At 40.1% G+C, this 71,712-nt stretch overlaps 2 protein-coding genes and 1 long non-coding RNA gene across 7 annotated transcripts in view; 2 read left to right on the top strand and 1 right to left on the bottom strand.

The window, feature by feature from the left end:
* The first annotated feature begins 22,928 nt into the window (after positions 1-22,928).
* NOC3L (NOC3 like DNA replication regulator) lies at positions 22,929-52,916 on the top strand. 3 transcript variants are annotated; one of them, XM_023226276.1, is made up of 21 exons: positions 22,929-23,081; positions 24,054-24,261; positions 27,415-27,547; positions 28,305-28,462; positions 29,048-29,104; positions 30,378-30,508; positions 32,386-32,547; positions 33,026-33,119; positions 35,445-35,620; positions 36,329-36,457; positions 39,131-39,262; positions 41,043-41,123; positions 41,464-41,564; positions 44,428-44,500; positions 45,673-45,736; positions 45,824-45,895; positions 46,251-46,432; positions 47,422-47,550; positions 48,279-48,376; positions 51,426-51,510; positions 51,845-52,916. In XM_023226276.1, exons 1-21 carry the CDS (start codon positions 23,073-23,075, stop codon positions 51,974-51,976), a joined length of 2,406 nt encoding a protein of 801 aa, XP_023082044.1. In that variant the 5' UTR covers positions 22,929-23,072; the 3' UTR covers positions 51,977-52,916. The 3 variants fall into 3 exon arrangements, with proteins under 3 accessions (XP_023082044.1, XP_023082045.1, XP_023082046.1); XM_023226277.1 differs by having other exon boundaries at positions 32,386-32,460; positions 51,845-52,911; XM_023226278.1 differs by lacking the exon at positions 32,386-32,547 and having other exon boundaries at positions 51,845-52,911.
* Positions 52,917-57,656: 4,740 nt separating this feature from the next.
* Positions 57,657-71,712, bottom strand: part of PLCE1 (phospholipase C epsilon 1) — a 348,163-nt gene continuing 334,107 nt past the window's right edge. For all 3 annotated transcript variants that reach the window (XM_023226273.1, XM_031936174.1, XM_023226275.1), the window contains 5 exons: positions 68,650-68,859; positions 63,142-63,300; positions 60,370-60,588; positions 59,835-60,047; positions 57,657-58,093 (listed from right to left, as the gene is read on the bottom strand). In XM_023226273.1, the coding sequence (XP_023082041.1) occupies positions 59,859-60,047; positions 60,370-60,588; positions 63,142-63,300; positions 68,650-68,859 (777 nt within the window). In that variant the 3' untranslated portion in view covers positions 57,657-58,093; positions 59,835-59,858. The remainder of the gene's footprint in view (positions 58,094-59,834; positions 60,048-60,369; positions 60,589-63,141; positions 63,301-68,649; positions 68,860-71,712) is intronic.
* LOC111552188 lies at positions 68,322-70,480 on the top strand. The gene is made up of 2 exons (XR_002734575.1): positions 68,322-68,584; positions 69,921-70,480. It is a non-coding gene; the product is annotated as an uncharacterized LOC111552188 (long non-coding RNA).

Below are 71,712 nucleotides of genomic sequence, written 5' to 3' on the forward strand. Positions count from 1 at the left end.
TTCACTTGATGTATTTCATTTATGGTAGTAAAATACTCCCATATTTGGGAGGTGTTAGCGTGGGTAAGTCCTTCCAGCTCTAATTGGTCACCAATCGACTTTACGATTTTTACATCCTTCTCACGCATCATTGCCACAGTTCAGGGCTTCATCACTTCATCGAGGAGAGTCAACACCCTCTCTTCTTCACTTCATCTAACATAAAAAAAAAAAAAAAGATAACCTAACTTATCTTGCTCACTTAGCACCATGTTTCATCACAGTCCTCTAAAAGATTATCACCTAAGGAGGGAGAGGAAGTGGTCAGGCAGAGAGGAGCTAGTGAAATAATTCCAGCATTCTGCAATAGTGGATTAAAACGGGATGATTGACCATGGAGTGGAAATGAAATATATTTAAAGTAAAAGACGAAAAACTTGATAACTGATCAGAAGTGACGGAAGACAGAGTAATCAATGATTACTACAAAAGTATGAGGCTGAAACTGATACGGTTTGAAGAAATAGAAAATTGGATAGGAAAAAACAATTAATAGGGGAAATACATCTGGTAGAGTAAACGACTGAAAGAGTTCTAAAACTTGAGTCGCCTGGGCGCAGTGGCTCACGCCTGTAATTCCAACACTTTGAGAGGTCGAGGTGGGTGAATCACCTGAGGTCAGGAGTTCGAGACCAGCCTGGCCAACATGGTGAAACCCGGTCTCTACTAAAAATACAAAAAATTAGCCGGGCTTGGTGGTGGGCACCTGTAATCCCAGCTACTTTGGAGCCTGAGGCAGGAGAATCGCTTGAACCCCAGAGGCTGGTTGCAATGAGCCAAGATTGCACCACTGCACTCCAGCCAGGGCAACAAGAGTGAAACTCTGTTTCAAATAAATAAATAATAAAACTTGGTTTAGGGTTTAGGTTCAGAGACACAGATTAGGCATCATCTGAATAAAGCAAATAGGTGGATGAATCATGAGTAACATTGCCTAGGAAGAAAGAATAAAGATAAGGGTCGGACACAGGCCCAAATATTTCATATTTCAGGACAAAAAAGTTGTACTGCAAGAGATTGAAGAGGCATCAGTTGTGGATAAAATGAAGCAGTAAATATAGACCACTCATTCTATAAAAGTATATGGAATATAGACCACTCATTCATTCTAAAAGTATGTTAGTGAATGCAAGAACAGAAATAAAATAGAGTCATAGAGAAGACATTATTGTCAAGCCTTTGAATTTTTTTCATATAAAAATACCTATACATACAGATATAAAAAAGAGGGAATATAACCTTTATATAATAAAATGTCAATAAAATGGGCATGCATGTACCTAACACTCAATTTAAAAAGCATCAAGAGGCCAGGCACGGTGCCTCACATCTGTAATCCTAGCACTTTGAGAGCTGGAGGCAGGCAGATCACTTGAGGTCAGGAGTTCAAGACCAGCCTGGCCAATATAGTGAAACCCCATCTCTCCTGAAAAAAAAAAAAAAAAAATTAGCCAGGCGTGGTGGTGGGCGCCTGTAATCCCAGCTACTACCTGTACTCCCTCTAATCCTGCTGAGGCAGGAGAATCACTTGAACCCAGGAGGGGAAGTTTGCAGTGAGCCAAGATCGCACCAGTGCACTCCAGCCTGAGCAACAGAGGGAGACCCTGTCTCAACAAAATAAAAACATCAATTGTCTTCGAAAATGAGCATTATTGAAGGCCCTAGGGAAGGACTAAGTGGCAAGGGCATAGTTAGCAATGCATTTATTATCAAGGTATTTCAGAAGGAAGAAATGACTTTCAGGACACGAGTGGAAAAGTTAATATAAAAAGAGAGAAAATATTTGCAAATTATATATCTGGTAAGAGTGCAGTATCCGGAATAAATAAATAACTTGTATAAATCAACAACCGAAAAACAACCCAACTAAAAAATGGGCAAGGGACTTGAATATACATTTCTCCTAAGAAACATATGTTAATGGAATATTAATAAGCATATGAAGTGATGCCCAACATCATTAGTAATTAAGGAAATGCAAATCAAAACTACAATGAGATAGCACTTCACACTTACCAGGATGTCTATAATCAAAAAAATAGAAAACAAGTGTTGAAAAGGACGTGGAAAAACTAGAACTTTCATATATTCCTGGTAGAAATGTAAAATGGTGCAGCTTCCGTGAAAAATAGTTTGGTAGTTCCTCAATAAGTTAAACATAGAATTACTGTATAAGCCAACAATTTTACTCCTAGGTGTATACCCAAAAGAATTGAAAACTGATGTTCAAACAAAAATGTTTTACATGGGCTGGGCATGGTGGCTCATGCCTGTAATCCCAGCACTTTGGGAGGCCGAGGCAGGTGGATCACCTGAGGTCAGGAGTTCAACACCAACCTGGCCAACATGGTGAAACCCCATCTCTACTAAAAAAATACAAAGGCTGGGCATGGTGGCTCACGCCTCTAATCCCAGCACTTTGGGAGGTGTGGGAGGGGGGATCACGAGGTCAGGAGATTGAGACCATCCTGGCTAACACGGTGAAACACCGTCTCCACTAAAAATGCAAAAAAGTAGCCAGGTGTGGTGGTGGGCGCCTGTAGTCCCATCTACTCCGGAGGCTGAGGCAGGAGAATGGCGTGAACCTGGAAGGCGGAGCTTGCAGTGAACCGAGATCACACCAGTCCACTCCAGCCTGGGCAACAGAGCGAGATTCCGTCTCAAAAAAAAAAAATCAGCCTGGCGCAGTGGTGCCTGCCTGTAATCCCAGCTACTTGGGAGGCTGAGGCAGGGAGAATTGCTTGAACCTGGGAGGCAGAGATTGCAGTGAGCCAAGATCATGCCATTGCACTCCAGCCTGGGCAACAGAACGAGACTCCGTCTTTAAAAAAAAAAAAGAAAATATTTTACATAGATGTTCCTAGCAGCATTACCAACAATAACCAAAAGGTGGAAACAACCCAAATAAATGTCCATCATCAGAGGAACTGATAAACAAAATATGATATATCCATGTAACCAAATATTATTCAGCCATGAAAAAGAAATGAAGCACTGATCCATGCTACAAGGTGGATGAATCTGAAAAGCATTGTGGTGGTGTGTACCTGTACAGTCCTAGCTTCTTGGGAGACTGAGGTGGGAGGATCTCTTGATTCAAGAAGTTCAAGACCATAGTGAACTCTGATTGTGCCTGTGAATACCCACTGTGCTCCAATCTGGGCAACATGGCAAGACCCCATCTCTTTTTTTTAAAAAAAAAAAGGTAACATATAATTCCATTCCTATGAAATATCCAGGATAGATAAATCCATAGAGACAGAAAGCAGATTGGTGATTATCAATGACTGAGGGAAAAGAGAAATATGGTGTGACTATCTAATGGATATAAAGTTTTTTGGGAGTATAAAATGAATTGAATGAAAATGAGGTGAACAGGAACATATTTTGAAACTAGATAGAGGTTACAGTAGTTGTTCAACTCTGTGAATGTACTGAATGCCATTGAATTGTACACTTTAAAATGGTTAATTTTATATTATGCAAATTTCACCTCAAGTATAGAAAAACAATATATGAGATCTCTGGACAATTTTTATTTTTATGTACACACATTTTGATACTAGCTGGACAAGGTGATGCATTCCTGTAATCCCAGCTACTCGGGAGGCTGAGGCACAAGAACAACTTGAACCTGGGAGGCGGAGGCTGCAGTGAGCTGAGATCATGAATAACTTAGGAAATGTTTGACAGCAGAAAGAAAATTGCAGGATAAGTTCTTTAGGCAGAGGACAAAGGTTGAAAAGATAAAAGATTGAGATTAGACTCCTGCAGCTACCCTCATTTTTACCATCCTATAACAATCTTTATGTCCAGGCATCTCGTATATTGTTTTTTTACACTTGAGGTAAAATTTGCATAATATAAAATTAACCATTTTAAAGTGTACAATTCAATGGCATTTAGTACATTCTGTTTTGTAAAGCAGTGAAACGTACAATTTTTATAAGACTACGTGAATTGGTTTGCTACTGAAATATTCTTCAACTTCTGTAAATAGTTTAAATTCCACGCGTGCCTGGTAAAACCCCAGCTGGTAAGAGAGGGTGACTAGACTAAGGTTGCAGATTATAATTGGATAACAAGTATTGAAAGGATACCTACTGCAGATTGACTCAGCAGGGTGAGATATATGTGGGAAATGAATGATAGTAAGATCACAAGGCAGCAGCTGTTTGGTAAGCCATAGTGGGACAGCCACAAACCAAGAGACAGATGAATGGTTAAAAATGCACACTGATCTGGCTGGGTGCGGTGGCTCATGCCTGTAATCTCAGCACATTGTGAAGCCAAGGCAGGCGGATCACAAGGTCAACAGATCGAGACCATCCTGGCCAACATGGTGAAACCCCCGTCTCTACTAAAAATACAAAAAAATAGCTGGGCATGGTGGTGCATGCCTGTAGTCCCAGCTACTCAGGAGGCTGAGGCAGGAGAAATGATTGAACCTGGGAGGTGGAGGTTGCAGTAAGCCGAGATCGCACCACTGCACTCCAGCCTGGCGACAGAGTGGGACTCCGTCTTAGAAAAATAAAAATTAAATTTAAAAAAAGATGCTGATAGCAAAAAGTTTAAGAGTTAAAAACTAGAAATTACCTAAATAATCAATAATATGAAAGTGTGGGAAAAATTAGGTATATCAATGAAACATTATGAATACAATTAAAATGACAAAATGCAGAAATATGGAATTTTTTTACAAAATAATAAGAAAAAGTAGAGATACACAATTGCACACCATAATTACAATGATGTATGAAACTGCATATCTAGCTTGATAAAGATAAAAAAAAGATAGACGGGAAAAGAAAATGATGGATTTTGGTTTTTTTTACACTTTTCCTTTTATAATTTAAATTTTTAAAAAACTGTTTTGACTTTAGAGACTGAGTCTTGTTATGTTATCCAGGTTGTTCTAAACTCCTTGGCACCATATCAGCTCACTGCAACCTCTGCCTCTCAGATCCAAGTGATTATCATGCCTCAGCCTCCAAAGTAGCTGAGATTACAAGCATGCACCACCACACCCGGTTAATTTGTGTATTTTTGGTAGAGACGGGGTTTCACCGTGTTGGCCAAGCTGGTCTCAAACTCCTGACCTCAAGTGATCCGCCCATCTGGGCCTCCCAAAGTGCTGCGATTACAGGCGTGAACCACCACGCCCAGCCTGATTAATTTCTAATGTTGTATTCATTCCAATAGTGACTCAGTCCAATAGCCTTTTCGTGGAAAGTGAAGAAACAAGTCCGAAGATCTCTGACAAAACATTCACTCCCAGGAATAGGCAAAGATAGACACACTCTCCTAAGAGCTTGACACATTTGGAACAAAAAGTCTTGAGTTCCCAGCCATTTTCAGGCTGGTCACCTGATGTCCTCTGAAAAATCGCATTCCCTGGATGATGGAGATCAAGAGAGAGTGCTTGCTCACAAGTCAAACTCTCAAGGATATAAAACACGACAAGCAAAAACCTCATCTGGTACCCTTCTTTATAAAAGAACAACACAGAAAGACAAATACAAAGGGGGGAAAAACAACTATTTCTGGAGGAAAGGGATCAAACAATATGAATATTCATAACAAAAGACCAAAAAATATACCAGAGTCACTACACCCAAGACTAGTCACACAAATCCTTTTCTCCTATTCATCAAAATTTTGCAGAGGAAAAAGAGACAGTGATTTTTACCATCCACTCAACCAAGATTCCACAGAGAGGCCTAAAGCCTGACTGGCAAGAAATTGTTACCCTTTTTTCTGGCTTGTCAAGTCCTGGGTTCCCTTCACTGTGGCTTCTGGAAGAACAGATCCGCTTTGGTGATCCCGCTCACAGCACCAAACTTTAGGGACCAAGGTAAAACTTTTCCTCTGTCTCCTGAAGTTTCACTGAAAAATCACCTCACAAAAGGCAGATTAATTGGAGAAAAGGCATATAAATTTTATTAACATGTACACAGGGAGAAACACACACAGAGTGATTATCCATCCCCCAATGGAGTTTAGAAGCTTATGTATCATCTTGAGGTTATAGAAGGAATGGGGGCTTGGATCCTGGCAAAACAGGTTATGGTAGCAGGGACATAAGGAAATACCTAAAGACAATGTAATTATGTTTCTCCTCATAATTTTTATGCTTCAAACATTTATCCCCATGATGTTTGCCAAATGGCATCTACATCCATCATTTGTTCTACATTTAATTGGAATTCTCAGGTAAGAAAGAGATTTCCTCTCTCCTCTGTTTATTTGATTATTTATTTATATCAGCACAGACTAATAGATTATCATTTTATTCTACCTGCTTAAAATACAGTACTAAACTGTCCTATATTTGGCCATTGAGAGCCCCTAAAGTTTGTTCCTATGTCTTTTTTGACAGATAATTTTTTTTTTTTTTTTGAGACAGAGTCTTATTGTCACCCAGGCTGGTGTCCAATGGTGCAAACATGGCACACTGCAGCCTCGAACTCCTGGACTTAGGCAATCCTCCTGCCTCAGCCTCCCAAATAGCTAGGACCTCAGGTGCATGCCACCATGCCTGGCTAATTTTTTTATTTTTATTTTTGTACAGATGGGGTCTCACTTTGTCTCCCAGCTGGTCTTGAACTCCTGGGCTCAAGCAATCGTCTTGCCTCGGCCTCCCAAAGTTCTGGAATCACAGGAAGGAGCCATTGCACCTAGCCTCTCATCCTTTTTTTTTTTTTTTTTTTTTAAGGAACTTTCTGCTTTCTGGTACCACAAGATATTCCAGCTGCTTTCTGTATTTTCCCTGCGTCAGCCTTAGAAAGAGCCATTTTTCCAAAGAGCGTTGATTCCTTCTATAGGAGAATGGTATTTATAAATTCAGATTTGGAAACCAGGTGCAGTGGCTCATGCCCATAGTCTCAGCTACTTCAGAGGCTGAAACAGGACGATTGCTTGAGCCCAGGAGCTCAAGGTCAACCTGGGACACATAGCAAGATGTCATCTTCAAAAAAATAAAATAAAATAATGATTAAAAAAAAAATCTGGGCACTGAGTGTGCTCATTGATACTGGAGTCTCATTGCTTCTAGGCCGTCTCAGCAGATAGAGGTGAGAGATATATGTAGGCCAGGCACGGTGGCTCATGCCTGTAATCCCAGCACTTTTGGAGGCTGAAGTGGGCAGATCCCTTGAGGTCAAAAGTTCGAGACCAGCCTGGCCAACATGGTGAAACCCCCATCTCTACTAAAAATACACACACACAAAATTTAGCCGGGCATGGTGGTGTGTGCCTATAGTCCCAGCTACTTGGGAGGCTGAGACAGGAGAATCCCTTGAACCCAGGAGGCGGAGGCTGTAGTGAGCTGAGATCGTGACACCATACTCCAGCCTGGGCAATAGAGCGAGACTCCGTCTCAAAAAATAAAAAGAGAGAGAGATGTGGAGATATGTGCACAGACACATAACCACACACATTTACATCTATTTCTAAATCCATATGCCTTTCTGTATTATCTGCTTTGTGTGTGTGTATGCACGCATGTATGGGTGTGTAGCGAGAGAGAGAGATTATACTGATAGGCCCCATTTCAATCTAATACCATGGAGTTCTAGCCTTCTCCCCTTCCTTGTCTGTAACTCCTTTCTTAAATATACATTTTAAAGGCTTTAGTTTTTTACGATGCTGTTTCTCTGTGTGAATTAAAGGCTTCTGATACACACTGTGAAATTGCTTTTCAGAAAGATCGTGTGTTCCCTCCCTGCACTGTAAGAAAGTGCCCATCTTCCTGAATCCTCACCAAAGATAAATTATATCACTTTAGAAAACTTCCCAACTTTATAAAAGGACTTCTCTTTACTATTTTAAATTACTTTTTTTTAAAACTACAAGTGAAGCTGAACCTCCTCCCTACCCTGACATTACTTAGCCATTTATATTTCTTCATTCAAGACTAAGTAAAATTTGTGGTCGGTCCAACTAGCTTCCAGTTCACCTTAGTGACTAGATAATCCTAAGAAGTATTTGAGAATTGAAAGGTAATCTTGGATAAGTGCACAAATTATAGGCTAAAATATAATCTTACAGTACTTTAGATGTTTAGCAAAAGACAACAGAAACTTCCATTAGAAGATAGTGATTATCTTTTTATTTTATTTTATTTTTATTTTTTTGAGACAGAGTCTCGCTCTGTCAACCAGGCTGGAGTGCAGTGGCAAAATCTTTGCTCACTGCACCTCCCAGGTTCAAGCAATTCTCCTGCCTTAGCCTCCCAAGCAGCTGGGATTACAGGCATGTCCCGCCACGCCCGGCTAATTTTTGTATTTTTAGTAGAGACAGGGTTTCACCATGCCTGTAATCCATGGTGGCTCATGCCTGTAATCCCAGCATTTTGGGAGGTCGAGGCAGGACGGTTGCTTGAGCCCAGGAGTTAGAGACCAGCTTGGGCAACACAGCAAAACCTAGTCTCTACTAAAAATAATTTTTGAAAGTTAGCCAAGCATGGTGGTGCACCCCTATAGTCCCAGCTACTTAGGAGGCTGAGGTAGGAGGATTGCTAGAATCCAGGAGTTCAAGGCTGCAGTGAGCCATGATCATAACACTTCACTCCAACTTGGGTGACAGAGTGAGACCCTGTCTCCAAAACAAACAAACAAATAAACAAAAACAGGACCCGGCTTATCTTAAAGTGTACAGGACAAGAGGAGGCTAGAAGTGGTCCCACTGCCAACCCCAAGATGAATGCATATTTGACTTCTTCCTCTACTATACGTTTACTTTATCTTACATAAACTGCAGATTTACTGAGCATGAGACAAATACAGAATTGGCTGTTCCTCCACTCCATCCTTTTCACATACAACATGTGGATTCAGTGAGAAATAATCAAAGCCTTTAAAGACTGTAACCACTTACCTAATTTTTTCTACTCTCCCCTTTTGTTTTGTTTCCTCCTTCCCCATCCAACCCGCTTTTTCCTTTTTAAAAACTGAATCCCTCAAAACCCTTTTTGGAAAAAGTGCAAGCCACAGATTCTACTGTGGGTTGTATTTTTTTTTCCCAGACACTTTCTCAACCTTGACAAAACAAACCTCTAAATTGATGGAGAATTTTCCCAGATACTCTTTTTGGTTTATAAGGCCCAGTTGGCATGATTTAGTCAAGTGCATGCATAAACTATCACCCAGCAGTTGTGCTCCTGGTTATACCCTTTAAGAATTTTCTCACAGGTCCCTGTGAGGACATGTTGGAGGATGTTCATTAAAGTGTGTGAGTGAAGTTCTTGTTTGAGGTGAAAAGGAAATGGAGACAATCCAAAACTGGAGTAAATACATACTAAGTGGCAGATGAACCACCCTGGAGCACTAAGGAGCAACTAGAAACAACAGATTAGATATACGAAGAGCAGCTTGGATGAATATTAAAAACATAGTGCCAAGCGAAAAAAGAAATGAAACTAATAAAACAATATCATAGACATAAATTAATAATATATATACAAAACAGTCATTTTTTTACAAGAACATGTTTCAAAATGTATATTAAATGCATTAAAATGGTTGCCTATGAAAGAGAGGAGAATGGAATTGCTGAAAGGAGATAAAACTGAATATACAGGTAAATTTCAAAAAGCAAAAGAGAGTCTTTACATTGATGATAATGTGTCAGAAACTGAGAAAATTGTTAACTTTTTGAAATCAAGGTGAAAGGAGAAAGGAAGGAAGGAAGGAAGGAAGGAAGGAAGGAAGAGGTGGGGGAGGGAGGGAGGGAGGAGGAAAGCAGGAAGCAAACCCTGAGCTGTGCTTCCTTTAATACAACTGTGCTTCCTTTAATCATAGGCCTTTGAACAAGCTGTTTTATCTATTAGAAATTTCTAATCACCACACACACAGACACACACAGTTGACTCCTATTTTTCTCAATCTCAGTTCAATCATTATTTTTCTGGAAAAGTGGAAAAACCTACTGTAACCTCCTTGACCAGGCCATTTTTCCTTATTATAATATGTCATAACACTATATTCTGTCTTTTTTGGACATTAATTACAACTAAAACTTTTAAAAACGTTATATCTATTGATGTGGTTCTTTGATTCATATCTGCTTCCCACTAACAGACCATAAGCTCAACAAGAGCAGGAATGGCTCTTTTCTTTTTCTCAGACCCTGACAGAGTGGCTGATACACAGTAAGTGGTCAATTCATAACTGTTGCATAAATGACTTCATAAAAGTATAAATAAATGAACTGAGAAGGGTAAACATAGGAAAATAGAGTGGTGTTGCACAGAGAATGGGGGTAGGGGTGTGAGTTCAACTGTTTCTCCACCACAAGATATAAGGCTTGTGGTGCTGGACCTGGCCAGGTTATAGCAGCCAAGAAAGTTCCATAAAAATATATTATCAACTCCAACCTGATAGTTGACCTAGCCACGGAAGACCTCATTGGATCCTTGGTAGATTAGACCATAACTGGCACTCTTAAAAACTCTTCCTATCCTCCTATAGTTCCATCTACTCAGCAGGCTGAGGTGAAAGGATCGCTTGAGCCTCGGAGGTTGAGACTACAGTGAGTTAGGATGGTGTCACTGCACTCCAGGCTGGGTGACACAGCAAGACCCTGTCTCAAAAAATAAAAAATAAAAAAATAATTTAAAAAACCTCTTCCCATCGAAAAACATCAGGAATGAAACTCTAAGATGTATTCCTCCCAGTTCAAGAAGTTCATGTACAAGCCATCAGTCTAGCAGATCAAGTACTTTCTTTCCTTATCAAGCAGACATACTCAAGTCACCAACACAACAGAGGACACAAAATGTCTCTATATCAATGTTTATCACACTATGCGTGTGACCCATTAGTGAGTCATGAAATCAATTCCATGAGTCACAATGAACATTAAAAAACAATCAAACAAAATAATTTTTTAAAAAGATACAAAAAGAAATTCAAGATGGAAAGGCTGTGCAAATAGCCTCACAGGTCTTGAAATTATTAGCCAGAAAGAAGAGGAAAGTGATTATCAGGTTTACCACACCTTTTTGTGTGCCAGGTACTTTGCATACATTATCTCTACTCACTTGTAGCATTGTTGCCCACTTATTTATTTATTTATTTAGAGACGGAGTTTTGCTCTTGTTGCCCAGGCTGGAGTGCAATGGCGCAATCTTGGCTCACTGCAACCTCCGCCTCTCGGGTTCAGGCGATTCTCCTGCCTCAACCTCCTGAGTAGCTGGGATTACAGATGTGAGCCACTGTGCCTGGCCATTGCCCCCATCTTTTAAATGAGTAGAAGCTGAGTCTTTGTCCGTGCTTTTTGTCAGAAACCCTTTAGGATGCAGACATTGAGAAAAGTAGGAAAGGGGGAAAATTCACCAGGAGTGCTAAGTAGGAGGGAAAGGAAAGAAGAGAGAGAAAACTATAGCAGAATGCAGGAAGATATTGGCTAAACTGAAAAGGGAGATAACTATGAAAATATGAAAACAGTACTTTTTTTTTTCTTTGAGATAGAGTCTTGCTCTGTCACCCAGGCTGTAGTGTAGTGGCACAATCTTGGCTCACTGCAACCTCCTCCTCCCGACTTCAAGCAATTCTTGTGCGTCAGCCACTCAATTCCCTGAGATTACAGGCATGCACCACAATGCCCGACTAATTTATTTATTTATTTATTTATTTATTTTTTATTTTTCTTTTTTTTGAGATGGAGTCTCGCTCTGTCGTCCAGGCTAGAGTGCAAGAGCTCAGCTCATTGCAACCTCCTCCTCCTGGGTTCAAGCGATTCTCCTGCCTCAGCCTCCTAAGTAGCTGGGATCACAGGTGCACACCACCATGCCCATCTAATTTTTGTATTTTTAGGACAGACAGGGTTTCACCATGTTGGTCAGGCTGGTCTTGAACTCCTAACCTCGTGATCCACCCGCCTCAGCCTCCCAAAGTGCTGGGATTACAGGTATAAGCCACTGCACCCAGCCATTTATTTACTTTTAGTAGAGACGGGTTTTCGCCATGTTGGCCGGGCTGGTCTCAAACTCCTGACCTCAAGTGATCCGTCCCTCTCAGCCTTCCAAAGTCCTGAGATTGCAGGTGTGAGCCACCACGCCTGGCCTTGAAAACAGTACTTTTGACCTAAAGCTACAAGTAAATCTACAGGAAACAACTCACCCATAGAATGGAGAGTAAGAATAGGCTGGACCAATAATACATACTGTCATCCTGAGGTTTAAACTCTAGATGCGTGGGTCTCACAGTCAAGTGCCCTTAGGGACTAAAAACGCAGATAGATACTAGAGAACAGAAAATAGCAAGGCCTGTGGGGAACTACAGAGTGTATACGGTGCATATGCTCCAACCAAAGGCGTTCAAAAATCAGTTAAAAAATCACACACACACAGGGTTTTAACCAAATAAACAATTTCACTGACAGAGTTTAGTCCATGGTCCTCCAGTTTGTGCCTCTTTGATTGCATTAAACTCTAGAGAAAAGAGCTGACCATGTCAAAGAAACAAGTAACAGAAAACACCCAGAACAATCATAGTCCTTGAAATTTGCAACAATCTAATAGGGATACATGGGTCTATACTTAGGATTCATCTTAATTCATTAGTTAAATTCAATTAAACAAACCATTAAATATTTATTGATTCTTCTTAGGTACAAAGTACTAACCTAGGTTTGGGGGTTATAAAATAGAGTAAGTCACCATCTCTATACTTTGGTATCTAGTTCTCAGTTCAGGTCCTATGAAGTTTTATGAATGGGCAGTCATAGAGGGTATAAAATAATCTTTCTCTTCTCCTCCGCAGAAAACTAATTCCTTACGGTATACACGATTTAAATCTCATCGTCATGATCCTTTGGCTTTAAACCTATTATAGCATTATAATGTTATGGGTTTTTTTTTTCTTTTTTTTGAGACAGAGTCTTGCTCTTGTTGCCCAGGTTGGAATGCAATGGCACGAACTTGGCTCACTGCAACCTCTACCTCCCAGGTTCAAGCCATTCTCCCGCCTCAGCCTCCCGAGTAGCTGGGATTACAGGTGTTCTCCACCACACCTGGCTAATTTTTGTATTTTTAGTAGAGACGGGGTTTCACCATCTTGACCAGGCTGGTCTTGAACTCCTGACCTGTTGATCCATCCACCTCGGCCTCCCAAAGTGCTGGGATTATAGGCGTAAGCCACCGCACCCAACTGTAATGTCATGTATTCTAAAACTGGCTCTCTTGTCTACCTACATAAAAACTCCTATTTATTTGGTGATAGGAAAATAGTTTATTTTTTAATTCCAGTGCCTACCCAGGTCCCAATATAGATGCTCAGTAAATATTCATTGAACCCCACTCTGGTGGTTTTAAAATATGTCCACAGTTCTTTGATACTCTTTCTTTCAAGAGGTGAAGCCCAATTCCACTACAATCGAGTGTGGTTTAGATTAAGTGACTTACTTGTGACAAATAGAACAGCAGAAATGATGACTTTCAAGACTAGGTCTTAAAAGGTATTAGAGCTCTCCTCTTGCTCTCTCTTGGATAACGTGCTCTAGGGGAAGCCTGCTGCTTTGTCATGAAGACACCCAGTTAGTCCTATGGAGAGGTTCACATAGTGAGAAGCTGAAGCTTTTTTTCTAATAGACATATGAAGGAAGCATCTTGGAGGTTAATCCTTGAGCCTTGGTAAGTCTTCAGGTGACTGCAGCCTTGACCAACATCTATATTGTAAAACATCCAGAACCAGAACAAACCTGCTAAGCCATTCCTAAAATCCAGACCCACAGAAAAAGTAATAATGTTTATCATTGTTTTAAGTTGCCAAGTTTTAGGGCAATTTCTTAAACAGCAATAGATAACTCATATACCTACTAGAACTGACACGCTAAATCATTTTATGTTTTGGAGGCTATCTTTTTCACTTCCTTTCCTCCACTTCCCATTTTTTCCCACCTCCAGAAACTGGCAATTCCCTTTCTTCTTCCCTGGATGTTAAAAAGTCCTAACTAGGATATTTGAAAGTCTTTTTCCCCCAGTGGGCTCAAGAAAGAGATTCCTTAGGGGCAGATCCTTTTCTTCTTCTTCTTCTTCTTCTTCTTCTTCTTCTTCTTCTTTTGAGATGGAGTCTTGCTCTGTTGCCCAGGTTGGAGTGCAGTGGCGCGATCTCCTGGGTTCATGCCGTTCTTCTGCTTCAGCCTCCGGAGTAGCTGGGCCTACAGGCGCCCGTCACCATGCCTGGCTAATTTTTTGTATTTTTAGTAGAGATGGGGTTTCACCGTGTTAGCCAGGATGGTCTCAATCTCCTGACCTTGTGATCCACCTGCCTCAGCCTCCCAAAGTGCTAGGATTACAGGCGTGAGCCACCGCACCCGGCCCCCTTATCTTCTTTTTGGTGTGACAGATGCTGGAGTAGATATTCTGGATCAATTAGACTTCTCATCCATCTCATGGATATCCACTGATTTTACTTACCTATCCATTTATTTGCCCAAGTGAATTTTAAGTAAGATCAGCAGTAGCAGCTTGGAAAATGAAGGAAAGAAATCAGAAGCATAAATGCCACCCAAGCAGGTCTTTGGAGTATACGCACAAGTATTTCCAAATTTGTAACCAAAGGCAGGCAGGACTTGAACTTTGGTGATAGGTGGAGTACAGAGTCTTTGTTTGTTTGTTTGTTTGTTTGAGATGGGGTCTTGCTCTGTTGCCTAGGCTGGAGAGCAGTGGCATGATCTTGGTTCACTGCAACCTTCACCTCCCAGGTTCAAGTGATTCTCCTGCCTCAGCCACCTGAGTAGCTGGGATTATAGGTGTGTGCCATCATGCCTGGCTAATTTTTGTGTTTTTAGTAGAGATGGGGTTTTGGCACATTGGCCAGGCTGGTCTCGAATACCTGACCTCAGGTGATCCACTTCCCTTGGCCTCCCAAAGTGCTGGGATTATAGGTGTGAGCCACCAAGCCTGGCCTGGAGCACAGAGTATTATTAATAAAATAAGTAGGTAAACAATTAGCACGGTATGGTGGTGTGTACCTATGGTCCCAGCTACTCTGGAGGCTGAAGTAAAAGGATCACTTGAGCCCAAGAAGTCAAGGCTGCAGTGAATCATGATTGAGCCGCTACAGTCCAGCCTAGGCAACAGAGCAAGAGCTTGTCTCAAAATAAAAATAATAAATAATAGTAAATTTAAAAAATAAAATAAGTAGGATTGGCATTGTGGGAGGTGTGAGGATGACATACATGATACCTTAGATGTTAGTTTATTTGATAGTTTCCTTCCCATTCAGTTATACTCCCCAGCAGCTTTGGAATGGAGACCTAGAGACAATACATCCTTGTTTTACAGAACGTTCTTTCACAGCGAGCTCCTAGCAGAGTCTGGTACAGAGTGGAGGGTGAGAAACCATTGCTGCTCAAAGGACTATCAGAAACTGTACATGACTTTGTGCATGGAATCCACTTTTCCTTCTCTAGGGATTTTGAAAGACAATGAATAAATAAAGAATGGCTCTGAATAATCAATGTAAGTAAAGAAACAGGAAATGTCATTTCTTAGCTTAATTTACCAACAAACATCTTCAATAGGAAAGAATGTGTATCACAACCCTAGGAAAATCCCTCTTTAATTTTTCCCTGACTAAATACTGCACATTAGGAAAACAGCTTAAGGTATTTGATCCCTTTTGTTGGAAAACTACTCCCACTAGCGGGACTGGCATCTTGTTACATTTCCCACCTGGTGTAAACACAAACTTGGCTACACTATAATATGTAATCCTGCAAGTCATTAATTAAATAAAAACAAATTAAACACAGCTAATATTTATATCATAAGATTATTGAGAATAAAACGAAATGATTTATATCTAGGGAAACATAAAAAATACCTAAGTAAGTGGTACGCTGGGGTCCTCTGAATTTGATCTTGAGTTAAATCATGTCCCCCCTCCAAAAAAAAAGATATGTTGAAATCCCAATCCCTGGTAACTATGAATATGATCTTATTTGGACAGGTCTTTGCAGATGTAATAAAGCTAAGATGAGGTCATTAGGGTGGGCCCTTAATCCAATATGACTAGTATCCTTATAAGAGGGGAAGACAGACATGTGAAGATACAGGGACACAGGGAGAATAATATGTAAAGATGGGGGCAGAGATTGGATTGATGCATCTACAAGCCAAAGATTGCCAAGGATTGCCAGCTGTCACCAGAATCCAGGACAGAGGCATGGAACAGATTCTTCCTCAGAGACCTAAACATAAACAAACAATGCCAACATCTTGATTTTAGATACCTTGCCTCCAGAACTGCGAGAGAATAAATTTTGGTTGTTTTAACCCACCCAATTTTTGGTTCTTTTTTATGGCAGCTCAAGGAAACAGATACATAAGGACTTGAGTGTAAAAGTGGTTTATTTTGAAGGTGAGTCCAGGTACCATTGCTAGCAGGTGGGGTTGTGAGACCGGGAAGCAAAGGGCACTAATAGAGTGTGCTGATGAATAGGATAACTCAATCTTTGGGAGACAAATTGGAAGATGTCTTAGAGCAGGGGTCCCCAACCCCCGGACCACAGACCTATACCAGTCTGTGGCCTGTTAGGAACTGGGCTGTACAGCAGGAGGTGAATGGCAGGTGAGTGACATTACTGCCTGAGTTTCGCCTCCTGTCCGATCAGTGGAGGCATTAGATTCTCATAGGAGCTTCAAACCAATTGTGAATTGCACATTCGAGGGATCTAGGTGGGACGCTCCTTATGAGACTCTAACTAATGCCTGATGATGTGAAGTGGAACAGTTTCTTCCTGAAACCATCCCCCACCCTGATCTGTGGAAAAATTTTTTCCTCAAAACCCATCCCTGGTGCCAAAAAGGTTGGGGAGTGCTGCCTTAGAGGTGTTCTACCTCTGAGGATTAAGGACATTGTTATGTGTTTGTTATATTTGATTGGTATATTAGTTTTCTATGGCTGCTGTAACAAATTATCACAAATTCGGTGGCTTAAAACATAGAAATGTATTCTCTCACATTTCTAGAGGCTACAAGTCTGAACTTAGTATCACTGGACTGAGCTCTAGGGGAAAGTTTGTTCCTTGTCTCTTCCCCCTTCTGGTGGCTGCCAGAATTCCTTGACTTGTCTACATCACTTCAATCTCTGCCTATGTGGTCACATTGCCTTCTTGTCTGTCTGTGTGAAATCTCCTGTCTATCTCTTAAAAGGATCCATGCGATTGCCCACCTGGATAATCTCTTCATCTCAAAATCTTTAAGTTAATCACACCTTTGCCTGTATAAGTTAATAGTCATGTTTCCAGGGACTTGGCCTTCATATATTTGGAAGTCATTTTTCAGCCTACCACAATTGGTATAGTCATCCTTCAATTCCCATTTGTTGTCGGTTGAAGGATGCTTCCAGTGGAAAAACCTGTGGCACTTCAGACCTGCCCTACAGGGGTCCAGAAAAAGTTCTTAAGTGAAAATTTGCAAGTGCTCAGAGGACTTTTTCAGCATGTATGGAACAGGAAGTGCTGAGGATATGTAGAGGGGACACCAACATTTGTGTAGGGCCCCAGGAGACCTCCCCCACAGCCCCTTGCGGCTTTCTTTCTGTGTCCTGAACAAAAAATCAGAGTGCCTTGACTGCTCTGTGACCTAGCCAGCTGCAAGTTCATCCCAGCAGGCTTCAACACAAAGTGGGGCCTTGAACAGTCCCAGGCACTGATAAAAGTAGCTAGGTTGTTGCCCAAATCACTGAAAGTACTGGCCCAGGCCCTGAGTCAAATATCTTAAACCCTTGTATAAACTCCTTACCCCGATCCCCTCACTGTGGACATACCTAGGTCCACACCCCTTTTCTCTTGCTGTCCATCATGAGGATTGCTATAGCACTCTGTAGGTAACTTCTCGTAACAATTGTTTTGGGTTGATTACCCTGGCATTTAATGCTTCTTTCTATGGAATCCCAAATGGGGGCCTTATCTCCAGACAGTTTAGGATACACCCTTGTGGGAACTTCCCTGCTTTTGTTTGTTTTTGAGATAGGGTCTTGCTCTGTTGCCCAGGTTGGAGTGCAGTGGTGAGATCATAATTCACTGTAGCCACAAATTCCTGGCCTGCCACTGCTTTTGGGGCGATTCAAGCTGTGGGTTCAGTGGGACAAAAAATTCTGCTACATCATTATTCTAATGTTTGTTATTATTTTGGTTTTTGGTTAATAATTTTAATTTAGTAATTAATTATAATTATTAGCTATCTTAACCTAATTTTCTGATGCACCACAATATAAATTATTTGTACTACCTGAGTGACCTTGCTTAGAACAAATTCTCCCATGTACTTAAACTTTGTCCTTTCTGCCGGTCTCATTTAGGTATACATTGCTCTATGACTTCCTCTAAAGCAGCTTTTCTTTATTTTTTAGCACCTATGTGATCTTTTCTATTATTCTCTATTTGATCATTCATAATTATCTTCTTAAGTACACACACACACAATTTCTCAACAATATTTTAACATTTTCAAAGGTAGAGACCATGATACATGTATTTTCAAATTCTTTTTTTTCTTTTTCTTTTTTTTTTCTTTGTGATAGCCTCACTCTGTCGCCCAGGCTGGAGTGCAGTGGCACCCTCATAGTTCACAGTCACCTTGAACACCTGGCCTCAAACAGTCTTCCTGCCTTAGCCTCCCAAAGTGCTGGGATTACAGGCAGGAGCCACAATGCCTGGACAGTAATATCTAAATATTACTAACATATTAGTAACTTTTTTTTTTAGCTCTCTGATCTTAATTTTTTTTTTTCCCATTAATTGTCGCATTATCTCAAAGGTCTAAACAGAGATTCTAGACTCCTTCCCTCCCCTGGATTTTATTTTATTTTTGTTTCCCCTGGATTTTAGGAAGGGAAACAGAAAGAGGCCTAGGCAGAGCCAAGCACTTCGATATAAGGGAAGACTGTATATTGTACAATTCTAGGGGCATCATTCACAGTTTATTTGTAAAGATAGCAAACTTTTTTTTTTTTTTTTGGTCTGTGACAGTGAAGTGTCTTAAGGAAATGGAAGCTTTTTCTAATTTCCACAGGTCCCCTTTGGGTGAGCTATAGGGCAGCCTGCCTGCCTTTTTCATGTCTAAGATGATTGACAGTGATAATATCCAACTACAACGTTTATTTTCTAATTTGTGATACTGAAGTGTGGGCTTCTTCTGTTGCCAAACACTTATTACAAAGTGGCAAACATTCACATAGTCCCTTATTATGACTTATGTAAATTATCTTGTAGTACTGGGAAAAAAGAAGCCTTATTATTGCATGTCCACCTAGTGACAGTTTTCAAAACTGCTTGTTTATAGAAAATGGATTAATTATAATATGGCAAATGGCCAAGAAAGTCCTGGTTTGTTGACAAAGATCTCCGGAGTATTTGGGATTCTAGCTGTGGGTAAAAGAAAGAAATAGGGAATGTTAGAAGAGGTACAAGTGAAAAAAGAACAGTTCTTTTGAACATGGTAATGTGAAGTCCCATGGTTAGCAGTTAGAGCTGTCCAGGAGGCAGGTGGCTACAAGAATGAAGCTTGGGGAAGAAGTATGGGCTGGACAAAATCTCTTTGTAACAGGTAGATGGATGAAATCATGCTGGAAGAGCAAGTAGAGCAAGAAGAGTAGTAGACAAGTGGGCCAAGAGTAGAACCCTGAGAGTCACCTACATTGAAGAGGCCTAAGGAAGAAGAAATGGAGGTAGGAGGAGAACTTGGGGAACAGGCTAATAGGAAAGCCAAGGGAATCAACATTCTAATGTGTGAAGGGAGATATGCGTAGCATCAAAGGCAGCAGAGAGATCTAGTGAGGTTAAATGAGAAAGAAGTAATTCTGTACACAATTAGAAAAAACTCACAACAATTTGGAGGTTCTTGGTGACCTTAATTAGATCAGTTTCAGTGGAATGTTATGGGCAAAGCCATGTAAGTTCTTAGCAGACTTCCCAAAAGTGCTAACAGGAATCTCCAGGTACCATCCCTATGATACTGGTTTGGGAAAGCCCAGTGACCCTTATCAGCTCAAGTGTCCAGGAAAGCTCTAAGGGATCTAAGAGGATCTGGAGTCCAAATGGGGCTTGGCAGTGGATTGAGTGAAGAAGAGATGACACAAAGGTGGACACACAAAATTAAGAAACCAGCAAGATTGCCGGGAGCAGTGGCTCAGGCCTGTAATCCCAGCACTTTGGGAGGCCGAGGCGGGCGGATCACAAGGTCAGGAGATGGAGACCACGGTGAAACCCCGTCTCTACTAAAAATACAAAAAATTAGCCGGGCGCGGTGGCGGGCGCCTGTTGTCCCAGCTACTCAGGAGGCTGAGGCAGGAGAATGGTGTGAACCTGGGAGGCAGAGCTTGCAGTGAGCCGAGATCGCGCCACTGCACTCCAGCCTGGGGGACAGAGCGAGACTCTGTCTCAAAACAAACAAACAAACAAACAAACAAAAAAGAAACCAGCAAGATTAAATGGAATGAAAAGGAATCATATAAACTTCCATTTTTGAGTATTTTCAAATAACAGGCGCTCAAATTCACGATGGGAGCGATTTAGCTTGGCAAAAATTGCTTTAAAATGATCCAGACATTTTAGTTGATTGTAAACTTAAAATGGGCCAAGAGTATGACACAGTTCTTAAAAAAGCTAGCACATGCTGGGCATGGTGGCTCATGACTGTAATCCCAGCACTTTGGGAGGTTGAGGTGGGAGGACTGTTTGAGCTCAGGAGTTTGAGACCAGTCTAGGCAATATAGCTAAGCTCTACAAATAATGTAAATTAGCCGGGCATGGTGGTGCGTGCCTGTAGTTTCAGCTACCCAGGAAGGTGAGGTTGAGGATCCCTTGAGCCTGGGAGGTTGAGGCTGTAGTGAGCTGAGAGATGCCACTGCACTCCAGCCTGGGCAACAGAAAAAAAAAAAAGGCAATCTTTATATTGAAAAAAAAAGTACACAGCACAGGATTGGGCTATGACAAAAGAGAAGATAAAGTGGAGATGCAAAGAAAGTACCTTTTTTTGCAAGTAGGGATAAGTAGGAAAAGAGGCATATAAAAGAGCAATTAAAGGGAGATAAGTTTATTAGAAAAAAATCTTAAAAATGGAAGATATTTGAATATGTTTATAAGCTGAGGGGAAGGATCTATTAGGGAAATAACACAGGAAAGAAGGGATAATTAATGATACAAGAATCTGATGAAGCTAGGAGGAGTTGGTTTTGAACTGGAATGGGAATACCTCATCCTTGGAGAGACTAGAAGGAAGGCTGAAAGGATGGGAGTGACTGTAGATATGTTGATATGCTTGGGAGGGAATTCAGGCACTTGGGAAGGGCACAGGCTGATGTTTTCCACTTGTTTGATGAAGTAATACACCAGATGGACAGGCTCTGCTGTTTCTGACACCGTGTGAAAGGAGACAGAGCAAGGAAGACGTTGGAAGGAAGGTTGAAAGAAGAGTGCCAGATGGACCTCTTGGTCTTTGTGGTGGGATCAGGAAATTGGTACTTTTTTCTCTGTCTCTCTAAGAGCAACACTATCCAACGGGCTCAGAACCCCTTAGTTGCACTGCCGGCTTTTCCTACCCGTTCAGGACTGCGAGGCCAGACTGTGTCAGGGTCATGCTCAAAAATCATAGACTTAAAAAAACCCACAAAAAACTTGAAGTGGAATGCTTAAATTTATTGAGAAAAAAAAAGTCTTTGAGAGACAAGCATTTTGATACTCTTATTCTTGCAATCCATAAAACTTCCTGTAAAAATGAACGACTTTAGGCTGGGCGCGGTGGCTCACGCCTGTTATCCCAGCATTTTGGGAGGCCGAGGTGGGCGGATCACGAGGTCAGGAGATCCAGACCATCCTGGCTAACACGGTGAAACCTCATCTCTACTAAAAATACAAAAAAAAAAAAAAAAATTAGCCGGTGGTGGGCGCATGTAGTCCCAGCTACTCCGGAGGCTGAGACAGGAGAATGGCCTGAACCCGGGAGGCGGAGCTTGCAGTGAGCCGAGATTGCGCCACTGCACTCCAGCCTGGGCAACAGAGCAAGCCTCCAGATAGAGTTTTTCTTTTTTTTTTTTGAGACAGTCTTGCTCTGTCGCCCAGGCTAGAGTGCAGTGGTGTGATCTCGGTTCATTGCAACCCCCTGCTCCTCAGTTCAAGCGATTCTCCTGCCTCAGCCTCCTGAGTAGCTAGGATTACAGGGGCACACCACCACGCCTGGCTGATTTTTGTATTTTTAGTGGAGACAGAGTTTCACCATGTTGGCCAGGCTGGTCTCGAACTCCTGACCTCAGGTGATCCACCCGCCTCGGCCTCCCAAAGTGCTGGGATTACAAGCGTGAACCACCGCACCCAGCCACGGATACAGTTCTTTATCAGACTAGTTAAAATTAAAGCAAAAAAAAAAAATTGCAAACTAAAACACTAAGAATCACACACTTTTAAGTGACCGAGGCTGATGAGAAATCATTTGCCATTCTACAAACACGACCAGAAGGTCCGTCGAGAGGCAGGCATTACACAAAAGAAATAAGCTTCTTTCTGCCCTCAGGACTGTATGGAGGAAAAAGACCACGAAAATCAGTATCTATAACAGGATGAGATAAGCAACGTGAGGAGAGGCACAAAATGCCGTGAGGTGACTGAAAAAACCAAGTCCTCTCATTCTGAGAGGAGGAGCCCGATTTTCCCAAGGTTTTAAAAGAAATAAATAGGACAAGAGTCAAAGAATCATACTCAGAGAATCTTGTAAAGTGCGCCCCTCCGGCCCAACTTCCCGCCGTTGGCACCGATGACCCTAGGGCCTTCACTCGTTCCAGTCCGCGCGCGCACGCCAGGGCGCAACCCGCCTAAAGCCGCAAGACCGTCACCGCTAGAGGGCGCGAGCCCGAACCTGCCTACGGAAGTCCCGCCCTCACTTCCGGCGGCGGAGGCTTGGGAGGGACCGAAGGTCGCTTCCGGCTTGGGAAGTGCGGGGTCTTCGGCACGTGTCTCATTTCTCGGATTTCTGTATTAAGCCTGCTTCTGGTGAACTTGTGTGGCCGGTATTCCTTTAAGGCGTAAGGATGAAGGCGGTAAGTGTCCTTAGAAGCCCGGTCCCCGCGGCCTAGGGCCCCTCCGGGTGATAGGGTCACTGCCTGAGTTAACTTTTAGGCAGGTTTTCACCCGTGTCTATGGGGCGGTGGTTCATAGACTGGGGGCTTTCTGGTCCTTACACCGAGCTCAACCTTGGTTACCCACTGTGTGCGCGCACGACTTCAGGGTATCACGAAGAGACAGGCACGGAATTTTGCATCCGTGGGATTTCAGACTTCGAAGGAATTTTTCAAGACTCTTTCGAACTCGTTTTTCACAAATGAGAAGCAGGTTCCTGCCCTCAGCAAGTTTATGATGCGAGTCACGGTACCCATAAAGGGTAAAGAGACAGAAAAGCAAGTGATTTGCCCTGGTTCTAACAGAAAATAAGAGGTAGTCCTGGTGTTCAGGACTAGCTTTGGGATTTCTGAATGAGGAGTCACGGGCAAGAGAAATGGAATCCAAAGATCCGAATTCAGTTTTGCAGTCCTTAGTTTATGGGTCTTTTAGCAGCCTCATCAATAATGTGAGGATAACAGCAGTCAGTAGTCAACTAGGCTGTTGGAGGTGATTTGTTGGAGCGCTTTGTAAATGACAAAATCGTAAATTAGGTTTTATTAAAGACAGCCAGCATTTTGCTTTGAATGTATTAAACTACAGTTGTTGAACTAGCTTTGAATAGCCACTTACCACTGCTAGATCAGTGGTTCTTAACCTGCTTGGGGGTCGTAGAGCCCTTTTAAGTTGCTGTGGATTGGGGTCACAGAAAGACCTCAGGTTGAATAACTGATGCTGTAGCGCTCTTCTGTAGGATTAAAGCCATCGTTTGGTTTTAGCTCTTACGTGCAAGACCATGGCTGTGGGATGTTAAAATTGTGGAATTGGTCTGATGAAATTTGTAACCAGTTCTCTTTAACCTGATTTAAAAAATAAGTTTCTGGGTATGCAGTATTCTTTCTGTTGTTTTCTAGAGAAGAAATAAAAAACAGATCCCAAGCTTTCGCAAGTTAATAAAAACTAGTAAAGTCAAACTTGAAAACAAGCTAAAAAATAAGCAATTTAAACAACAAAGCACTCTCAAGAAGTACCGAAAAGAACAGAGGAAACTAAGGCAAGCGGTGAAAGATGCTGTGTCTAAGAAACCCATTCCATTGGAGAACCCAAAGGAAAAGCGACCAGGTAATTGTGAAAACATCATGTGCTGTGGTTTCCATTGATTTATTCTGAAGTGTTCTTCGTGGAAATAACTTTGCTTTCTAATAATCGCTTTTCTTGTTCTCAGATCTTCCTAGAGTGGGTAAGGATAGTAGTCCTATAGGACTGCTATAAAGCATGTATGCTTTATCACAGTCAGTATGAGAAAACATTTCAATACAGTATTCATTCAAGTTTCTGCTTTTAGTTTGTCTGGAAAGCAGATCTGAAGATGCAGTACTTGGGAAAACAAACTGAAAGTACTGTTGTGCATAAATGTTAGGCAGTGTGCCAGTGCCCCACTTTCCCATTCACTAGCAGTTAGGTAAGAACATTGCTGTCTCTGGTTCATTCTTCACAGTATTACCAAGGTACACTTCTTTTCTAAACTTCTGACTTTCTTTTCATGTGGAAACGTGGGGTGAAATTGAGTTGTAATTGTCATGGTTATTTTGTAAAACTAAAAACTTTTAAGTATTCAAAACATGTAAGAAATATGACTTTTGAGTCAGGCCAGTTCTGCAACTTTACTGGTACTTTTAGGGTATTCTTATTTGACTGTATCAGATTATTAGGCAACCAGTCTTCCCAGGTCCATCTTTTTAAAATTAATTTTTTTTTTTTTAATAGGGTCTTGTTCTGTCACCGAGGCTAGAGTGCAGTGTGCAAAAATAGCTCACTACATCCTCCTGCTTCAGCCTCTGAAAGTGCTGGGATTGCAAGGGTGAGCCTCTGCATCCAGCTAAAGTTTTTTTTTTTCTTTCTAATTTTGTGGGTACGTAGTAGGTGTATATATTTATGGGATACGTGAGATACTGTGATACAGGCATACAATGCATAATCATCACATCAGAGTAAATGTGGTATCCATCACCTTAAGCATTTATCTTTGTGTTACAAACAATTCAGTTATACTTTTTTAGTTATTTTAAAACATACAGTAAATTATTGTTGACTATAGTCACCCTATCTATCAAATACTAGATCTTATTCTATCTAAGTGTATTTTGGTACCCATTAACAATCCCTACTCCTGTCTCCTCCAACTGCCTTTCCCAGCCAATGGTAACCATCATTCTACTCTCTTCATGAGTTCAGTTGTTTTAATTTTTAGCCACCACAAATAAGTGAGAACATGTGAAATTTGTCTTTCTGTGCCTGGCTTATTTAACTTGGCATGATGGCCTTCTGTTTCATCCCTGTTGTTGCACACAGGATCTCCTTCTTTTTGTGGCTGAATAAGACTACCTTGTGTACATGTACCATACTTTCTTTTTTTGTTGTTGTTTGAGACGGAGTCTCTCTCGCCAGGCTGGAGCGTAGTGGCTTGATTCCGGCTCACTGCAACCTCTGACTCCCCGATTCAAGTGTTTCTCCTGCCTTAGTCTCCCGAGTAGCTGGGATTACAGGCATGCGCCACCATGCCCAGCTGATTTTTGTATTTTTAGTAGAGCTGGGGTTTCACCATGTTGGCCAGGATTGTCTCGATCTCCTGACCTCGTGATCCACCTGCTTCGGCCTCACAAAATGCTGGGATTACAGGCATGAGCCACCGCACCCGGCCCCATGTTTTCTTTATCCATTCATCTGTTCATGAACACTTAGGTTGTTTCCAAATCTTGGCTCTTGTGGATAGTGCTGAATGAACATGGGAGTGCAGATATCTGTTCGGTGTACTGATTTCTTTTTTTGGATACATGCCTAGCAGTGGGTGGGATCGTAGGATTATATAGTAGTTCTATTTTTAGTTGTAGTTTTTTGAGGAACTTCCAAACTTTTCTCCATAGTGGTTGTGCTAATTTACATTCCCACCAACAGTGTATGAGGGTTGCCTTTTCTCTGTATCCTTGCCATCGTTACTGCCTGTCTTTGGATAAAAGCCTTTTTAACTAGGATGAGATGATATCTCATTGTAATTTTGATTTGCGTTTCGCTGATCATCAGTGACGTTGAGCACCTTTTCATATACCTGTTTGCCATTTGTATGTCTTCTTTTGAGAAATGTCTATTCATATCTTTTGCCCATTTTTTAATGGGATTATTAAATTTGGAAGGCTCATTTAAAGTAGACAGGAGTGCCATTCTGTGCAGTGTGTACCTTTATGTAGCAAGATTTACTAGATTTTTTTTTTTTTGGAGACGGAGTTTTGCTTTTGTTGCCCAGGCTGGAGTTCAGTGGCACGATCTCTGCTCACTGCAATCTCTGCCTACTGGGTTCAAGTGATTCTCCTGCCTCAGCTTCCCAAGTAGCTAGGATTACAGGCATGCGCCACCATGCCTGGCTAATATTTTGTATCCTCAGCACTTCAAACAGTGCCTGGCACTTAGCTGACTTTTTTTTTTTTTAAATAAAAAATAAAAGGAGATGGAGAAAGAGAGCAAGACACAGAGAGTGAGCAGAAAGAGAAGTTTAGAATGATCTGTAGTTGGGATTTTGTTAGATGTGAGTGCCTGAAGTGTTGAAAGAAAAATAGTTGAGGATATTGGCAAGAGCGTGGTTGAAGTGATAATCTTGCAATCTAAGTGAGGGAGTGAAGACAGAACACACTGGTAGACAGAAAGTGGAGTGGTCAGTGGATTGAAAGGTTATATAGTTGGTTAAGGAAGAAGTAGTGTGGAAGTGAACGGAATGGGAGCTGGAAGGACAAAAGCTTGTGGTCAGAGAAAGCGGTGAGCACCAGGGTTTGGAATGTGGCCATTGGAGAGGCTGGCTGAAATGGAGTACGAAGTGAAAGTAATTGGAGATGAGGAGGAGCTGAGGGGCTAAGTCATTGGCTCTCAACACCCTGAAAGGCATTTCAGAGTATGTGGAGGCATTTAGTTTTTGGTTGTTACAATAACCTGGGAATGCTATTGGCATTTAGATTGCAGGAGTCAGAGATGCTAGCATTTTTCCAGATTCAGAACACCCCAGTACGATAAATAATTGTTTGCCTAGCATGTCAGTAGTGCTTCCATTTAGAAACACTGGGCTCAGCTGGGAGCCATGGCCCATGCCTGTAATCCGAGCATTTTGGGAGGCTGGAGTGGGAGGATTGCTTCAGAAAGCATAAACTTTTCCTGTTTAAACCCAATAGGCAGAGAGTTCTACATCTCTGATACTTGCTTCTAATTTTTCTTTGTGTGTGTGTGGTACAGGTAAAAGGATTGAGAGGGAAGAAGAGGAAGAAGAAGAAGCCCTTCCTTTAGATATGATGGATGAAGATGACTTACAGTTAATGAAGGATTTAGGACAAAGAGCATCTTTTCTAACAAGAGATCTTTCTTCTAGGTAATACTTCATGTGGGTTATAATCATTCATATCCATATACTGTTAAAAACTTGGTTCTGAATTTCACTTAGGTGGTTCGAGGTGTTCACCTTTGAGCACAATGTTTACAAAGAATAAACTATTATTTAGCTTATTTCCTAAATAAAGGAGGTACATGTATAAGACAAGCTGATTTCATTTAATGTACATCTTTCCTTTGCGTCTGAATAGTGAAGTAGAGTGAATGGGGGAAGAATGCTGTTCTCATTTTGAGGTATTGGCAGAATAGTTCTGAGTTCTTTATGGCTATGATCTCACTTAATCCTCATTACCCTGCTAGGTAGTTCTTATTCCCATTTCCAGAGAGGAAACTGATGGTTCCTTGCAGTCACAAGTATCTGGAATTTAAACTTGGACCTTTTTAACTCCAAAGTCTGTGCTATACTCTAAAGATTTTGGGAAAGTGAGAGTCACACTTGGTGCTATGGACTGTTCTTCAGAAAGAATCTGCTGTAACTTTCACCTTTATTTTGCATCTAGAGGGAAAACTAGATGTAGCCAGAGTTAGAGTCTGTGTGGTAGGCTGTTTACCCATTTCATTTATTCATTTGCCGTTTGAGTGCCTGCTATGTGCCAGACACTGGCCTAAGTGCTAATATCCATATACCTATTGAAAGTTGGCTGGTGGTTTATTTTTCTGTACTTTTGAAGTGATAGGTCTCTAGATACCTTTTTAGATCTATTAAGACTGAAAATTGATCTTTTTTTCCCCTGCAGTGAGCCTGTTCATGCGAAGAAGCGGAAGCATGAACACATTATAGATAAATATGAAAAAACACCAAGAACTCTGCAAACTGCACCAGAGAAGGAACTGATTCATTTGCTTCCTATCAAAGATAAAAGTGGTATAATCCCACAGACTAGGGAGAAGCCAGGTGAATTTAATAAGCTGGTAATATTAGTTGAACTTTTACCCCCTTACTGATATAACGTGTTTTTTTCACTCAAAATTTAATTTTAGTTTGATTTTACCCATATCTGCAAAATATTCAATTAGTCTTATAGCAAGCTAGATGATTTGGGCCAGAATTATAGATGATTATCTCAGGTATCAATTTATACTGTGAGGACAACGTACGCTACAAGGTTCAGGTGATTTTCTTTTCACTAAATTTTGTTGTTTCTGAAACTAGAGCATATTAACTATTCTTGGTTAGCTTTCTTTTTTAATGTATCTTTCATATGTGAAATAAAACAGAAAAGTTCAGATAACAAAGATGTGAAGTTACATGGTTTATAACAAAGTGCATACCTATAAAACTACCATCCAGACAAGAAAAAAAAAAATACTGCTAGCTTCTAGAAACCTCCTTTATGCTCACCTCAATCACTAATTGCTCTCTTCCCATAAAAGTAATTGCTATCCTGAGTTTTATCATAATCACCTCCTAGCATTTCTTTACAGTTTTACCACTTAAGTATATATAATCACAGTTTTAATACACATGTTTTCCATATAGTTACTGATAGTAACAAAGATGAAGAGGATCAAGAAGAAGAGAGGGAACTTGAGGAAGGTAATATGTCTTTACAGTTACTAAATTGTTAATTGAGAAGTAATTTTTTTGCTTAATAGTAAATGTGAGTTAATTTTAGATAAAATCTGGAAGGTACATTTTGGAGTACTGCTCATTTCAAGGTCATTTTGAACATTTTTCCACATTTGAAAGCTTCACCTTGTGGAATTATGAATAGATTCTTTTTTTTTTTAATTATGGAAAATTTTACACAATCATATTTGTAGTATCTAGACATACATGAAGTGTGTCTTGTTAATTATTACTGTTCTGAATTCCTTTTAATTGTAAGAGAAAGACCAACATTTCTAACATTTTATTGTTTGAAATTATATTAGTTTGGAATTTGTGACAGAACAATCTAGTTAAATTTTACTTTTGCTTAGCAGACCTCATTAATAGCAAAAATGAATTACAGGTCAACTGTTTAACTGTTTGCAGTCACCCATCATAAAACCATTACAGATTATGCTAGTGTTGATTAAATCTAGTTTCCTATGAATTTCTTAAGGTGGACATGTTTTTCTGTAGCCCAAAACTACGAAGTACTAGTTTGTGTAAAGTAATATATAGTGTTGAAAACAAGGAAGAATATTCTATACTTAAAAAGAGACTAAATCAGATTATCCTATTCGTTAATTAATAAGAATTATTTTGGGCTTATTAACGTAGAAGCTAAGAATATGAGATCTAGGCTGGTTGCACTGGCTCATGCCTATAAACCCAGCACTTTGGGAGGCTGAGGCAGGAGGATCACCTGAGCCCAGGAGTTCGAGACCAGTGTGGGCCACATGGTGAAACCCCATCTCCACAAAAAATACAAAAATTAGCTGGATATAGTGGCTCACAGCTATGGTCTCAGCCACTGGGGAGGCTGAGGTGGGAGGATCATTTGAGCCTGGGAGGTGGAGGCTGCAGTGAGCTGTGATAGTGCCACTGTACTCCAGCCTAGGTGACAAATGAGACCCTCTCTTTTAAATTAAAAAAAAAAACAAAAACAAAAATAAAAACTCTAGAATCAGACTGCCTGAGTTTGAATCCTATTTCCCTTTGGTTTATGAGCTTAGCCAAGTTATTTTCTCTTCCTTTGCTTCAATTTTCTTATTTATAAAAGGGGGCTAATGATAGTACCTGTATTGTTGAGGAGATGATGTGTAGTAATAAAGGCAAAATTCTTGGCTATCATCATTATTATTACTATAAAATATTTTGTTGAGATTCTTGGACACTTGTAAGTAGAGGAATATGTAAGGGAACATCTAATCTGTTTTAGAGATCATTGAAGATCCTATTCAAGAGCTGACCATAGAAGAACATTTGATTGAGAGAAAGAAGAAATTACAGGAGAAGAAGATGCATATTGCAGCCTTGGCATCTGCCATATTATCAGATCCAGAAAGTAATGTAGGTGGCATTAATTTCTTTAGGGTCTTTATATTAGGTATGGTGTAAATGCCTAATATGTTAAGATTCCCTTGTTACCTATAAGCATACACTAAAAGGAAAAACATTAACTAAACATAGTAGCTGGGTTAGAGTAAGAGAGTCGACAGAATCTTAGCTCAATGCTATGTCTGGACTTAATTTCTTTTGTAATCCTAGAAAAGTTACTTAAATTCTGAATCTTATTCTCTTCATCTTCTTCTATGAAAATATTGGACATATTATAACTCTAAAAATGTTTAAGTCTGTAAAATTGTATTAGGGAGGAGGAACCTGTTTGCAAATTTGCTTGACTAACCTGTGGAGTTTTTAAACGAGCGCGCTACAGGGAAGTGTATGGAATTAGTTCAGGAATATTTGTAAGTTGAAAATATTTTAAGTGAACTAGAGCCAAAGTTAAAGTGCTATTGTGCCATGTGTATAGTGGTGAGTTAGTGATGGTTCTAACACATCTGAGGTTTAATCTTGGCCCTGATAAGTACTATCTGTAAGACTTTGGGTAAGTTATTTATCCAAGACTCTTTCATCTCTAAAAAAGGACAGTATCTTTTTCAAAACTTTGTGGTGAGGGTTATATGATGAAATATACATGAAGTCATATAAATTGATACTATTATTATTATGTTGGTGTCCCCGGCATACTATTATAACAAGTATTTGTTTATCAAATGATTTATGGAAACAAATTTCATGTGGGAATGCTTTAGAGTAGTATTTGTCCTTTTCTAATAAAGTGAGGGGAAGATCTGGAGCAGAATTAGGGAAGAGGGATTTGGAATATTTCTTATTTGTATTCTCTCAATCATTATAAAACCATAGGCATAAGAGATTGATCTAATTTTACAGCTGGAAAATTGAACATTAAAAAACCCAAGTGATTTGTTCCAGATTTTAACAGCCACTGAATTGGAACCCAGATCTTCTACTCAGGAACCTATGCTCACAGGCAATAGTAGTTTATCAAAGCAATCAAAACCACCTTTTGCATTATGCCATAGAAATTATCTTTGAAGCTAAAGTTAATGTGGCTATATTATATGTAATTCCTGATTAATTCGTGTGCATGATTGATATATTTGGTTAATGTATATAACATTTTAGTATATTTTGACAAGTGTTTTTAGAAAAATAGGAGACATGTACTTTAGGAAAATCCAGCTAAAAAGAATTTCCCAAAATAGCTAAATAATAAATTTAAACTAGTTTTTTAAGGTCTGTATTAGTTTCTAACTATATAACAAAAATATAATTACTGATATAGTTTGGATGTGTGTCCCCTCCAAGTCTTATGTTGAAATGTGACCTCTGATGTTGGAAGTGGGCTTGGTGGGAGGTGTTTAGATCACAGGGGTGGATCCCTCATGAATGGCTTGGTGCCATCCTTGTGGTAACAAGTGACTTCTCACTCTGGTAGTTCATGTGAGAGCTGGTTGTTTAAAAGAGCCTACCACCTCCCCTATCTTTCCTGTGACATGCTGGCTCCCCCTTTGCCTTCTACCTTGATCGTAAGTTTCCTGAGGCCTCACCAGGAGTAGACGCTGGCACCAAGCTTCCTCTACAGCCTGCGGAACTATGAGCCCTAATAAACCTCTTTTCTTTGTAAATTACCCAGCCTCAGGCATTTTTTTCTAGCAACACAAGAATGGACTAATACAATTACCTTGTAACTTTATCAACTTATCTCTTGGTAAAGTGAGCAGTGTCTGGAGTTTGGTGTGGCTTGACTAGACTTGGAGTCATTGTGTGAATTCTGCTTATTCTGCCGGATGTGGGGCTGTTTTTTGTTCATAATTGTTTCGCCATGATTTCTCCAGCTCTATAAGCTATTTCTTTAACAGATTAAAAAATTGAAAGAATTACGTTCTATGCTGATGGAACAAGATCCTGATGTGGCTGTTACTGTTCGAAAGCTGGTAATTGTTTCTCTGATGGAGTTATTTAAAGATATTACTCCTTCATATAAAATCCGGCCCCTCACAGAAGCAGAAAAATCTACTAAGGTAATGCTAGATTGCTAGATATAATTACTATCTAAAATAACTGAACATTTTGGAGAGATAGACTCTTTTTTGAGACAGAGTTTTACTCTGTCGCCCAGACTGGAGTGCAGTGGCGTGATCTTGGCTTACTGCAACTGCTGCCTTCCCGGTTCAAGCGATTCTCCTGCCTCAGCCTCCTGAGTAGCTGGGATCACAGGCATGTGCCACCAGGCCCAGCTAATTTTTGTGTTTGTAGTAGAGACGGGGTTTTTCCACGTTGGCCAGGCTGGTCTCAAACTCCTGACCTCAGGTGATCCACCTGCCTCTGCCTCACAAAGTGCTGAGATTACAGGCATGAGCTGCCTCACCCCGGCCTAAGTGACTGCTGTGTTTTTTTTTTAATAGTACTGGATGTATACTAGACAACCATATTTTATACTAATTTTGGGGTTTTAATATTCTGATTTTAAAAAATGATTGACCTTTTTGGTCTTTTCAGACCCGAAAAGAAACACAGAAGTTAAGAGAATTTGAAGAAGGCCTGGTTAGCCAGTACAAATTTTATTTGGAAAATCTGGAACAAATGGTTAAAGGTATATTAAATGTATCTTAAAAGTATGTAATGTACATAGCCTTGATCATGAAGGTGAATTCTGTACAGTGTTCTGTGTTGTGTAGTGAGAGGCAGGTATAGTCAGGAACAGAGTCTAGAGTCAGACTTCCAGGGGTCAAAGCCTGGCTCCACCACTTACTACCTATGTGATGGGAAAATTACATAGTCTTTCTGTGTCTCAGTTTTTGTCTATAAAATGGAAATAATTATATTACTCACCTTCCAGGATTATTGTAAGAAGTAACTGAGTTTGTAGATATGAGGTGCTTAAAACAGTGCCTAGCATGTGGTATATACTATATTTTATCAACTATTAGTATTATTGCTGCAGTTTTTAGTAAGTAGTTGTGTTTTTATTGACAATGCTTTTAACAAAATATATTGTTGTGAACAATTGGGATTTATTCTGCTGTTTTCTATTCGGAGGCATGGTAGTCAGGGAAGAAGGATAACTAGAGGCCAGGTGTGGTGGGTCACACCTGTAACCCCAGTGCTTTTGAAGGCCGAGGCAAGAGGATTGCTCCAAGCCAGGAGTATTGCTCCAAGCCAGGAGTTTGAGACCAGCCTGAGGAATGTAGTGAGACTCCTGTCTCTAAAAAAAAAAAAAAAATTAGGCATGATGGCCCAGGCCTGTAGAGCCCCAGCTACTGGAGATCTGAGCTGAGAGGATGACTTGAGTCCAGGAGTTTGAGCCTGCATTGAGCTGTGATTATACCACTGCCCTGTAGTCTGGGCGATAGAGTGAGACCCTGTCTCAAAAGAAATGAATAAATAAATAGAAGGATAACTAGAAATGGATATTTGCATGCCTTGAAAATGGATTTATGAGTCAATTATTTGGCATCCCAAATAAACTCTTAAACTCTTTTTCTTCAGAAAAGGAAGGACATAGAAAAAATAGGGGTAGGAATAGGGAAGATAGTTGGTTGCCTAGGCCAGGTGCTTTTATTTGGCCTAATTGGCTCATTTACCCAGTTTATTTACTAAGGATCACCCATTGCTATCAGCTGGAACAGGACCACTGAATCCTGTTGGCCTAATAAGGGCATAAAGGTAGTGGAGTATAGTGGGGTGGGGGTGGGTAGTATGGCTATTGCTTGTATGTTCTGGTGTTCCAGCTGGCACCCTATTAGCATTTGTTTTTCCAGTGAGAGGGCCTGGGAGTTTTTCTTTTGTTTTTGAATTTCTGACCTGTTTGGAAAGCTGGGAGCTTTGTGTAACCATCTCTGATAGATTACATGAGCCACATATGTCCTTTAAAAAAATGCAGACACACTAAAAAGCAATGACATTACTTTTTTTTTTTTTTTGAGACGGAGTCTTGCTCTGTCGCCCAGGCTGGAGTGCTGTGGCTGGATCTCAGCTCACTGCAAGCTCTGCCTCCCGGGTTCACGCCATTCTCCTGCCTCAGCCTCCCGAGTAGCTGGGACTACAGGCGCCTGCCACCACGCCCGGCTAGTTTTTTGTATTTTTTAGTAGAGACGGGGTTTCACCGTGTTAGCCAGGATGGTCTCGATCTCCTGACCTCATGATCCACCCATCTCGGCCTCCCAAAGTGCTGGGATTACAGGCTTGAGCCACTGCGCCCGGCCGCGATGACATTAATTTTAACAGTACATTATATATATTCAGATTATCATTTCAACATGTAATCAGTTTTAAAAATTAGTGTCTTACATTCTCAGTTTTTTTTAGTACTAAGTTCAAATCTGGTTTGTATTTTATAATTAGAGTATATCTTAATTTGGACTAGCTGCATTTCAAATGCTCAGTTGCATCTTGTATGTGGCAATTAGTAGCCTCCATATTGCATATTGGACCTTTCCTAAGCTGATCGAGCCATTATGAAGTCTTTCTTTTTTTTTTTTTTTTTTTTTTTTTTGAGATGGTGTCTTGCTCTGTTGCCAGGCTGGAGTGTGGTGGTACAATCTCAGCTCACTGCAACCTCTGCCTCCCAGGTTCAAGTGATTCCCTTGCCTCAGCCTCCTGAATAGCTGGGACTACAGGCATGTGCCACCCACCATGCCTGGCTAATTTTTTTGTTTTGGATTTTAGTAGTGATGGGGTTTCACCCTGTTGGTCAAGATGGTCTCAATCTCCTGACCTCATGATCTGCGCGCCTTGGCCTCCCAAAGTGCTGGGATTACGGGTGTGAGTCACCATGCCTGGCGTATGAAGTCTTTTTTTAAGGGGTATGGATGTGTGTGTATTTATGTGTGTTAAAATGTACATTGTTTGTAAAAGAAAGCCAGTTAGTTTAACTTTTGACCAATGAGTAAAGTAACTACAGTTATCTTTTGATTAGATTGGAAGCAGAGGAAGCTGAAGAAAAGTAATGTAGTTTCCTTAAAGGCATACAAAGGACTGGCAGAAGTTGCTGTGAAGAGCTTGTGTGAGCTGTTGGTGGCACTACCTCATTTTAACTTTCACAACAACATTATCGTATTGATCGTCCCTCTCATGAATGACATGTCAAAATCGGTGAGTTGCTGTAAATGGTTATTGCTGTCCTCCTTAAAAAATTATATACCATGTGGGCCGGGTGCGTTGGCTCACGCCTGTAATCCCAGCACTTTGGGAGGCCAAAGCAGGCGGGTCACGAGGTCAGGAGATCGAGACCATCCTGGCTAACACGCTAAAACCCCATCTCTACTATAAATACGAAAAATTAGCAGGGCATGGTGGTGTGTGCCTGTAGTCCCAGCTACTTGGGAGGCTGAGGCAGGAGAGTAGTGTGAACCCGGGAGATGGAGCTTGCGGTGAGCTGAGATTGCGCCACCGCATTCCAACTTGGGCAATAGAGCGAGACTCCGTCTCAAAAAAAAAAAAAAAGAAAATTACGCACCATGTGATTTTTCTCCCCCTACAAAATTCTTCTGAAGTTGTTTATTGCTAAAATAATATCAATTTATTAAACACTCTCTGAAGAAATTTATCTGAACATAAATTTACTGGTTCACAACAGGAAGCAGTTTTGTCCCCCAGGGAACATTAGGCAATGTCTGCATACATTTCTGATTGTGATGACTGTGGTGAAGATAGAGTCTTTACTGGCATCTAGTGAAGAAAGTCCACGGGGGCTATTAAACATCCTAGGACAGTCCCCCTACAACAAAGAATTTGTTACCCAAAACGTCAGTAGTGCTAAGGTTGAGAAACGCTGGTTAAGTGTGACATTTTATTTTTCAGATATCTGAAATGTGTTGTGAAGCTGTAAAGAAACTCTTTAAGCAAGATAAATTAGGCCAAGCTTCTCTTGGTGTAATTAAAGTGATTTCTGGTTTTGTGAAGGGCAGAAATTATGAAGTTAGGCCAGAGGTAAGCCTTTCTTTTTTTACTTTGCATTTTGTTTTTAAATTACAAAGTTGACTTTCAGTTGTTATGAGGAATTTATTCCTTATAAGCGTATGAAGTAAAAAGTATTCAAGCTCTTTAAGTGTTTAACATGTTAACTCCTGAAATGTTTGATACTATTAACAGTTGGGTATTTATCCTTCTAGGTGTTTTTCTATGCAGATATAGTCATATATACTTGCTTATATTTTAAAATAAAAAATGGGCTTATACTTTGAAAACTGTTCCAGAACAGTTTTCATTTTGTGAACTTACATATAGGGTTATCCCATTCTTTCTAATGCCTACCAGAGTATTCCATTGTGTGCCCTAATTGATGAACAGCTGAGTTTTTTCTAGATTTTTGCTGCCACAGTCAGTGTTGAGAACATTTTGGCCTTATTATTTTTTAATATTGTGTGAGTATTCTGTGAATTAAACTTATAAAATGTAGATGCTGGATCCAACAGTAATCACGTTTACAAACTCAAACTGTTGTTCAAAAACATTTAATCACTGTGTTCCTGCTAGGAGTGTCATTTCCCTCCTACCTGCTCAGAATGTTACTATTTAATCTTTGTTAGTCTGGTAGTTTATATATATATAAACTTTTCACCTACCAGACTGCTTATTATTCGTTAATTTTTCTCTTAGATTGTCTTAATGACTTTTGATGAGTTTTTAGTATATATTCATTTTAATAAATATCTGCTATGTGCCAGGCACTTTTTTTAGGTCCTGGGAATCAAATAGTAACAAAAGAAACAAAACTTTCTGTTTGTGGAGCTTGTATTACATAATAAGAATATTAACTCTTTGTTACATAGGTTGCAGATTTTTCTCTTTTTTACTCCGCCTTTTACTTCTGTATTGAGCCTTATATATGAAGCTATATTTTTTGTTATGCACGTAGTCTCCTCAATCCCAATTTATGGAGTCTCTCCAAGATTTTTAATTTTAATTTTTATATTTAAATATTTAAGCCATTTGACATCTTTATATGTGTGGTATGAGTACAGATTTAATAGTTGTATTTAATGTATGTAATGAATATATATTTTATATCGTTTAATGTATTTTAAATATTTATATTATGTATATATTTGAAATAATTTGACAGCCAATTATTTCATCATCATTTTTTTCTGCTGATATAAAATGCTGCTTATTGTTTTATATCTGTAGTATATTTGGGTATCTGGTACAGTAATACTAATCAGAAAGGGTGTGATTGATAAAAGACATGACTATTCTTTTTTCTCCAAAATATTCTTATTTATTTCAGTATATTACTCCAGGCAATTTAAAATCCGTTTTTCACTTCCTTCCCTCAAAATAGTCCACATAGAGAATCTGATTAGAATTGATTCAATGTATTGATTAGTTTGGATGAATTAAAATATTTACAGAATTTATTTTTTTCTGTTCAACAATATTGTATCTTGCCATTTATTTAAGACTTTTATGTTCTTAAGTGAAATTTTACAGTTTTCTTCATTGGGGTCTTAGATATTTTAATTTGTTTTTAGTAATACAGTTTTGGGTGTTAAGCTGTTCTACCGTTTTATTTCTGGATTTCACAGTTTTCCTTTGGCATCAGATCCCTTTTTATTTTCTTAAAACTGATTTCAGTTGAATTGCTAAAATTATAAACATTGAATGAAAGTAACAGAACATATTTAGCATCTTTACTCAGAACTGTAGAGCAATCAGATAAGGCTTGAATATGAAACTCAGCCATAGGAAAACTCTTTTACTTTCGTGATGCTAGAATAAAAACCACATCCTTTGACTTGGAATTATTTTTCTTTGGTAGGTGATATTTTGAGCACATACAGTACCTACAGAATATTCAGAGTTGATCTTTCTGATACCTAAAATGACTTCAGGTTCACTCTTTGTGCCTTTAGTTATTCCTTGTTTCGTTCTGTGCTTTTAGCCCTCTAATCTCAGATACTCAGCTTTCTTCCAGATGTGCATATTGGAACGTCAAAATAATACAAACCTGTATTTCTCAAGGTTTTTTCCAGGAATGCTTCTGTGCCTGCAGGAGGTCAGTAGGGTGATTTCATCCAGAGAAAGTGTAGCGTTTTAAACCCCTTTTGTTCTCAGTGTTTGAGTATGAGAAGTTTGCTGTATCACACAAAACACCAGTTTCTAAATTAGTTTCTGAATTTTTGAATGGCATAAAGCAATAATTTTATTTTTGTCCCCGAACCAGCATCAGCTGGGAATTAGAATGCAAATTCTGGGGCTCAACTCAGACCAACTGAATCAGAAACTCTGGGGACAGGGCCCAGCAATTTGTGTATCTTCTTCTCCCATAGTGGTCCAAACCTTTTTCTGGCCTATTTTCTCTTTGTCATCCTGTTGGCATGCTTTCTCTCTTCCTCATACTCAATGAACTGCAAAGAAAGTTTTGTATATTTAGCTAGTATTTGCTAGTGCCCTTTTTGTATATTTGCTCCTGTCCTTCCACAGACACAAGTTATTGAATATAGCATACAGATAAAGGAACTTGGTGTAAAATGTTATAAGATGCTTAAAGGTTTTTTTTCTTAAATGAGGGAAATAACACTGTTAAGTACTTTTCTATGTAAAGTTTTTGAGGGCAATATAAATATTAAGCTGTATATTTGTGTTTTTTTTCAATATTAGATGTTAAAAACATTTTTATGCCTAAGAATCAAGGAAGTAGAAGTGAAAAAAGATACAGAAGACATTAATAAACCAAAAAAATTTATGACTTTCAAAGAAAAGAGAAAATCTCTATCAAGAATGCAGAGAAAGGTTTGACTTATTTCCCCTTTTGTTTCATTTAAGTTTTTCTGTTTATTTGATCTTAAACTTATAGTCACAGGTAAAAATCAGTTAAATCATAAATATACAAGTTTTGAAATACATCATTTAGAGAATTTTATCTTTCCCAGTTACTGCAAAAAAATGTTTTCGTAAATCAATTTTAACTGATAATGATTGGCAAGGAGAGCAATAGATGAAAAGATATTTTTGCCATGCTGGCTTTTATCCTTTGGCTTTTTAGATCAATTTAGAGTTGTGATACACAGATTCCTTACTTAACAGAAAAGATGCATTCACATGAAGTTGGCAGCAAAGTGAGTTTCTGTTAATTGAATCTCGTTTCTTTATTGGTTTGTATTTTAAACTTGGGTTGAAATTTCAGCCCCTTGTTTATTTACTGAAAGTTTGGAAACTTTTTTTTTTTTTTTTTTTTTTGGAGAAATGGGGCTAATAATAGTACCTACCTTGCAGGGTAATCGTGCAGTTTAAATGAGATGATGCTTATAAAACACTTGGCAGACTTTATAAACATTAGTTTTTACTACCACCACCATCATCACTGTTACTGTTATCACAGCTCAGAACTTTTCTAAACAGTTTATTAGAGTGATCAAGTTGCTTTTAAAAACAAAAGTAATCTCGGGATATTCATGTTTGAATGGGTCTAAGTTTGAAAACGTGATGGAAGTGTCAAAATAGACTTAATAATTGTGAACAAAAGATAAATATTGTAACTATTTATATCATACTATCCTAATGCAGGTTGGATAGCTCTGTTAGGAAGAGCATGTTTAGGCCGGGCGCGGTGGCTCAAGCCTGTAATCCCAGCACTTTGGGAGGCCGAGACGGGCGGATCACGAGGTCAGGAGATCGAGACCATCCTGGCTAACACGGCGAAACCCCGTCTCTACTAAAAATACAAAAAAAAAAACTAGCCGGGCGAGGTGGCGGGCGCCTGTAGTCCCAGCTACTCGGGAGGCTGAGGCGGGAGAATGGCGTAAACCCCGGAGGCGGAGCTTGTAGTGAGCTGAGATCTGGCCACTGCACTCCAGCCTGGGCGACAGAGCGAGACTCCGTCTCAAAAAAAAAAAAAAAAAAAAAAGAAAGGAAGAGCATGTTTATAGATGTAGTGGGGAAACAAAGACCAGTAAGAACATGGCAGCTCTTTAACAACTTCTCATGAGAGAAGGGAACAATTTCTCAGTTCCCTGTGCCTCAGGCAGCTTAGAAATTATCATTTACTGCTCTTACAGCATTAGGAAGTAGAAGAAAAAGGATATTTTATTGAATTTCTTTATAGTATCTGGTTTGATGCATTGTATGTAAATATGTTAGGGAAGTATTGTTGGTGACTGGCTTCCAAGTTATAGGTGATTTAACTATTTTGGGCTCAACATGTTCTTTCCTTTTGTTTGAAGAACTTTAATTATAGAAAATGATAGCATATCCCAGATATCTACTATTTAGAGTGAGCAAATATTAATAGATTTACTTTAGTTTTTTTCCTGGAAAAAAGAGAAACCATACGTGAGAGAGTAGGAATTTCTTTTCTGTCTCCAATTTCATTCTTCTGCTTTCCTCCCAGGAGACACCATCTTTCATTTGGTTTGTATATACTTCCCGTCCATGTTTCTCTACTTTTGTTTATATTTGCATTCATAGACAATATGTGGTATTACTGTATGTGTTTTATGACATTTACGTATTCTGCCTCTGCTTTTTTCACTCTGGTATATACTCTTAGATTTTTTTTTCAATCTATTTTCAGTGGAAGAAAGCAGAAGAGAAACTAGAGCGAGAGCTTCGAGAGGCAGAAGCTTCAGAGAGTACTGAGAAAAAACTTAAACTGGTAGGCAGTTTCATATTCTGTTATGCTTTTAAAATGCATTAAATTGTTTAAACTAGAAATTTATTGTTTCAGCTTGTAGCTGTGTAATTTTAGTTTCTTTCATGAGGCTTAGATGTGTGACTTTTGTGGTGTGTGGGAAACTATGATGTGATTAGTGCTAGTTTTATGAAATCACAGGATGTATGTCTTCGTTTTGTTTTGTTAAAAATTTCAAAGATTGCATTGTGGGGAGGCATGGGTAGGGAAAAAGAAGTTTAACCTGTTGAAGTCATAGTTATGCTCACTCAGTAGAAACCATACCAGGTTATCCTAAAGTCATTTTGTCTGTCTCCTCTGCCAGCACACAGAGACTCTGAATATTGTGTTTGTAACCTACTTCAGAATATTGAAGAAGGCCCAGAGGTCACCTCTCCTGCCAGCAGTTCTAGAAGGTCTTGCCAAGTAAGGGCTGTGTAGGTTGAAATCTTTTAGATTCTTTCTAAACAGGAAAGACCAAAGAATTTTAGAGGGTTCCCTAATGATGGCCCATTATCTTCAGTTCTCATTCCTTTCTGTTTGTCACCAGCCTTTCCTTGAAGCTATTCACAACTGGGCTTTTTTGATTTTCTCATCTCAAACCTTTTATTTTTAAAATCTCCTTTACCAACTCCTTCTTTCTGCCTACTAAATTCAAGGTGTTCCTAAGGTTAAATCTCTCAGTTCTTGACTCTGCACTGTGTAGTCAATTGCCTATCGTCATAATTTGAGTGGATCATGTAGATGACTCTTAAGTCTATTTTAACCCGGCTGTACATCATTTCTCTAGTTCTCTGTAATCTGTTTCTGCTAAGATAGGTCTTTTTATGTATTCACTCAACACTAATGGCCTTGTCAGGATGTGAGCTAGAGTAAGGTTTGTGGTTGTCATGATAGCGTTCCACAATTTTTTGAGGTGGTATCCTATAGAACATTGCTATTTGGTAAAAATATAATGTGAACTTACATGTATAATTTAAAATTTTCTTTTAGCCACATTAAAAAGGTAAAAAACACGTGAAATTTTTATATATTTTACTGGATTTATCTAAAGTCTTTTAACACAATATTAAACATTAATGGGATGTTTGGTGTTTTTTCATCACGTGTTTTCGAACACATATTTTATGCTTGTGTCTTAATTTGGACTAGCTACATTTTAAGTGTCTAATAGCCACATGTGGCTAGTGGCTACCATTGTTGGGCAGCATAGCTTTAGGAATAGAGTTGGAAATAGGACTGATGGCTAGAAGATATAGAAAAGGCAAGCTCTGTTCATCATAAGAAATCACTTTCTAATAACTGGAGCTATTTGGCAATGGTATGCATTTCCTTATATGGTGATATGGTCCTTGTGGTTGAAAATCTTCAAAGAGGTTGATCAGAGAAGGGATTATTCCTACATTGTGTAGGACCTGCTGTTTTTGTTTTTAAATAGAGACAAGCTCTCACCGTATTGCCCAGGCTGATCTTGAACTCCTGAGTGAGTCATCCTCCAACCTTGGCCTCACAGAGTGCTAGGATTATAGGTGTGAGCCACCATGCTCAACCCAGCTATTTGTTTTTTAATGACTAATTCCTTTATTTAAAAAAGTTTAAAAAATAATATATGCTCATTTAAAACGTTTGGAATTAAAAAATGCAAAAGAATATACAATTTAAAATTGCAAGCTCCCCCTCCTATATATGTATGTAGTCTGTCTGCGTGCCTTCTGCCATCATTTTTTTTTTTTTGGAGATAGTGTCTTGCTTTGTTGCCCATGCTGGAGTTCAGTGATATAATCTGAGCTGACTACAGCCTCCACATCCCAGGTTCAAGCAGTCACTTGCCTCAGCCTCCCGAGTAGCTGAGACTACAGGCGTGTGCCATCACACCTGGCTAATTTCTGTAGTTTTAGTAAAGATGGGGTTTCCTCAGGTTGGCCAGGCTGGTCTCGAACTCCTGACCTCAGGTGATCCATCCGCCTTGGCCTCCCAAAGTACTGGGATTACAGGCATGAGCCATCGCACCCCGCCTGCCTGCCATCTTTCATGCAAATGGAATCATGCTATGTTTAGTGTCCTGTAACCTGCTTTTTCTTTTGGTTTTGTAAACAGTTACTTTTGGTACCTCTCCCTTACCACATATATATCACTTAATTTTTAAAAAATTTATAATACTAGGCCGAGGCGGGTGGATCGCAAGGTCAGGAGATTGAGACCATCCTGGCTAACACGGTGAAACCCCGTCTCTACTAAAAAAATACGAAAAATTAGCTGGGCGTGGTGGTGGGCGCCTGTAGTCCCAGCTACTTGGGAGGCTGAGGCAGGAGAATGGCGTGAACCCAGGAGGCGGAGCTTACAGTGAGCCGAGATGGTGCCACTGCACTCCAGCCTGGGCGACAGAGCAATACTCCATCTCAAAAAAAAAAAAATTTATAATAGTCCCTTTTATAGATATATTGTACTTTATTTGGTCAGTCCCCTATTTGCACTGGAAATACTTGCGCGCGCGCACGTGTGTGTATGTATCTTCATGCACGTGTGTGCATGTATTGCCAGATCAGAGGGTATGCTCATTTTAAATTTTGATAAATAATTGCCAAATTGCTTCTCCAAAAAGTTGTACCAGTACGTATGGAATATATCACTCATGAGGTCTTTTATTCTTCTAAGATTTACGTAGATCAAAGACTCCTCACTAATAGTGAAGAGATATCCTGACTTTAACCTACTTCACTGTCTAATATAGCATATGGAGTAACTCTCAAATTTAGCAGCTCATATGATTCCTTTTTACACTATTGTGTGGTCTCAGTTATTTCTACAATAGAGGCCTGGGACAGTTAAGTGAGTTACCCAGGATCATGCAGGTAATTAAGGGTCCAGTATTCTTTCCATTTTATCCTTAAAGCTGTCATAAGGTCCATATTCTTGTAAGCAGCAGAATCTTTGCTCGTCTCTCTTCCCACCACCTGTTGTCTTAGAGCTGATCCTGCTGGATACCTAGTAAACCTTTCCTCAGGAAGTTGTTTGCTTCTAGTAATTTCTTTCTCAGTGCAGAAGGATTTTTGAAATATTTTTGGTTTGTTCAATGCCTTATATGTTTCTACTGAGTTTAGTGTTCAGTGGTGCATGAATTGTTGACTAGGCCAGTCTGAATTAATGAAAAGTATCAATAATTGCCATCTCTTTCATAGCTAACCTTTTGAAATAAAGAATATTAAAAATACAGTTTTAGAGTCAAGCTTAATTTCTGCCAGCTTTATTTCTGCTTTTAGTTCATTGATTAAGTTTTGCTTGATTCCAGATTTGCTCACCTTATAAATGTGGAATTTTTTGATGATCTGTTAGTAGTTCTTCATACTCTCATCGAGTCTGGTGTAAGTAGTAATAAATTACTTTTTAAAAGATATAAATGGTAATTACTATTTTAAAAATTTGTCAGGTTTATTGAGATATATTTTGTATACAGTAAAACTCACCCCTTTTAGATGTACAGTTTATGAATTTTGACAAAGGCCTATGATCATATGATTACCACCACAATCAAGATGTAGAACGTTTTTCAAGCATTGGAGAGTTTTAAACAGGAGGGTTGCCTGACCTGTTTTCTTTTTTTTTTAATTGATGCATAATAGATGTACATGGTTTCAGGGTGTATGTGATAATTAAATATATTTGTATAATATAGTTTGTAAAGATTTTACTTGGGATATCAGTCACCTTAAATATGTGTCTTTATGTGACAACCATTCAAATTCTTCCCTCCTAGCTATTTTGAAATAGATTATAGATTATTGTAAACTATAGTCACCCTGTCAATCTGTCTCATACTTGCAGACCTCATACATGGAGGTCTTTTTTCTTCTTTTTTGAGATAGGGTCTCACTCAGTTGCCTAGGCTGGAGTGCAGTGGTGCAACCACAACTCACTGCAGCCTCGACCTCCCGGGGCTCAGGCAATCCTCCCACTTCAGCCTCTTGAGTAGCTGGGACTACAGGTGTGTGGCACCATACCTGGCTGATTTTTCTATTTTTTGTAGAGATGGGTTTTTGCCATGTTGCTCAAGCTGGTCTTGAACTCCTGGGCTCAAATGATCTGCCGGCCTCAGCCTCCCAAATTGTTGGGATTACAGTCATGAGTCATTGCTCCTGGCCTTAAAGGCCTTTTTAAAAGATATAAATGGGCCGGGCGCGGTGGCTCAAGCCTGTAATCCCAGCACTTTGGGAGGCTGAGACGGGCGGATCACGAGGTCAGGAGATCGAGACCATCCTGGCTAACACGGTGAAACCCCGTCTCTACTAAAAAATAGAAAAAAATTAGCCGGGCGAGGTGGTGGGCGCCTGTAGTCCCAGCTACTCGGGAGGCTGAGGCAGGAGAATGGCGTGAACCCGGGAGGCGGGGCTTGCAGTGAGCTGAGATCCAGCCACAGCACTCCAGCCTGGGCGGCAGAGCAAGACTCCGTCTCAAAAAAAAAAAAAAAAGATATAAATGGTAATTATCCCACTCAATATTCCACCCCCCCCCACCCCCCCCCCCCTTTTTTTTTAAGGACCTAAGCTATCAAGAAAGTCTTCACTGTGTCCAGACTGCTTTTCATATTCTTTCTGGACAAGGTAAGATATTTTCTTAATCTCAAGTTTCGTTTGCCTTACCTTTGAATGCTACAACATACCTAATTGGTGTTTGTTGTCATTTCAAAGGTGATGTTCTGAATATTGATCCACTGAAATTCTACACACACCTCTACAAAACACTATTCAAATTACATGCAGGTATGTATGTTTAGATAATGTTTCTTTTATATGTATTTATGTTTTAAGAATATGTTACGACCAGTCATTGTAGACAAATGAGAAATAGGAACAGGTACATAAAATGCTGACTTGCCAGTGCCATGCATCTGTATTTAATCTCATGTAAGACTTGGAGAAAGAGCTTCTGGAATTGACTGGAGATGCAGTAAGTATAGCCCGCTGTATCTCCTTAGCAGTGTAGCACTACCTCATTGATTAGAGAAATGGTTTGGGACAGGTACAAAAGTTTATCTTGGGTTTATCTGAAGTTCAGTCCAGTTGCATAATGCAAAAGTAATGAGAACAGCTCTGAAGGATATGTCTGCTGTTTTAGGTGCTACCAATGAAGGTGTTGAGATTGTACTCCAGTGCCTTGATGTCATGCTGACTAAGCGCAGAAAGCAAGTTTCTCAGCAGCGAGCTCTTGCCTTCATCAAACGCCTTTGTACCCTTGCTCTTCATGTTCTTCCAAATTCAAGTATTGGCATTTTAGCAACTACCAGAATATTAATGCATGTAAGTAGTGACACAAATGAACAGTGCTAAGTTCTTATAATGCAGTGATTTTTTTTTTGTTTGATGCATGTCTTTCCCCCTTTTTATATTATTTCAATTACAGAAGTAATTCACACTTGTAACAAAATCAGGTGACAAAAGAATTATATGAAATTGAAAAAAAGCATTTTGTACCTATTGACGCTTCTCAGTGTCATTAGGTGGGTATCCATTTATCATTTGGTGGGTATTTTTCCAGCAGTCTTTTAAAGTTCATATATAAACACATACACATAGAAACAACACAACTTTGTATTTTAATGGAAAGAGGATTATGCTATATATTCTACCACTTTTTTAAACTTAGCATTTTAATTGTGGTAAACACATAATGTCACTACTGTTATCTCTTTAATGTCTATGTAAGGTTTATTTAGTTCTTTGCTTAATGAACACATAGTTTTGACTATGTGCCTTCCACTGTTATGCCTTACAAAAATTTAATTTTCGTAACTCTGAGGTAGCTACTATTCTTCTTCCTGTTTTACATGTGGGAAAACTGAGGTCTGGAGAGGTTAAGTGTCTTGTCTTGAGTAGCAGTGCCAGTCAGTGGTAGAAGTGATACTCAAATGTAGGCAGTCTGGTTTTTCTATTTCTCTTGATATAGGTTATTTTGCTATTACAAATGATGCTATAGTGAGTATCTTTTTGTATTTATCTGATGTAATTATTTCTATCAGGTTTCTAAAAGTGGGATTGCAAGGTGAAAAGAATAGTGTTTTCTTTTGCAAGATAACATTTTCAAGGCAAGCAAAGATAACATTTTTTTTGCAACTCTTGTTCTTACGATATAAACTTATATTGTTTGTTATTAAAACTAGGTGTAAAGACTTTATGCTAAAGCTCTTATACAACCGTAAATTTAAATACACATACAACTACAAACCAGTAACACCTTTTACATTAACAATGTTAATTTAACCAATTCTTTTTATGTGACATTTTTGCAGACTTTCCCCAAAACAGATCTACTGCTTGACAGTGAATCTCAGGGAAGTGGAGTTTTCCTCCCTGAACTGGATGAGCCTGAGTACTGCAATGCTCAGAACACTGCTCTGTGGGAACTACACGCTCTGCGGGTAAGAGTGGCCCTGGTTTTTTTCTTTTGGGGGATGTGTGTGAACAATTGTTTTCCAGTTTTTCTTCAAATAGTTGTTATTGCCAGAGTACTTAATTATATTTTGTTCTGGGGCTGCTTTTTTTAGAATTCCTGTGTTAGTATGCTACATTTTACTTTGCTCTTACTATTTTTTAAGCTGTTGAGGTACATTTTCTAAGGAAGCAGAAAACTGTCAGTTCTGTAGGGTGAGGTTGTGGAAGATTTACTGAAATCTTTCCCTTTGTTGAAATCTTTCCCTAACACTCTTCAGAGGATTCGTTACCAGGTACATTTCTGTTGAGTCCTATCCTAGGAGACTTTACTAAGCCCTCTTTCAAGATGGTCTCACCTATACAGTGATCCTACAGTATGGACAACATTAGAGTGAGACTTGTAGAAAACAGAAGTGGCAGGTAACCTGCTGTAAATTAACTTTTTTCACTCGGAAAGAGGAATTGCTTTTTGATTTTTCTATTTATATTGTAAAAGCAAGATAAACTACTTCACTGGTAACTTGATTTGTGTTTTAATCCTATGAGCAAAGAATATTCCTGTGGCTATGTGCTTCTAATGAATTACATATACTATACATAGGTGATGAAAAAAAATTTTGTGTAATTTTATTTAAGAAAATCTTTGCTGTGGCTAGTGTTGTTTTTTGTAAAGGACTGACCTGTGCAAAATGTGATTGTCCTGTTTCCCCTTCAGAGGCATTATCATCCCATAGTGCAGAGATTTGCAGCCCACCTGATCGCTGGAGCACCTTCTGAAGGCTCTGGAGCACTCAAACCAGAGTTGAGTCGAAGGTAATATTTAGCATTGCCTTATTCTAAAACTACAAAATTCAGCTGATAGCCAGTTACTATGAGACGTCTGTTTTATAAAGTAATATATTACAAAATGTAAAGTGCCAGTTGGGTATCTGGATTGGTCTTGCTTCATATTCCTGAATTGTTCTGAAAGAAAACATGCTATGATTTTGTTAATCACTTAAAACATTTTTTTTCTTCTTCTGTCATTCAACTTGAAAAACATTTTTTTAATCATGAAAAGTTTCACACATACGGGATAGTAGAATGGCACAGTGAATGTCCATATACCCCCCATCACTCAGGTTCAACAGTGATTAATCTATGGCTAGAGGTGCTTCATGTGAAGATAAAACACAGGTCAACCAAATTAAGTTTCCTTGCTTTCTTGCTCTCTCTCTTTTTTTTTTTTTTTCCGAATGGTCCTGTTAGGGCAAGAAGAGGAACAAAAAAAAAATGAGGAGAGGGAAGAAAAGAGGTGCTTTGGAACACTGCCATCCAGAAGGGCAGCTGTTTCTTTTTTTGGCCCTTGCAGACTACCTTCTGACCTGTAAGCAGCTTGGATGGGTACTTCCAGTACCCACCTCACACCCAAATGAGGAAAAGTTCCTGTTAAAAGAATCTTCTTTTCCCTGAACTGTTGACTTAGAAAATTTTCACAAGTACAGAAAGGTGAAAAATAATAGTTACTTTTTTTTTTTTTTTTTTTTGAGACGAAGTCTCGCTCTGTCACCCAGGCTGGAGTGCAATGGCGCAATCTTGGCTCACTGCAACCTCCGCCTCCCGGGTTCAAGTGATTCTCCTGCCTCAGCTTCCCGAGTAGCTGGGATTACAGGCACCCGCCACCATGCCCAGCTAATTTTTGTAATTTTTGTAGAGATGGGATTTCACCATGCTGGCCAGGCTGGTCTCGAACTCCTGACCTCAGGTAATCCACCTGCCTTGGCCTCCTATAGTGCTGGGATTACAGACGTGAGCTACTGCGCCCAGCCAGTAATTACCTTTTTTTGCATACAGACAGGAAATACTTCAGTTATACAGAGAAAGAGAGAAAATGGTATAAAAAATCCCTCAGTCCATTTATGGTGCCATAAAAAATGCCTAGGCCTGGGTAATTTATAAACAACAGAGGGCCAGGCTCGGTGGTTCACACCTGTAATCCCAGCACTTTGGGAGGCCGAGGCGGGTGGATCACCTGAGGTCAGGAGTTTAGGACTAGCCTGGCCAACATGGTGAAACCCCATCTCTACTAAAAATACAAAAATTAGCCAGGCGTGGTGGTGGGTTCCTGTAGTCCCAGCTACTTAGGAAGCTGAGGCAGGAGAATCGCTTGAACCCGGGAGGCGGAGGTTGCAGTGAGTCGAGATCTCGCCATTGCACTCCAGCTTGGGCGACAAGAGCGAAACTCTCTGAAAAAAAAGAACGGAAATTTATTTCTCACAATTTTGGAGGCTGGAAGTTGAAGATCAGGGTGCTGGTAGGTTTGGTTGACTGACGAGGGCGCCTCTCTGCTTCTGAGGTGGCATCTTGTTGCTGCATCTTCTGGAGGGGAGGAACCCCACACCCTCACATGGCAGACAGGACAGAAGGGGAGCAGGGCCACAGCTTAAGTTCATGAAGCCTCTTCTATAAAGACTTCAACCCATTTATGCCAGAGGTGGCAAATATTTTTGTGTGTGAAAAATCAGACCTTGGTGATGACCTTGAGCAGTAGGATATAAATAACTCCTAAAAGCTTAGGACAGTAGTAGGCATAAATGGGTGAATCCCATTCATGGCTTAATCACCTTTTAAAGCTTTCACCTCTTAATACCATCACATTGACTGTTAAGTTTCCATGTCTGAATTTTGGAGGGGACACATTCAAACTATAGCACCTTATGGTGTACTTATTACCCGGAATCAATATTTTGCTGTAGGGTTTTTCCTTTTGCAAACCCATTGATTTCTATAATTCAGAGATCACAGATTGGTGACCTTTGGGCCAGGCTGATTTTTCTGGCCTCGAGTTTGATAAAAATTGAATTAGTTGCTGTCTTTTAAATATTGAAAGAATTCATTTGAAATTCACATTTCCTGCTTTTCTTGAAATACTGGGAGGTTTGGTGACATTGGCTTGTATTTTACATGACAGTAGTCAGTCATTTGCTGCCTCCTCTACATGAGGCAAGAGCTCTGCAGTTTTCCATGAACCCTTCTGAGTAGGGTGGAGATAACTTTTGTCCTTATTAAATAAGATGGCCATTTACTTTTTCTTCCCTCACACTTCTCACGTGTCCCCAGTCTTCACCCCAACAGCCTTGTTTTTTAAAAGAGGAAAAAAGGAGAAAACAATTCTTTGTCACTCTTCATAATGATCATTTTATGACATGTTTTCTTTAGCAGTTTTGCTAAGGAAAGATGTTTCCTTTGTGGAGAAGCATGAGGAATGGGCTTATCCCAAAGGCTTAAGAAAGAAAGGAGACTCATAGTGGGCTTCTGGAGAATGAGTATTGGGATGTGAGCCTAATTGCTACCCTCGTAGGCCCTTACCTATCTGTTTTGGAGAGTGTGAACTAATTCCAAATCATTAAGGATTCATTTACACGCCATGGGTATAGACATGTATTCTGTCCTGAATGGCCTTTCCTTGTTTTTTATCCAGGCCAGTAGCAAAGAGTTGAGCTGTGTTCTAAGTCTGTGGAGAATGACTCCATGCTTCAGTCCTCTGGCTCCCATGACTAAGATAGACTCAGTTGCATTATCAGTGGGTTGGGATTTGATCACACTGAACTGAACTTCTTCAGCTTAGCTTTCTCTCTGGAGTCTATGCCTGTTTTGCTAAATGTATACCAAACCTCTGTGAGGTGGATTTAGTTAGATAATGTTGACATTACGTGGGAATTTAGAATTTGTTAAGTGACTGGGTTGGTTGGTTAGTTTCAAAAGCAGGACTATCTTATACCTTAATATATGGGTCAAGAATGAATCATTCTCTGAGTATAATCTAATTATTTTTGAGTTACACAGATGTGGTGGTATCTTTACATTTGTGTTTGTGATTTAGATCTGCTGCTGAACTTTTTGAAGCATATAGCATGGCAGAAATGACATTCAATCCTCCTGTTGAATCTTCAAACCCCAAAATAAAGGTATGGGATATTTTTCATTTTTTTAAAAGAAGAGATAGAAACCAATGTATCTCAATAACTCTAACTCCAGTTTGCTTAATTATTTTATAGGCAGTTTTTTTTTTTTTTTAATGTTTAGGAGTTCATCATAGGATGGATATTTGAGGTTGAAATTCTACAGAGATGGTCATGAAACTGTTTCATTCAATATAGGATATGTCTAAGACCTTACCAAACATGTGTCATTGTGTTGCATGTGTTGGTGTCAGCTATTGCCGTTTTCAACTTTTTTCACAGGTTGACTTTAGCTTATAGCATAAGTAACTTCTAACTCATACTTTAAATATTTTCCCAGGGTAAAGTTTTACAAGGGGATTCATTTTTGAATGAAGATTTAAATCAGCTCATCAAAAGATACTCCAGTGAAGTTGCTACTGAATCGCCTCTGGATTTCACAAAATATTTGAAAACATCACTACACCAGTAGAGGAATGAAGTCAGTGGACTTTCTTATATATTTGTGTGTGCAGATGTACATAAAGATGAGTTGTTAACTTAGGACCTTTTCTTTTTATACAAGGAAAGCTTCCTAAGAATGACTAGGAAGAGGAGGAAGAATGACCCTTTGCATAGCACGGGGTTCTGCCCCTATTCTGAATATGGCATTTCATCAAGGAGGTCAAAGCCTTTTTTTTTCTCCCCAGTATTTGGAAATTACTTTCTTAATGATGTTGCCTTTTAAAAGCTTCACGTACATTATAGTTTTTTAAAAAAATCTTTGGACTGAATCTTACTGAAGCGCAGTTGCTATATTAAAATTAGGGCATAGAGCACAGAAAAATCAAGACCATGAGAAGACATTTAGCTACTTTTTATAACTAAATACTCTTTAAATGTTTTTATTGCAATACTGTGGATGGAGATGAGAAGCATTCTAAATTTGAGTTAATATATTTTTATGAAGATTTTTGAGAAAAGAAAAAAATAGCTTGTAGTCAGGTTCATTGGCTTTTGCTGGATGATCCACTTAAAGAAGTTACCTAATTTGGCCTTTTAAAAAAGGTATTAGTGTTCATTATAGCTACTTTCAAGGAAAGTTTGAATATGATTCTAGTCTCTGAAGTTCTTCACATTTTCTGTCATTCCCTGGAGGGCGACTGGGGAAGAATTGCTCTACGGTAGAAGAACCAGGCCCGAGACTTTACCATTCTGTTCTAGGGACAAAGGATACTCAATGAGGAGCTTTTTTCCCCTCTTGGAACAGGTAAAATGCTTTTTCTTATTAACATAATTATAAAACAGTATTTTATGTAACAACTATTCCCATATTCTAGGAGTGGCCTAAGAAATGCGTGTTTCAGTGACTAAGTTATAAATATTCTGTATTGTGAATAGTTGAATTAAACAGCTGTTTGTTTCTGCTTCCTGTTCTTGTGATATGAGAATTTTTTTAAAAAAGCACAGCAGTCCAACTAAAGAGATCTCTTACTGTTTCAAAGTCATAGCAGCCAGTTATTTTACTCTGGAGCTTAGAGCTCTTTTTTCGCATGAAGTAAACTAAAGTAGAAAATTCCTTTACCATTCCAGCAGAGTGAGAGGATATGAGCTTAACAGTGTATGTTAGTCTTTTAGCATATTATATATGATTTTTAAAAGTGGTTCTGAGGTCACATTTTTTAAGGCTTGATTATTTAATGAGAAAGGTATGATTCAGCATATGAATATTTGCTTTTAGTCCACCTTTTAGATATAAAACAAAGTCCAGGAATGTGATAAATATTTATGTGGATAACCAAAGGGTCTATCCCCATCAGAGCACAAGTGACCAATACGTGTCACAAATCATTTATTTTCCAAACATATACAAATACATTTATACTTTACTTTGGCAGCAGAAACTATACTTCTGGTTAAAAATCAGCTTAAAATAGAAACTCATCAGCTATTTCACAGCTGTATTATGCCTTTTATTTTCTTGTTACACATAGGGAGAATCACAGTGGGACCACAGTGAATTTGAGGAAATATATTTGTGCATTAACTTACATAAGCTTATATTGATTAATTTTATTTTTAGAACTAAATGTAGTTATGAGTAATCACACACACACATACACACACACACACAAACACACAGGCATGCACATATCCTGAGGCTATATTAAGCTACAGCCTAAATTTTTTTTTTTAATTAGATAATGAGCACCTACTGTGTGCTTAGCACTATGCTGGCACTTAAGAGTGGTGTGGAAAATAATGAGTGTAAGACATAGCCTCAGTCTTCCATGTTGAGTCAAATCATCCACATAGTGCTTTTGAAAAATGCGACAGTACCCAATTCAGTGTTAGAATTACTTGTGTCAAAAGTTTAGAGACCTGTGTCATCTGTAATAGGGAAGGTTTCAGAGGACTGTTTTGTGGCAGGCTTGTGCATAGTATGTTTTGAATCTAAGAGATATATAAGAATAGGTAGGTCAGGTGCGGTGGCTCACGCCTGTAATCCCAGCACTTTGGGAGGCTGAGGCAGATGGATCATAAGGTCAGGAGTTCAAGACCAGCCTTGCCAACATAGTGAAACCCCATCTCTACTAAAAAAAAAAAATTAACTGGACATGGTGGTGCATGTCTGTAGTCCCAGCTACTTGGGAGGCTGAGGCAGGAGAATCGCTTGAACCCGGGAGGTGGAGGTTGTGGTGAGCCGAGATCGTACCACTGCACTCCAGCCTGGGCAACAGAGTGAGATCTGCCTCAAAAAAAAGAATAACTTGGTAATCATGGAGACTCAGTATGTGTTTCAAAGGGACTCATTTCAGGTATTCCTATGTCAGAATCCATAGCCATCAGCTAAGAATTGCTTTTAGGAAGCTGATACATAGAGATGGCAGAGAACACATAAATTATTAACAGTGGATCATGGGGAATATTGACCCAAGTCTAGACTCTGTGTAAGAGGCAATCTCCCTTTTCTTTCTAACTTTTTTGGGGTCCCAGGTACATCTTTTCTGGCCTCATTACTGATATATAAGCAACTGAAAAGGGGTCAGAGACTTTCACCATGAGAGCACTTTCCCGGTAGGCTGCCAATATAAGATCGAAGACACCAGCCAGGAAAATCCTACTCTTCTTTATTGGCATGGGAGCATAGATGTGGGGCTTTGTGTTTTAGAGTTAATTCAATTTTACTGGGCCAGTAAGCAAGCCCTGATTACTTTTCAGAATTAAGCAAGGCCTGTGGGTCTCTGGGCAGAGGACAGAAGTCTATAGAGATATTGGAAGAGGAGAGAAGAAAGGAAGGGGAAGATGTAGTTAGCAAAAGGTAAATTGGTACATATCATAGAAGGCCCACTTTCATTAATGAGCTTCCAATGTCTCCAGAGCCATTGAGATGGGAGGCCTTTATGAAAGCAAGTTTGATTAAAAACAAGTAACTTGTAACTCAACTTTTGTTGAGTCTAGACTTCATATTTACTCCCAACTGGAGAATCTGTAAATAAATTTTACTTGCTAACGATGACATGAAAAGAAGCTTTACCCCTCAAAGGGCACTTTCTACCCAGATAGGATCATTACTTCCTACACATTTGGCATCACTGAACAGAGTGACAGAATTCATGCTCCTTTCTCTTCACTTTTAGTGATGTGTCTTAAAATATTGTAATGAACCCAACTTGCATATTTAGATTCTTGTGCACATCAACTTTAATGATAAGAGTTTGCTACCCAGATTTCTGGTAGCCTAAAAAGTGTGAAATGGTAATCAGTATAGTCATAGTGGCTATTTAGGATAATTTCTTTTACTTGGCATACTAATATAGCTGTGTAATTCAGATAAACCTTTAAATAAAACTTTAATATTTTTGGCCAACATCAGGTTGTGCTGGCCATTTGTGTGTAATAGTAGACTAGACTCTTTTTTTTTTTTTTTTGAGATGGAGTCTGCTCTTTCACCCAGGCTGGAGTGCAGTAGTGCAGTCTCCACTCACTGCAACCTCTGCCTCTTGAGTTCAGGCAGTTCTCTCCTGCCTCACCCTCCCCAATAGCTGGGATTATAGGTGCCCACCACTACGCCCAGCTAATTTTTGTATTTTTAGTAGAGACAGGGTTTCAACATGTTGACCTCAAACTCCTGACCTCAGGTGATACCACCCACCTCAACCTCCCAAAGTGTTAGGATTACAGGCATGAGCCACCGTGCCCGGCCAACTCTTTACATTTTAAAACAATGTGTTTTTTCTGTAATCCCAAAGACTCAAATACAATGAAGTATGTACTTTCACCTCAAAATGTGATAAACAACTAAGTTGGGATGCAACCTAGGCAGTAGGCTGGATTCTCTCACTTGCTAAACAATCTGGTCTCAACTTCAGTCTCAGATTTATGTTGTAAAATATACACCTGTGTTAAAGGTCATGGAGGAGGAGTGGGGCAGTGCTTAGAAAGCATCAGAACCAAATGATAAACCTAGAGACCAGTCTTTTCATCTTGTTACTCTGCACAGTTTTCATTTGACCTCTAGCCACTTAGACCAGTAACTCAGTTTTCAACACATGGTAGGGCAAACTGGTATGTTCACTTATAGAGGCTTGATAAAAAGTGTTTCCGGAATATTTTTTAAATGGAGCAGCATTGTGCGTTTGTTAGACTTATTTGACTTAAACCTGTACTGTTGTATAGATTACATCAAACTGGAATAACCTGCATTCTGTTGACAAGAAAATGGTAGTTCTAGCCTTAAGGCTTTGACCCAGTAAGAACTTTCAATGACGTGAAAGCTGTGTGGTGTATTTGTTTTTTTTTTTTGAGACAGTCTTGCTCTGTTGCCAGGCTGGAGTTAGTGGTGCTATGTTGGCTCACTGCAATCTCCACCTCCCAGGTTCAAGTGATTCTCCTGCCTCAGCCTCCCGAGTGGCTGGGATTACAGGCACGCGCCACCACGCCCAGCTAATTTTTGTATTTTTAGTCGAGATCGGGATTCACCATGTTGGCCAGGATGGCCTCGTTCTCTGTCCTGATCCGCTCGCCTTGGCTTCCCAAAGTGCTAGAGTTACAGGCGTGAGCCACTGTGCCCAGCCTGTGTGGTGTATTTTTAACACTTCTGTTTTTAGAATATGCAAGAAACACATGGGGATGGTTTTATTTTTATAATTGGTTAAAAAAATTCCTCAAAGTTAAGTTTAGGAGTTTTAGTGTTTTGTAATTTGAAGAAAAGTCTTAAAATTCAGAGGTACCAATGGAAAGATAAAAGTTTGGGTTTTACTTTGGAGGAATACGTATTTCATTTTTAAAATTCATAATTTGCTTCATACCAAGAATATGAAGAATCCTTTACACTTACTTGATGGTTTTGTACAGCAAAGTTTAAAAATAATTTACATTAAATGGCAAGTATGACTTGGATCAATAGCTCTTCAGTTAATCAGAGATGAAGCGATTTTACTTGAAAGTCTAGCCCATTTCAGATGTTCAGAGCATATATTTTCTTTTTAGAAGTTTGTCTTCAAGTACTGAGAACTACTAATGCTTCTAATCCATAGCAATATCAAGAGCGATGTATAATAAATATATAAGTACAGTGTCAGTACAACCCTTGTAAAATAAATAAATTTACCTTAAACACCAACTCAATCTACTTTTGCTTTAAAAAATTGTTAGGTTTCTTGTTAAGACATTGCAATTCAGCAGATACTAAATTATACATCATTCTAATTTTGAAAACCAAAAATGAGTAATCTGTGATTAAGCAATAACCTTTTTTAAAGCAACCCTATTAACTGAATAAGCAATAACCTTAAAAAAAAAAAAAACCCAATATTATTTCTATATGTAAAAAATCCTAAAGAAGAGTGCACTGTGGTATACAATACGGGAACTAAATTGAATTTTAATGACTCTTACGTTATAGGACATATTTACACTTGAAATGCTCCAAAGCTTCTAATTCTCAGCCATAAAATGTATGGCTAAACTTCCTTTCTTGTTTTCAGATCTTTGTGCCCCTTGTTCCCAGTTCTCCTAGTTGTGTTGGCAAATTAAGGTCCTTAGGCCAAATCTAGCCTGCCACCTGTTTTTGTATGGCCCCTGAACTAATAGTTTTGACGTTTTTAAATGGTTGAAAAAAAGTCAAAACAAGAATATTTGTGACATGTGAAAAATATATGAAATTCCAATTTCAGTGTCCATAAATAAAGTTTTATTGGAATACAGCCACGTTCCTTCATGTATGTGTTGTCTGTGGCTGCTTTTGCACTACAACGGCAGAATTGGGTGGTTGCAACATATTTTATGGCCCCCAGCCCTAAAATATTTACTATTTGGCCCTTTACAGACAAGCTTGCTGACCCTTGCTCTAAGTCAATTCGTGATGATTTTTCCAACTGCTGACATTTATAAAATGGCAGTCCCCTGGGCTTCATTGCTTCATTCATCCGTAAATTGGTTGGTGGCAACTAGCCCTGTGCCATTTTGCTTCTCCTCAGCATGGATCTCACATGTGTGAAGACTTCAGTTCAGAAATCATCAATTTCCAGTTTAAGTCTGATGAAAATAAGTAAATTATATTTTTTTCCACCATGTTCACTCTAACTTCTTGCTGAAAGATCTTCACCTGTAATGTTGTATACAGAGGCTTATTAGAATATTGAAAATGAAGAAACAGAAACACTTACGGTATAGCAAGGGTTCAGAGTTTTCCAGCCACAGCTCTAGTGGCTAGGTTTGGGGAAGAGACCGTTTTTCTCTGTACTCACAATGTTAGAACATGATGTTTCTAGGAAGTAGAACATTAGGTTATTTCTGCCTTAGACATATTTCACATTCTTTAGAAAGTTTTCTTTTTTTAAAAAAATCACACTCAAATAAACTGTTCAACTTTAAGGTGGAATTCCTTCAACTAACTACTACTTCAGATAATAAGATGAATACATTCTTATTTAAAAATTGGTCGATTATTGAAACTTTAAAAGGGATCATTTTAGAACAAATATGAAATACTATGTTCCTAGAAAGTGGCAAAAATACTAAACTTTTATTTTCGCTCGCTCTCTGCCTCTGGTCTAGGTCCAAAGTTCAAGTGATTCTTCTGCCTCAGCCTCCTGCATAGCTGGGACTACAGGAATTTTATATTTTTTGGCAGAGACGGGGCTTCACCATGTTGGCCAGGCTGGTCTCAAACTCCTGACCTCAAGTGATCCACATACCTCAGCCTCCCACAGTGCTGGGATTACAGACATGAGCCACTGCGCCTGGCCCTAAACCCTAAACTTGTTTTCTTATGAGCCCTTCTTTTCTTTTACAAGTGCTCTTTCTTGAAAAGACCATTGTAAAGGAGGTCATAACGTGGGATGTCAATTCACATAGATGCACCAGTGACTTATAAGAGAAGCCTCCCTAGCTTTTGTTTTGTCTTGAGACGAAGTCTCGTTCTGTCGCTAGGCTGGAGTGCAGTGGCGCAATCTCAGCTCACTGTAACCTCTGCCTCTCAGGTTCAAGCGGTTCTCCTGCCTCAGCTTCCCAAGTAGTTGGGACTACCAGCACGCACTACCACGCCCAGCTAATTATTGTGTTTTTAGTAGAGACGGGGTTTCACCATGTTGGCCAGGATGGTCTCAATCTCTTGACCTCGTGATTCGCCTGCCTCGGCCTCCCAAAGTGCTGGGATTACAGGTGTGAGCCACCGCACCCGGCCCCTGTCAGTTATTAATAATGAAGACAGTTGTCTGATGAAATAAGGCTGTCACAGTACTTTGAGCAAGTTGACTTCTTGGGACCTTTGCTTATCTACAAAGTAAGAAGGTCTAAAATTACAAAAGCTCAAGTTACATACATACATACATATATATATATATTTTTTTATTTTTTTGAGACGTAGTTTCGCTCCTGTTGCCCAGGCTGGAGTGCAATGATGTGATTTCAGCTCACCGCAACCTCCACCTTCCAAGTTCAAGTGATTCTCCTGCCTCAGCCTCCTGAATAACTGGGATTACAGGCATGCACCACCATGCCCAGCTAATTTTGTATTTTTAATAGAGACGGGGTTTTGCCATGTTGGTCAGGCTGGTCTTGAACTGATCTCAGGTGATCCACCTGCCTCGGCCTCCCAAAGTGCTGGGATTACAGGCGTGAGCCACCGCGCCCGGCCTCTTTCCTGTTTTCTTTATAGGCAGTGCTCAGTAGAACATCACGTTACACATATCTTCAGAGCCCTTTTCCTGTTTTAAGGTCCCATGCCTACCTGCCTTCGAGGGGCATCCTCCTGTTGGAAAAGATAAATGACATCGTACTAATTATGCCTTACAAAGTAGTTTAAGTTAAGCCCTGTTCCAGGATGGTGCAATGACTTACTATACCTGGGTTAAACATGCTGCCCTTAGTCACTGTCGGTAATCCATTGTGTCACTGGAGGACAGGCCACCGACAGGTTTCTCCTCCTTGGTTTGGATACTTTCTGAGGTCAAGAGCTGAGAAGGTGATGTAAGTCCTCGGGGCTGTTTAGTTGACTTGGTGAGCTTCTTGAGTTCACTTGCAAAAGAGATGCCTTTCTTTTTATCTTCTCGAGATGCCTGTGGGAACAAAGAACTTTCCATTGGTATTAGGTTAAACTCAGGTTCCTCAGTCACATGACCCTATTTCAGAAGAGCGCCTTCCTCTTCTCTCTAGAGCTTTGGAGAGTAGGGCTGAGGAGCTCCCTTCTAGGACTGCTTAACCCCAAGTTCGGCCACATGTTTTTCCATACAGTGAAAACAAAGCCAAACAATTTTCTCCTAACTCCATTCCTTGACTCAGGAACTTTCTCTTAAATTTCACCAGCTTCCAGATCTGGCTACAGTGTGATGATGAGTATCAGATAACTTATGAACATAGACAAATAACTTTAAACTTTACCTGCACCTGCTCCTTTAGCTTAAGGATGAATTTTCCTGCACCTTTCCACTTGCTTTGGGCTTGAAACACACACTCCTGATCCAGAAGGACCCGCTGAGAGGACTTGGGTGTGGTAGACTTCTTGTTGGTAGTGTCTTTCACCACCTCTTCCAGAAGCACATAGTCACTCGGATTGGGGTTGCTCAGGATGCTGTAGGAATATTTGGCTTTGCATAAGGTCTGAAAGGTAAGTTATGATCAACTGAATAAAGACACAGAATCTCCAACATTGGCATTCATTCTATCTGAAACTTTAAGGTGGAAAAATGGCCCAGACTAGAGATGAAGGGAATCTTCCAGATCATCTCATCCAGCTCATTTTGCAGTTGTATACTTGTAGCTTATAATGTAGTTTCCCACATCACTTCATTTAGCTTCCCAACAGTGTATGATTTAGGTGTTATCCCGAATTTCAGACGAGGAAGCTTACACTTAACACAGGTTAAGCAGATTCCAGGACATACACAGCTATAATAGTAACAATAAAGGTCTGAATCAGATTTTCTGCATGTACCAAAGCTCATAGACATGAAAGTCAGCCTGTGAGGAATAGAATCTTGCTCTTCAGGAGCCTCTCTGTCCTGCTGGGCTATCTCTATCACAGAGTCTTGGATGTTGAAAGAATTTTAGAAGTCAACTGGTCTCTTCTTTTCATTTAATATAAGAATGTCTTTCATTGATGCATTTATTAATTCATTAAATGTTTAGTGAGGGCCAACTATGCCCCGGATACTGTGCAGTCCTTTTAGGGGAGACAAAGATAAAGAAACGTAAGTCTGGGCCCTTTGGAATTCAGAGTCAACTGAATAAGAAGGCTAATATTAACCGAGTTATCATACAATAAGAACAGCAAGTAACCCTTAAGTAATGTTTACCATTTGCTAGGCATTGTATTAAACATCTTACATATACTTAATCTTCAAGGAAAGTACTATTGTCTCCATATTGTCTATGTGGTGACTTAACCATGTAGTGTTTCGATGGAGCCAACGAGAATAGGCTGATCAAATCAGATATGGTAGGGGCATTTACACAAAAGAAATAAGGGCTTTTCTTTTACTTTTACATTACAAAGAGCTAGTTTACCAGCACACTAATGAAGGCACAGATCTGAGCTCTTACTCCAAGTCTCAGTAAGAAGTAGAGCTGGGATTTGAACCTAACACAGCTTGATCTAGGGTCTGTGCTCTTAATCGTGTTGTACACCTTCAAATAGGTGTTTGATGAATGCCTACCCTAACAAGGCTATGAAGGAAGCAAACTTCTCTGAAACCATGTAAACTCTCAGAGAAGCATGCTTTACAGGAGGGGAGAGGATCAGAGTAGGCCTCCCACTTGTCCTCTGTAGGATCCTTGAGAGATGGTCAGCAGGTACTGGCTCAGGTATTTCTGGGACCATGACATTGTCACTGCAGAGCCACTTCCTAAATCCATTATTATCAATGCTCTATAGAGATCCGGACTCACTGTAGACACTAAATGTCTGCTGAAGGACTGAATTAATATTTCCAAGCTTTAAACATTTTTAAATTTGTTTTTATTTTAAGACCAGGCTGGAGTAAAGTGGCACGATTTCGGCTCATTGCAACCTCTGCCTCCTGGGCTGAAGCGATCCTCCTATCTCAGCCTCCTGAGTAGCAGGGACTACAGGTACACACTACCATGCCTGGCTAATTTCTGTACCTTTTTTTTTTTTTTTTTTTTTTTTTTTTTTAGACAAAGTCTAGCTCTTGTTGCCCAGGCTGAAGTACAGTGGCGTGATCTCGGCTCACTGTAACCTCTCCCTCCCGGGTTCAAGCGATTCTCCTACCTCCGCCTTCCAAGTAGCTGGGATTACAGGCACCTGCCACCAGGCCCAGCTAATTTTTGTATTTTTTTTTTTTTTTTTTTTTTTGAGGCGGAGTCTCGCTCTGTCGCCCGGACTGGAGTGCAGTGGCCTGATCTCAGCTCACTGCAAGCTCTGCCTCCCGGGTTTACGCCATTCTCCTGCCTCAGCCTCCAGAGTAGCTGGGACTACAGGCGCCCGCCACCTCACCCGGCTAGTTTTTGTATTTTTAGTAGAGACGGGGTTTCACTGTGTTAGCCAGGATGGTCTCCATCTCCTGACCTCGTGATCCGCCCGTCTCGGCCTCCCAAAGTGCTGGGATTACAGGCTTGAGCCACCGCGCCCGGCAATTTTTGTATTTTTAGTAGAGATGGGGTTTCACCGTGTTGGCCAGGCTGGTCTCGGAACTCCTGACCTCAGGCAGTCCACTCGCCTCAGCCTCCCAAAGTGTTGGGATTATAGGCGTGAGCCACCGTGCCCAGTGATTTTTGTACTTTTTGTAAAGACAGGGTTTTGCCATGTTGGCCATGCTGGTGTCAAATTCATGAGCTCAAGTGATCTGCTCACCTCAGCCTCCCAAACTGCTGGGATTACAGTTGTGAGCCACTGGGTGGGTCATTTTTTTAAATTAGAGACAGGGCCTGACTCTGTCATCCAGGCTGCATAGCTCACTGCAGCCTCCAACTCCTGTGCCCAAGTGATCCTCCTGCCTCAGCCTCCTAAAACCGGGATTACAGGCATGAGCCACCACATGAGGCAATTTCCCAGCCTTAAGAGGCACACACTCCCCTTTGAGGTCCCTGTTGTTCAGGAACTTCACTCATAAAATGAGCCGTCAGTACACAGACATTTGTTCCAGTAATTTATGCTGAGGAAAGGACTGAGTTGAGGAAGGGAGAGGCTTTTACCTGCTGAATGACATCCTGTGCGGTGCTGACGCGGGGTGCTTTGATGACTGTTCGAGGTTGCTCTGGAGAAACATCATGCACCTGGACAAAGAAACTCTCCTCCTCAGAGCTCAAGATCACTTCTTTGTCATCTTGAACAATGTTTTTCTCTTCTAGGTTCTATGTTTAAAAAGACAAAATATGAGTAAATAATAGGTTTATGCAGAATAAAGAAAAATCTAGCAAAAATCTGAGCTTGTATCTTGGTGATGTAGAAACTTCTTAGCTTAGTATCTCATATACTATGTTATTATTTCATAAACTGTTCTAAAAGGATATAGGTGTCTTCTGAGAGGAAGAAACTACTGTGCTTCTGATGATGTGGACAGATCCATAACAAGCCAATTTATCTGCTCCTATTAGCTGTGGATTTTTATTTTTTATTTTTTTGAGATGGAGTCTTGCTCTGTCGCCCTGGCTGGAGTACAGTGGCACGATCTTGGCTCACTGCAGCCTCCGCCTCCTGGGTTCAAGCAGTTCTCCTGCCTCAGCCTCCTGAGTAACTGGGATTACAGGCGTGCGCCACCATGCCTGACTAAGTTTTGTGTTTTTAATAGAGACAGGGTTTCACCATGCTGGCCAGGCTGGTCTTGAACTCCTGACCTTCTGATCTGCCCACCTCGGCCTCCCAAAGTGCTGGGATTACAGGTATGAGCCACTGTGCCCAGCCTATCTGTGGATTTTGAGAGTCCAAGTTGACTGTAGATAAATTTGTAGAAAGGCAATATACCATTTTTCCAAGTAGCAAAAGCCAAGTAACACAGTAAATTGCATTTAAAAGAAAGCCCACCCATTTCCACAGATGTTGAACACTTAAGAAATGCTAGACATCTGAAATGTAAACCATGAAATTGACAGGCTGGTTGAAGAAAACCGCAGTGACAAGGCTGAATGAATGGCTGGAGGTAAGCCACATTGAAACAAATTTTGACAAAATTCACAGTAATTATGAGAATTAGATTAATTGGCTTTTGGTGAATTATGTATCTACAGATAGATGTATCTTATTAAAAATTTTCAAACAATATGGAAATATATCAAGAAAAACCAAACTTTTCCCATTCTCATCTTTTCTCCTCCCACCTTAATCTCCACAAAATACCCCACTGTCATTAGGTAATACATCCTTTTAAACATTTGCTGTGGATGTTCAAATGTATTTTTTGTGTATGTGACTGTGTAAAGCAACACCCTTGAATTATGTGAATTTAGATACAATGTGATTGTCAAGCAGCTGCTGTTCTTTGTCTGCCCCATTTTCAAATGAGGATAGCTTAGTGAACTTTCGCAAGAGGGAGACTTAATAAAGGGGAAGGAGAGGCAAAGTAAGTAAACAGTAGTCAACCTCATCTCAGCAAGTGAGGACTTGGCAGGAAAACCTCCTTATCCCCAGAATTGTAGCCTCATCCTTCCAGACTGGGCTACTGCAATGGTGCTAACTAACCAGAAGAATCCATGAGTTGCTGTCACTATCCTGGAAGTTTCAACTAGAATTGTACCCATTGATTAAATTAAAGTCGGAATAGATAACTGCCACCAGGTGGCGCCAAAACTGTAACCAAGGCCAGAAGGGACTGGCTCTTGAAGCTTGCCCCAATCATTTAATTAACTTTGCAATCATGACGCTTTAATTACATGATTTTTTGTTAAATAAAGATATATAATCTATTTTAACTTTTTTCAATGAGTGAAAAAATCCATTTGAATTTTTTCCAATGAATGAATACTCCATTATATAATGGAAGAGAGGGAAGAGACGAGCTATTGGCTCTTTTTGCATAAAATGAGATTGTATCCTATGTATACTGTGTTACAACTTGCTTAATAATATGTCATTGCATTGATCATAATATATTTAACCAGCCAGAGGGCAAGATTTAGAGGTAATTCACATGACATAATTTATAATCTGTGTCCCCCAAACCGGGAGGCAAGAAATCAGAGAAAACCAAAAAGTTGCCACATAAAATGTCCCAACAATGATGCGTTAAGCTTTACTTTTAAGAGAGCACCTTTGAGCCTCCCTCAGAGCTTATTTTAAGGTGTTTCTAGCCACATTAGTTGGAAGCCACAGGTTATGAACGAAATAACAATAGCCCTCGCTTATATCCTTTTTTACTAAGCATTGTTGTACACATTGTCTGTCTACATGTTTGACATGAGTCTCATAATTTCTTTGAGTCAAGTAGTGTTTCTATATAGATTGTACAAATTAGGGCAGTGTGCTTTACAGAAGTTAGGTGGCCTGTTCATTGTGACAGAGTCCTGGTTTACCCAATTTCAAACCCAGTAACAGAAGAAGACACATTGACCACAGGAAGATTTGGTACCTGACAGCCTGAAAGCCCGGGAGACAAAAAAATTATAAAAAGCAGGCAGGAGAGATCAGAAGTCACAGATAGCAAATGAAGAATTTTCATATATGGGCCAACTGCTTATATGTCTTGTTAGTTCCATGGGATAAAATAAATGGAAATACTTATAGCCCAAATCTATCTATCTCTAGTAGTACCCTCTTGCATTCAGTAAGTACTGAATTCATTTATTCAATTGGCAGGTATTATTTGGGTATCACTATGCACCAGGTAAACCTAGATACACTAAATTTATTATCTTTTGAGATACAATATTTCAGTCATTTCAAAAATTTCCTAACAAAGGCATATAAAGGAGAACTTGCCATATTTTGCTCATCAGAAAAAGCTTCTTAGCTTTCCCTTCTGACTTCCCTTCTTAGCTTTCCCTTAGCCCCTTTTTCTTTAAAATGCTTTCTTTTACCAGCTTTTTGGAAGCATATTCCTGAGGTCTCTACTGCCTGTTGTCATACACTTTTTTTTTTTTTTTTTTTTAAAGATGAAGTCTCGCTCTGTCACCCAGGCTGGAGTGCAGTGGTGTGATCTTGGCTCACTGCAACCTCTGCCTCCTGGGTTCAAGTGATTCTCCTGCCTCAGCCTCCTGACTAGCTGGGACTACAGGTGCCTGCCACCACGCCTATGCTAATTTTTGTACTTTTAGTAGTGACGGGGTTTCACCACGTTGGCCAGGCTGGTCTCAAACTCCTGACCTCAGGTGATCCACCCGCCTCGGCTTCCCAAAGTGCTGGGATTACAGGCGTGAGCTACCACGCCCAGCTTGTTGTCATACACATTTAAATTACATTTGGGTGTCCCTCCCCTCCCCAGTTCCTCTGAGCATATAATGAAGCTTCCTGTGACACTCAGCAGCCAGCCCATCTTCTCTCTGGCCCGCCCACTGCCTCCTGCTCCTCCCAAGGTGCTGAGTGGGGGTGATCCACAAGGATGGACACAATTTCAGCCTGGGTAGCACAGAATGGCGGAAAGAACACTGACCTGGAAGCCATAGACTTGAATTCTTTCTACTTCTAACCCTGCCATGATTTCACCTCTCTGAATCTATTTCTTTAAGTGTAAAATGGTTTCTGTTATATCATTCAACATACTGTTTGAGGGCTTTCAACACTAAATCATATGCAAATATGAGGTTTAAAAATTTACTGATTCGGCCATGCGCGGTGGGGCTCAAGCCTGTAATCCCAGCACTTTGGGAGGCCGAGACGGGTGGATCACGAGGTCAGGAGATCGAGACCATCCTGGCTAACACGGTGAAACCCCGTCTCTACTAAAAAATACAAAAAAACTAGCCGGGCGAGGTGGCGGGCGCCTGTAGTCCCAGCTAGTCGGGAGGCTGAGGCAGGAGAATGGCGTAAACCCAGGAGGTGGAGTTTGCAGTGAGCTGAGATCAGGCCACTGCACTCCAGTCCGGGCGACAGAGCAAGACTCCGCCTCAAAAAAAAAAAAAAAAAAAAAAAAAAAAAAAAATTTACTGATTCACTGACACCACTTAGAGGATCCTTTTTACATGTAGCTAATTAATAAGGCAAGACAATTTAAGAACAGGAAAAAAATTTAGACATTAAAGATGGCTTCAAAAGTATAGCTAAGCCTTCTGATATTTTATCATAAAGCAATTATTATTAGGATTGCCTGGTCTCTGTCTTAGCAATTAGTGTGTCTTAATAGAGAACGCTGGGGAGACAATTACATTTTTTGCTTAAATGAAGTGTCCTTTCATCGTCTTAGGCAAGGTCAGGGAAAGAAGGCAGTGGCTCTGGGCTCTTGAGGTGATGCTAGAGCTCTGTAGAGCTTCAGGTCACGTTCACTGTGACTAGAAAGTGAAAAGTAACACATAATGGTGAACATTGGCTATTATCTTCACTGTGCCCTAGCAAGCGTGGGCCTGAGGGACCTTCTATCAGGCAAGCACTATCACATGCCCCAAAGGAGCAGATCATGTGCCCAGAACAGGGCTTGGCACATATTAGGTGCTCAATAAATATTTATGTAATCACATTGTTGAATAGACCCAACTGCTTGATTTTCAACACGTCACGAGGCATGATTGTCTATGCTAGAGAAATGACCTTATATGTCATTTTTAAGTTAGTAGCGTTTTCTCTGCTAATTCAGAAAAAAAAAAAAAAGTGCTTCATCTATTAAGTCAAATAGGAGCCAATCAGTTTGGAGTCAGCATGGCATCGGTGCATCCTTTCCTTCCTGGGAATGATCATGGGGATCTTAGCACATGTAATACAAATGGTTACTAATTCTGACTCAGGCCAAGAGATTCTTCTTACTTTGTATGAAGTTCTGGAATATTTTCAAAGAAACATTACTGTTTTACTTATAAGCACGGAAGCTTCTATTAGCTAAAACTTCAGTAGGCACCAACTGGAAATCAACCAACCCCAAAATAGAAAATACCTGCAGGTTTTGCATTATACAGTAATGTGACCCTTACAACAATATCTTTCCACATGTATAAATAAAATACTGGATCCATAGCTGATGACATGCATAAGGAATCTTTGCTTCCTTTATCTTATAAGGGATGTTTTTATTTATTTTCAAAATGGAATAGTTGCTTTGCATGAGAATACATTTTTTTTTTTTTTTTTTAGATGGAGTCTTGTTCTGTCACCCAGGCTGGAGCACAATGGCACGATCTCAGCTCTCTGCAACCTCTGCCTCCCGGGTTCAAGCAATTCTCCTGACTCAGCCTCCCTCATGAGCAGCTGGGATTACAGGAGCCTGCCACCACGCCTGGCTAATTTTTGTATTTTTAGTAGAGATGGGGTTTCACCATGTTGGCCAGGCTGGTCTCCAACTCCTGACCTCTAGTGATCCGCCCACCTCGGCCTCCCAGAGTGCTGGGATTACAGGCGTGAGCCACTCTGCCTGGCCTAAGGGATGTTTCTTCGATTGAATTACTGTACCTTAGAGATAATATTCTGAATATGTGCAGAAGAAGAAAACTGTTCATCTACATTTACTTAAGAATATAAACCAAGTTGCAATTACAAGAAATTCTGAAGTTCAGGGAAGCGGTGAGTGGTAAATGGCTAATCACATAATGAGTTGTTACTGCATAGGCTGCACCAGACACACTTACTTCCTGCTGGGTTTTTAAGACAATCCTGCCCACATATCCCTCTTCTGGAAACCAGCTGCTTAAAATTTGCATGATCTCCTCTTCTGGACCAATGGCTCTCTGGAATGGTTGTTTCCTACATTCATTCTTTTCTTTAGATATAAAATATTTTTCTTCCATCAAAAAAAAATCTGTGGTAACAGGTTTGATGTCTTGTTCAGTTGTCAGAATCTAAAGAAAAAGTGAAGGCAAACTGAGGAGTGAGGAAAAAACTTAAATTCAAAACAAATCGACTTTCATGGTGTTCAGATAGGTTTGCTATGCAATTTATAAGTGAAATTTAGAGTATTGCATCATTCTTTTTGGAAGATCTAAGAATTCGCTTATGTTCAGAATGGATTGTTTATGTTCGCTCTGGGCAACGGCACAACTTATTCAGACTCCCCAGACGGCATAACTGTTTTTCCCACTGCTGGAATGAGAGCTCCTAGTGAATTAAAAATTTTAGGTTTCTCATTCCATGAACTTAGCCCTTTGTAATCTTGCAACACAGGACCGAGGGCAAATAACCTAGTTTAGTATTTACTAAGACAATCTCTTTTTCTCACATTGGAAATACTCGGTCGTCATCTTCTCATGGAAGGTTTGTAGGGCGAGGTTCTCATGTGGTCTAAGTTCCTGGGAATTCTTCTTTAAATAAACTTCTGACAGTGTGCTTAAAGCGCTTGTTTTCTTTGTCGGCTATGTGCAGTCAAACAGGACAGCTGAGACAAAGCTCTGGGACCAGACAGACCTGAGTCTGAGGTCGGCCTTTAATACTTGTTAGCTATGAATTATGGGGTAAAATACTTAATCCCGTGGAGGCCGTTTTCCGATCTACACAATGGAAATAGTAGTAGTAGCAATCTTAATTTTGTTTTATGGTTGAAGCATAAATCATAACATGGGTATGTTATGAGAACTCAATAAAGATGAGCCATCATTTTAGTTACTTTTTTTTTTTGAGACAGAGTCTCCCTCTGTCGCCCAGGCTGGAGTGTAGTGGCGCAACCTCCACCTCCAGGCTCAAGTGATTCTCGTGCCTCAGCCTCCTGAGTAGCTGGGATTACAGGCGTGCACCATCATGCCTGGCTAATTTTTGTATTTTTAGTGGAGACGGGGTTTCACCGTGTTGGCCAGGCTGGTCTCAAATTCCTGACCGCAAGTGATCTGCCTGCCTCAGTCTCCCAAAGTGCTGGGATTACAGGCATTATAGTTTTACCAATGTATTCTTTCTCACTCATATTGTACAGGTTACTACAAAAGGCTGAACTTGAAGGGAGTAAAGGTCAGTCGCAGCGAAGAAACTCCCTTTGTTGCCTTCTTGTGAGAAGTAGCTTGGTAATGAGAGAAAGCTGCCACCATCTGGCCTGGATTCAGCAAACACCCTTCTCCTCAGGCGCCTGCCAATAAGGCAAAGCCCAGAGTGAACGCATCTCGCCAGGAGGAAAAGCAGAATGTGATGGACTGAGGGCGGTGGAAGTGAAGGTTCTCAGGAAGACTCAAATCTCTCCACCCCAGCCCTTGGTCTATAATCGATGCAATGCTGTTGACTCAAAAGGGGGCCAAGGCAAATACCGCAGGGATAATTCGGGATGTGAAGCTTCTGGACCACCTCCACAAGAGGGCCAGCATCACCCCCTGCTCAGTCCTGCTTTACATCTGTGTGCTGATTTGCATGGGTGACAATAAAGCAATGGACTGCTATGGGTGGCTCTTGGAAAGTTTTCTTTCACTTTACAAAACTTCAGCAGTGCTTTGTGACAGTGGACACTGAAGTACATGGACTGATGTATTAAAACAAAACCAAAACCGTTGGCAATAGCTTCTGTTTGATAATCTATGAAATGTGACACCTGAGCTGTTTTCTCTATTTAAGTCAGTTATAAAATGTTGGACAGAACGTTAGCCTGTCTATAGAGATGTGCCCTTAAAGGACAGAGCCATTTATTAATACTTAATTATTTGTAATTGTTCAGTTGGTTTTTAATTCCTCCAAATGTTATGATCTCAGCTACGTTTCATCATACACGCTAACTTTAGAGGGAGCTCAAGGGCCATTCCCTTGGTCATTGCTTCCTTTAGTCTACCCCTATTCAGGAGAAGGAATTCTTTTTTATTTTTTTGAGACAGAGTCTCTCTCTGTCACCCAGGCTGGAATGCCGTGATACGATCTTGGCTCACTGCAACCTCTGCCTCCCGGGTTCAAATGATTCTCCTGCCTCAGCTTCCCAAGTAGCTGGGACGACAGATGTGCGCCGCCACACCTAGTATTTGTATTTTTAGTAGAGATGGGGTTTCACACCATGTTGGCCAGGATGGTCTCCATCTCTTGACCTCGTGATCCGCCTGCCTCAGCCTCCCAAAGTGCTGGGATTATAGGTGTGAGCCACTGTGCCCGGCCGCACCGAGAAGGAATTCTGAAATGGGTTGAGGATAAAATCGTCTGCAAGGGTTTTAGGCCACTGTACCAAGCAAGGGTAGCGCTTCTAGTGTGGAAAAAAAAAGGAATTACACATGGGCCCTATCTCGCCCTTTGGAGGACATGCCCCTCCCTCTTTAGATGCTGCTCCTTGTCCCTGGCTCTCACTCTTAGAAGTCCCCCCATGGATGGGGACCTGTCTGCAGAAGTCCCCAAAGATCCTTTGGAGGGGGATCTAGGGCAGAGGTGGCACAGCGTAAGGAGGCTTAGGCCAATTCTGTTACAGGGCTTGGGGTAACAGGCTTCAGGGTCTCCATGCCTCTTGCTACCACCAAAAGGAGAAGACCTCAAATGCCAAGATCAGATGCCAGGGGAGGGGAGCAAGGGGGCTGCTCAACATGCAAAGGAAGGCCTTAGGCTGGAGGGGCAGGAAATACCTTCTTGGCCCATATGGCGCATCCTGAAGCTCTAAGAATTTGATTCAGCTCCTCGGATGGCAAGAAGATTCCATTCACCTAATGTGCAGATTCTCACTGATTACTAATCTCTGCGTGAAGAAGGAAGATTAGGCCATGTCCAGGCTTAGGGAGAAAGCGTATATATGGCTGGAAGGCCACTCATTC

This window comes from Piliocolobus tephrosceles, chromosome 9 (genome assembly GCF_002776525.5).
Source record: "Piliocolobus tephrosceles isolate RC106 chromosome 9, ASM277652v3, whole genome shotgun sequence".
In the NCBI taxonomy this organism is placed as follows: Eukaryota; Metazoa; Chordata; class Mammalia; order Primates; family Cercopithecidae; genus Piliocolobus; species Piliocolobus tephrosceles.

Coding starts and splice junctions, on each gene's coding strand:
- NOC3L (XM_023226276.1), top strand. Junction 41,124..41,463: donor CTGAGAAAAAACTTAAACTG/GTAGGCAGTTTC, acceptor CTCCTCTGCCAG/CACACAGAGACTCTGAATAT. Junction 45,737..45,823: donor TCATATTCTTTCTGGACAAG/GTAAGATATTTT, acceptor GTCATTTCAAAG/GTGATGTTCTGAATATTGAT.